Below are 72089 nucleotides of genomic sequence, written 5' to 3'. Positions count from 1 at the left end.
ACAATTTTCACGAACCCCATCCTGCAGAACAGAGACCCTCAACCAAGGCTCCACGCAGACCTCTATTTTATTGATTAACCTATCTGTTTCTATATCAATACCATGCAGTTATTATTACTATTGCTTTGTAGTACAGTTTGAAGTCATGGAAAGTGATACTTCTAAAACTTCTTTTTTTTTTCTTCTATCTAACCTGGGTGTTTTTTTTTTTTTTCTATATGGAGTTGAAATTTTTTCTTTCAAGGACTGTTAAAAATTGTGTTAGAATTTTGATGGGAATTGCATTGAATCTGTAGATTGCTTTTGGTAAGATCTCTTAGGTGCATTTAACCATCTCTTCAGACTTAAGTATTCCTTCCAGTATCCTGTAGGGCTGGCTTTATGTTAGTAAACTAATTGAATCTGTGTTTATTATGGAAAACTTTCCCTTGTCCTTCAAATATGATTGACAGTTTTGTTGGCTGTAGTTGTCTGGCTTTATATCTGGTTTTGTTCAAAACTCCTATAACATTGGTCTAAATCCTTCTGAAAATTCTGTTGCTAAATTGATGGGTCTGCATTTATAAGTGCCTTCATCTTTCTGTCTTGCAGCATTCTGTATTTTTCTACATCCTATACATTTGGTGTTTTGGCCATTATATGACTTTTGGCATTTTCTTCTTGTGCTGTTCTGTAATTTTCCCAGATTACTCCGGTGTGAGTCAATCTGACAGGAAACTAAACAGCACATTGGCATTCCCTGCTCAATTTGGAGACAGAGTTTAATGAAAGACGAAGCATCTCTTCTAGCCTAAGCAAGTGTTTACTGCTTATATCTCCCTGGGAACAAAGTCTTATGAGTGTTCTAAGTTTGGTGAGCTACCATAGCCTTGTGAGTTTCCTTGGTCCATCTAGGAAGGAATGGTTCAACCTGAAGGAAAGAGCTATGCAGTAATGCCCCGTGATTCCATGTGTTTAATCTGGAGTATTAAACTAACAGTGCTCTCTTTGAAGAGGAATTCAGATCTTTGTACTTTCTGTGTATTTTTGACTATTATTCATGATCTTTTAAGCCCTTGAATTGTATTATTAATAGATTTATCCTTACAAGTTTCATTAGCATTTTGGAAAAAAAATCACCATGTAATGACCAGAGGAGACTGTTCTGTAGCTGGGAATAAGTATAGTCACTGGTCAACTCTGCTCTGCCTTGAAAGCTGAACCCAGATGAACCAGGTCTCCTGACACTCTCTTTCCTCATTTTTCCTCTATATACATTATTTCTGGGGAACCCTCAGCACATACTATATAGATTTCTTTAAAGATTCAATGAGCTGAGGAATACATTCTTTATATAAACCAGCATCGTGTTGTAAGAACCGTTCTTTAAAAGTAAAGAGCATTATTACTCTGTGTCTTTGTATCTATTTTTCACTAAATTCTCTGTTTAATGTACTTTGTCATATTTTGGATATTCAATGCTTTATTAGTATGAATCTAATCCCTTCCATCTGCTGAGAGCCAAGCTTTAGAATGACAAATGTGTTTAGAACTCATGGAATGAAGTCTACTAAGTCCAAATTAAGAACTGGTTCTTAGACAAAATAAACCCAATAATTAAACCCATAGCCAAACTTATTAAAGGGCAAAGGTATAGTATTCAAATTAACAAAATCAGAAAAGGAAAAAGAGCCATAACAACAGAAACAGAGGAAATTCAAAAAATCATCACATTCTACTACAAAAGCATATACTCAACAAAACTGGAAAATGTAGATGAAATGGATGATTTTCTAGATAGGAAACAGGTACCACAGTTAGATAAGGACCAGATAAAATTTCTAAACAGTCCCGTAAACCCTAAGGAAATAGAAAAATCTCCTAACTAAAAATGGAGTCTATGGCCAGATGATTTTAGTGAAGAATTCTAGCAGATCTTCAAAGAATGTCTAATATCAAAACTTCCCAAAATATCCCACAAAATAGAAACAAAAGGAATACTACTTAATTCCTTCCATGAAGCCATAGTTATGCTGACTCCTAAGCCACACAAAAAAGCCACACAAAGACCCAACAATGAAAAAGAACTTCAGACCAAACTCCCTTAATGAATACCGAAGCAAAAACTACTCAATAAGATTCCCACAAACCGATTCCAAGAACACATAAAAACTATCATTCACCATGATCCAGGAGGGCTCATCCTAGGGAAGCAAGGATGGTTCGTTCAATATACAGAAATCCATCAATGTAATCCACTACATAAACAAACTCAAAATAAAATTACATCTTCATCTTAATAGATGTTGAAAAAGCCTTTGATGAAACCCAACACCCCTTCATTTTTAAAGCTTTGGAAAGATCAGGAATTCAAGGCACATACCTAAACCTAATAAAAGCAGTATGTGACAAACTAACAGCCAACATGAAATTGAATGGAGAGAAAACTGAAGCAATCCCATTAACACCAGGGACAAGACAAGGCTGCCCATTCTCTCCTTATTTATTCAATACAGGACTCCAATTTCTAGCTAGAGCAATAGACAAAGTAAGAGGTCAAAGGGATGCAAATTGGAAAGGAAGAAGGCAAGGTATGATTGTTTGCAGGTGATATGATAGTATACAAAAGTGACTTTCAAAAATTCTACCTGAGAATTCATACACCTAACCAAAATACAAAAAATGAAACAAAAAACAAAACAACAACAACAAAAAACTTTAGCAAAGTGGTTGGATATAAAATTAACTCAAGCAACTCAGAAGACTTCCTCAACCCAAAGAATAAACAGTCTGAGAAAGAAATTAGGGAAACAATGCACTTAACAATAGTCACAAATAGGACAGAAAGCAAAGTAGAAATATGTATATGGTAAATTGTCTTGTTGTGATTCTAACCAAGCAAGTGAAAGATCTGTAGAACAAGAACTTCAAGTCTCTGAAGAAAAAAAAATGAAGAAGAGCACAGAAGATGGAAAGATCTCCCATGTTCATGGATCAGTAGGAATAACATAATAAAAATGGCCATCTTACCAAAAGCAATCTACAGATTCAATGAAATCCCTATCAAAATTCCAACTCAATTCTTCACAGGAATAGAAAGAGCATTTCTCAACTTCATCTGCAATAACAGAAATCCCAGCATAGCAAAAGTCAATTCTCAGCAATAAATGAACTTCTGGGGAAACATCATCCTGACCTCAAATTGTACTAGAGAGTAATAGTGATAAAACCCACATGGTATTGATACAGAGACAGAAAGGAAGATCAGTGGAATAGAACTGAAGACTCACATGCCTATGGTCAGTTTACCTTTGACAAAGAAGAGAAAAACAACACAGTGGGGAAAAAAAAAACTCAGCATTTTCAAAAATGGTGCTGTGGAAGTCTGCATGTAGAAGAATGCAAACTGATACTTTTTTATCTCTTTCTTCAGAGCTCAATCCAAGTGGATCAAGGACCATCACATAAAACCACAAGTGGAATCTAATTGAAGAAAAGGTGGGAAAGAGCCTTGAACACTTTGGCACATGTAAAATTTCTTTAACATGACACCAATAGCTCCAGGCTATAAGATTAACAATTAAAAACTTGGGCATGAACTTGGCAGACAGTCCCATGGTCTCCAGAGGACTCTCCACCCACCAGGCACCCTAGCATGCCCAGGATTTTAGGATCAACTGTTCCAACAGCACAAGGAGTTCCTGAGGCCAGCAGGAGCAGGGACACAGGAACCCCACCTGACCAGTGGCTTGGGGTCCTTCCAGTCAGTGTTGGTCTACCTTGGTTTCAAACTCAGCAGACAGCCCCCAGAGGAGGTACCACTCCTAGGTGCTCTAACACACCCAGGATCTTAGGATTCCAGGAGCTTTGACGCACCAGGATCTCTTGGTCTCAGAGGAAGCTTGACTGCCAAGAACTCTGACACACCCAGAATCTCAGGATCATAGGATCCGGGAATCACAGGATCACAGAGAAAGCAGGACTCTGAGGAGTTCTGACTCAACCTGGATTTCAGGAAGGATAGTCTCCAATCAGATATATTGAGAACAGGGAGCACTTCAGATAATCAGATGGCAGGAGGCAAGCCTAAGAACAGAAGCAACAGAAACCAAGTCCCAAAGCCCCTAAAGAAATAGAAACTGTTATTAACAGTTTCCCAAACAAACAAACAAAAAAAGCCTAGAACCTGATGGGTTTAGTGCAGAGTTTTGTATGGTGCCTAAACCACACAAAGACTGAACAAAGAAAGAGAACTTCAGACCAATTTCCCTTTTGAATATCAATGCAAAAATATTCAATAAAATTCTCAGAAACTGAATCCAAGAATATATTAAAAGGATCATCCATGACAATCAAGTAGGTTTCATCCCAGGGATGTAGGGATGGTTCAATATATAGAAATCTATCAACGTAATCCACTATATAAACAAACTCAAAGAAAAAAAAAACTATATGATCATCCCATTAGATACTGAGAAAGCATTTGACAAAATCCAACACCCGTTCATGATAAAAGTCTTGGAAAGATAAGGAATTCAAGGCTCATACCTAAACATAGTAAAAGCAATATACAGCTACTGATTTGATTTAATTTTATATAATGTACCTTTTCCTCATTACGCTTATATAATATTTTCCAAAATTGACCACATACTGAGACACAAAGCAAGTCTCAACAGATATGAGAAAATTGAAATGACCCCCTGCATCGTGTCAGACCAACACAGATTAAAACTTTATATCAAAATCAACAGTAACAACAAAAAGCTTACAAACTCATGGATGTTAATCACCTCTCTACAAAATGAAAAAAATGGGTCAAGACAGAAATAAGAAAAATTAAAGACTTGCCAAAAATATAATGAGAATATATACACAACATATTCAAACTTATGGAATAATTACTAGGAAAATTCAAGGCATCAAGTACACAGATATTTAAAAAATAGAGAGATTTTCTACTAGCAACTTAACAGCATACCTGAAATCTTAAAAAAAGGAAAAAAAGGGGGGGGGGGAAGAAAGTATGGAAGGAAAAGAAAAGCTCAGTGATCATCCCAGATCTGGGCTGCCATCTTGGGCCATATTAATGTCTGAGAGCTGAAGACAGCTGGCCCTGCTTCAACTGCATCACTTGCAAGACTGTGCCTATTTCTCACCTGCCTTACCTACTCACCTGGACAACACAGTAGAGCTGGACCTTGTGTCCTGTGTAAAGTTGAGCCAGTTCCCAGTGAGTGACTGGGGCATGACAAAAGGTGAAATGGCCCCATCCCTCACCTTGGCAAAGGAGGAGAGCTCTTCATGGTAGAAGAGGCATGGGAAATCTGGCAGGCTGAACAACCCCACCACAGATCTAGGGCTTTGAGTCAACATACACCGATATCTATATGATCTAGGAACTACAAGAGGGCATTAATGTGTTGGACATGCAGATCCAAAGCTACAGGATGTTAGGCATTGGGCTATACACAGACAGTCTGGTCTCAAGTCGGGGTGAGATGTTGAACCCCAAGACCCGGTGGTGATAATTCACCTACATGGGATGGAAGGAGTTCTCTCATGTCTCCTGGAACCCTGACTCCTGTCGAAGTTACCACCCCCCCTACCCCCACAGGAGAAGTGACCCGTCCAACAGATCCAGTTATTTGAGGGTCTCGAGGGGACCTTCTCCTAAGAACCAAATGGGGGGAGAGAAAAGACGGACACCAAGTGCGAGGAACAACACGGAACCATTCTGAATAGCATCAAGGTGTCACTGTATTAGCAAGGCTCAAGGCTTAATTGCACAAGCAAAAGGGGAAGTACTTCTCAGCAGGAGGAATGGGGCATCGGAAAAAGAGGAAGTACTTCTCAGTAGGAGGGATGGGGCAGCAGAAAGTTTTCTTTTGGCAACTACACGAGGAAGCAGGGACTTGGTGGTATCAGGGTACATCTTGTGGTCAGGATATCCGGCGCTGACTTAGGGCTGGAACTGTGGTTCCATCTGTGGTTGTTCTTGGAGTGGTGTGTTGGTGGCCCGCTTTTGACCCCCTTTTCTTCTCGGGGGGGAGAGGCCCAATTCAGAGATCAGGACAATAGTGTTGTCTTAATAGCTCCCAACAACTCCCCGTTTTAATATTTTTATAAAGGCATATTGTATAATAAATTTGTGGCCATGTTTTTAACGACTGCCTAAACGTCTGTTTGCTCACTGGGTGATTCTCTAAAACCATGCAGGACACAAGGACAAGTCATCTATGAGGCTTGAATTAACAGTTCCAGTCTGTTGGGTATAACTTGGGCTAGCCAAGGGATTTAGGAACAAAGCAAGCTCCGTGGGTAGAGGTAGAGGTCTGATCCCCAGTATGCAATGTTAGGGGCCATGTGCAGAATTGACTCTCAGGCCCACAGATTTTTACCCAGAGTAACCCTGACCTGCTCTCGTGCCGTTTTTCCTGGGGGAAGGACCCTAGGGCACTCAACCTTCATGCAGTCAGACATGCCTCTCAGAGACTGTCTAACAGCTTCCAGACTAATCTCTGCGCAGCACTTAGTCTTACAACTCTCACGGGCGATGGCTTCAAGTTCCAATTTTTTGATGTGTCTAGCCTGGGATGACTGTTTAGTTTCCAATGTGGTGAGAATGTATATTACCATGTCGGAAGCACAGACTATGGCAATCTATAAATGATTCGTGGCATGAGAGTGATGGCAGAATTTAGGGGGAGGGGAATGATCTTACTTATACATTTTATGGAAATTGAGTCTCTCTCCCCAAGACGAGGGTGATGAAGCGGTATCCACCTCTGACTCTTCTCCAGTAACCTGCTTGTTATCGCCAACGTCCAGCTGATGGTAATGAACTGAAACAGATGCGCTTGAAAGAGATGAATCAATTTGAGATTTAACAAATTGGGTCAATTTCTGAAATGCCCAAGGACAACAAGGTTGAAAGCCAGGGGGAGGTTGAAAACCAATTTTGCTACCATGACTCTTGTTGTTCTCTCTCTCTTTTACTTTTTTCTAAACTTGCAGTAACCTTGGCAATGCTATCTTTAACTAATCCAGTTTTATCAACATATACACAGCCTTCTTCCTTAAGTGCAGCGCATTAGCCTCCTTGTTGTAGAAAGAGCAAATCTAATCCCCTTCTATTTTAAAGGGCAACTTCAGAAAGGGAAACTAAGGAATCAGTAAGATCATCTAGGCCCCTTTTTATATTTCTATATCTTGGCTAATAGCCTCATTGAGCAGATGGTAATTGTGCACATTATGTTGAGACGACACAAGGGCTGTGATTCTGGTCCCCGTCCCAGCAGCACCCAGGCCAAGAAGGACCACAAGGGTCACTGCAGAGATAGGCTCTCTTTTGTGGCGGGATGGCAAGGAGGCACCTCGATCCCAAAACTTCAGTAAGTCATCTGACTCATGAATACTAAATTTGGAAAAAGCTGAACCAAGACACAATAATCTCTATTATTTATAAAATCTTGTATAATAATGTACTGTGTAAGGCCCGTGGAACATGCCAAAAAGGTATCATTTGTGGCAAGAAGATAAGAATACCTATTTTTATTTACTCTAAATGTGTTATTGCAAATCTCTAGCAAGGGCCGCGGCGAAAGCATACTTGGGCCCAAAACACAACTTCCTACCCCAGAGAGTTCTGTCAAGGTAAGCTGAACTGACTCGAAGGGAAGCTGCCTAGCATCTGAAAGCAGGGTAAAATTTCCAAATAAGGCTATGCCCTCATAAAAGGGGAGGGAAGCAGAAAAGCACATCCAACAATCTTCAAATTCTGACGCATTATCTCTTTGTGTCTTATCCAGTAAGGCTAAAGCAGAAGCATTCAATATAGACCACAGTAAATCAGTGGAAGAGGGGGGCCCCCGCGGGGAGAGTGGGCTGAAATAGGGTCGTAGCATGCCCTGGGGCAGGAACAGGGGGGCGGGTACCTGTTTGGGGAATTAGGGTGATGTAATTGGGGGTTAGGTCCTATAGATGCTTTATATTTGTTGGGGATTTCCTTTTGTAGTTTAATCTTGAATGTCAATCCCCAATCTGTGCCCTCTTTATATATGCACAACCCCCAAGAGAATCCTCTCTTGGTCCAGTCAGCCGTCCTTGTGGCTGTTGTAAACCCAATTTGTAATGGGTTGTACCACCCTTGTCTAGAAGAATTGGGGGAACAATAGCTATTAAGGGGTTGTTTTCCAGGGGAGGTGACTTTGGAATTGGGGTAAAGTCGTTTAACTGTGACATAATCCCAAGAGGAGGATGGGGTCCAATAGGAATCCCCAGTGGTTTCACAGCCCCAAGAGGCCCAATAAAAATCATTTTCATAGCCACATTTATAATTTAAAGATCTATCTCGATGAGTTCCTGGACAGACATATATACCTCCAGTGTGTAAGGCCAGGGCAGCATGACGTATATCACTGCTGCAACCTGGATCAATCTTTTTATCATCTGTATTAACTCCTGTTAATTGAGGCATATAATAAGCAGGGGTGCCCCAGGTGGCATCTGCACCCAATGCGAGGACACAGATGTCTACTTCTAACTGGGGCCATTGGGGCTTGGCACCAATCTTGGACCTGGAGTTAGAGCAGCCCCAATGGCCAGGTTAATAGACTTAGAAACTTGTTGAGAAAACACATCTACCTCATTACAAAGCTTGATCATACCATTTATATCTAAACTCTTGGTTTTACCTCTCAGGGCAGCCCTCCATGCCGAATTGGCGTTTTCAAGAGCAAGTTGTCAGACTAACAGACCCTCACTTTCCTCAGGTCCCAAAATTCTCTCAGCTGCTTCCTGTAATCTGGCAATGAACTGCACATAGGACTCTTGGGGCCCTTGTATAATCTTGGTTAGGGGCATAGTCAGTGTCCCTGCAGCAGGGACAACGTGCTAAGTTCCCAGGGCCGCCTGTGCCGTCTGGGCGAGGACACCAGGGGAGAGCCCTAATTATTTTATGTCTGCAGTGAAATTGCCTTTACTGCAGATTTTATCAGCAGTCCAGGAGGCTGTCTTACTAGTAGGATTCTTTCTATTATTCGCAGCCAAATTTTCTCCTCTGTCCACAAACTCTGACTTCCAAGTTAAATATTGGCCTCTAGTGAGGACAGATTGAACAACTTTATTCCATTCATTGGGTATCAAGTAGCCTTCTCCTGCTAAACCTTCTAATATAGATACTGTGAACGGGGCATCGATAATCGATGATGGCCAGACTGATGATTCACCCGCGGCTTAGTTTCACTTTTGTGAGACTGCGCTTGGGAGTTTTCTAAAAAATCTTCAGTAAGGGCTAAGAGGCAGGCGCCTTCTCCGCCCTCTTCTGCCTGTTTAAGGAGATCTCTGACGATTCCCCAATAGCTAAAAAAGGACTCAGGAACACTTTCTCCTTGTTTTATCAAAGCATTGATATCTTTGCCTACTTTATTCCAAGTTAAAGGGTGTATTTCAGGACCATTCAATACCAGCCATGGACATCTCTCGTCCACAAAACAAAAAAAAAATTATTAAATCCTTTTTCTTAACTCTTATCCCTCTCTTCTAAAGAGACCCCTTCATCTCTTGACTAAAAACTGTCTCTTTGGACAGAAAATTCCCCATGGTGAATGGGACAACAATTTTATGCCCAGGCTTACCTCTCAACACTCGAGCAAAGTGGAGGGGAACCGTCTCACTGTCTATGCGGTACCTCTTGAGTCTGTTGTCCGGAGGGTGGTCGTACCTCGTGCCCCACATCTGGCACCACTTGACCTGTCCAGCAGGTTCAGTTATTTGAGGGTCTTGAGGGGACCTTCTCCTAAGAACCAAATGGGGGGAGAGAAAAGACGGACACCAAGTGGGAGGAATGACACGGAACCATTCTGAATAGCATCAAGGTGTCACTGTATTAGCAAGGCTCAAGGCTTAAATGCACAAGCAAAGGAGGAAGCACTTCTCAGCAGGAGGGATGGGGCAGTGGGAAAAGAGGAAGTACTTCTCAGTAGGAGGGATGGGGCAGCAGAAAGTTTTCTTTTGGCGACTACACGGGGAAGCAGGAACTTGGTGGTAACAGGGTACATCTTGTAGTCAGGACATCTGGCGCTGACTTAGGGCTGGAACAATCTGTGGTTGTTCTTGGAGTGGTGTGTTGGTGGCCCGCTTTTGACCCCCTTTTCTTCTCGGGGGGGAGAGGCCCAATTCAGAGATCAGGACAATAGTGTTGTCTTAATAGCTCCCAACAGAGAAGCATGGTTAGTAGTCATGTAGGCAATGTCCCAAGCTTCTGACCTTCAGGCTAGACTCCTCCCCAGTTACCTAGCAACAGTAAGATAAGATCATACTTTAAGAGGGGCTGTTTGGCCCCTCCTTGCTCTCTTACTCCTCACTCTCTTGCTCTTAACCCCCTTACTCTCCTCTCACTCTCGTCCTCTCTCTCCGTCTTACTCTCTAGCCTTTCTTCTTTCTCTCTCTTCTCCCTTCTCTCGTCTTGGCCATGGCTGGCCTCTCTCTCTCTCGCTCTCTTTCCACCTTTTCTCTTTCTCTCTGCCTTTCTATAATAAAGCTCTAAAACCATAGACAGTCTCTGTCCATCAAGGGCCGCTGAGCAGACTCTCACCTCTGTGGGAACTTCTCTCCCTAAACCCTTTCTCCCATAACCCTGGAACTACAGGGTGTTGTTCCAGGGCCCCCAGTCAGGGGCTACCCCTTGTCCAACCCCTGTTGAGTGGGGTCAGTGGCTTACATGCCCATCAGGGGCAGAGTGGAAAGCATTTGTCAGCCCTCCCATGTCTGCCTTCCCAGAACATAGGAAGAACTCCGGCTGAATGTGGGCTATCCTCCCTTCCCTCTCCTTCCTGTGCCCCCTTTTAGTTCCCACAGCAGGATATCTATGACACAGGGTTAAAAATGAGATTCCTGAGAGGAGTTCCCATGAAGAGCTAGTGTTGATAGTGTAGCCAAAGCCAGAGACCTGGAACCAGACCAATGACTCATTGCTATGAGTTTTTGTAAGTAAAACTGTTCAGTTAACAAAGACCCAGAAAAATAAATATTGTTTCCTTATAAGTAAAACAAATTAGCTACATCCTGTAAGCTTAGTAAGGTGAGGAAAGGAGACAGGTCTAGGAAACACACATGGATCTGTGTTGGGTAAATTCAATAGATTTTAGGGGAGGGGGGATTAGAGAGATGGCTCAGAGTTTAAGAGCACAAGCTGCTCTCCCAGAGGTCCTGAGTTTAATTCTCAGAAACCTAGTGGTGGCTCACAATTATCTATAAGGATATGTAGTGCCCTCTTCTGGTATTCAGGCATGCATGCAGGCAGAAGACTCTACAGAATAGATTAAAAAAAAAAAAGAACAGATTTATAAATGAACTGGGGATGACATGACATGACATGACAGAAACAAGGGGATGATGTTGATGTTGAAGGGGATGTGAGGGGTCAGAAGAGAGTGTGGGGAGAGATAGCTGGAATTGGAGAGTATTTTGAAGGTACAAATCCAGAGCAATGATAACTTCCTGGGATCTATGAAGGTGATCCTAATGAGGACTTCTAGTAATGGGGAAACTAAGTGTGAACTGGCCATCTCTTATATACAGGTGAGATTTTCAGGAGTCATGGTTGGATGCATTCAGTTGAGTTGTTTGCCAAAGGTGTTCCACAAAAATTTCCAAACAACCATGCATTTGCTGAGAAAAAAGGTAGCCCTCTGAAAACTGATATAAGAGGCCTAAGATCCACACAACTCATTGAATATGGAGACACTGAGCTGGTGCCTACATGTTGCCTTCATCCCTGCTTCAAAACTGATTGATATGTAGAGATATTCTTTCAGACTTCACAAAGAGAAACATGAATGCCAAATTAACCATAAAACCTTTGACCTACAATTTGCCAGGAAATACCCCAGGACACTGGTGGCAAAGAACTAATGGGACTAGGCAACCAACCAGATGTTACTTAAGGCCCCCTCCAACAGAAGGAACCCATACCCAACAATTCTTGTGTGACTAAGAACTAGAGACTAAAGAGGCCACAGAACTAGGGTAAAACCAAACACTAGTCTTTAAAATATATAGTTCAATAAAATGACACCTAATAATATTCTTCTGTAGTCATAGAGCACTGTGTTATCTAGTCATCATCAGAGAGAAAAGTGGAGGACCCAAGACTTTCAAAGCCTTGCAACTATGCCCTGGCCTAGTTAGAGACTTCAGCATCTCTCCATAGCAAAGCTGAGGAGATCTAAGATCTTACCTCCATGTTCTCACTTGGACCTCTGTGGCACAAACAGACTCTGGGGCAGCTCTGGGAAGGTGATACTTGCCAGGTCATATTTGTACTGTCTGGATCTGTGAGGCTCTTGGCAGCCATCAGGTACTGCAGACTTCAGGTTTCATGTTGTCACAGTATCAGGAGGGAAGGAAGGCCACTACATGGTCTCAGTCCTTGAAGTACAGCTGCCCTCTCTCCCAAAGGTAGAGCATCTGTTTTGCTTAGAAGTTATTTTCAGATTAATTAGGGTTTAATTATTTTGAGAGGAATGATGAGAGGTGAGAAAATGAACAACTACTATGTTTCTGAATAGTGAGCTTCCCAAGTCTCCAGAGGACCTCCTGTATATTCTGGCCCTGTGCTTGCTGCTTTAGCCTCTTTGGCTCATATGTACCTTGCTGAGTTGATTCAGAAGCCCTTTTTCTTCGGATAACTTCCATTCTCTCTGGCTCTTACAGTCTTTCTGCCTCCTCTTCCAAAAGATCCCCTGTACTCCGAGGGGAAGGATTTGATGTAGACCTCCCAGATAGATTTCCTTTCTGCCAAATATCTTCCTGTGGGTCTCTGCATATGTTCTGCTTCTAGAGAAAACCTCTCTGATGATGACTAGATAACACAGTGCTCTATGACTATAGAAGAATAATATTGGGAGTCATTTTATTGAACTATATATTTTGAAGAGTAGTGTTTGGTTTTACCCTAATTCTGTGGCCTCTCTAGTCTCTAGTTCTTAGTCACACAAGCATTGTTGGGTATGGGTTCCTTCTGTTGGAGTGGGGCCACTACTAATCATCAAAGAGTAATAAACTATTTATGCTTTTGTTTTTTCATTATAGAAAACCAGGCTCAAGTCCCTTTCAGCTGGCCCACTGCAGCACCATGGTCCCTGGCCCGAGGGAGTCTGTGGACACCCGCAAGGACCCACACAGGATCCGCTACGGGATCCTAAGACCTCTGGTGAGTGGAACACAGTGCCTGCTCCAATCCAATCACGCAGGACCCGAGAATGCATTGATTAAGGAAGCAGGTAACCCGGCCAGATACGGGGCTCAAGTCTTTTCTGGCTGGCCCACTGCAGCAATGTGGTCCCTGGCCTGGGGGAGTCTGCAGACACCCACAAGGACCCACACAGGATCTGCCACAGGATCCTAAGACCTCTGGTGAGTGGAACACAACTTCTGCCAGGAGGCAGGTTCAAACACCAGATATCTGGGCACCATCCCTGCAAGACGGGAGCTTGCATGCAGAGAGTACTCTGACCACTGAAACTAAGGATAGAGCTAGTCTCCCAGGTCTGCTGATAGAAGCTAACATAATCACCTGAGGAACAAGCTCTAACCAGAGACAACTATAACAACTAGCTCCAGAGAATACAAGATGGCAAAAGGCAAACATAAGAATCCTACTAACAGAAATCAAGACCGCTCACTATCATCAGAATGCAGCACTCCCACTCCACCTAGTCCTGGGCACCCCAAAACAACTGAAAAGCTAGACCCAGATTTAAAAGCATATCTCATGATGATGGTAGAGGACATCAAGAAGGACTTTAATAAATCACTTAAAGAAATACAAAAGAACACTGCTAAAGAGTTACAAGTCCTTAAAGAAAAACAGGAAAACACAACCAAACAGGTAGAAGTCCTTATAGAAAAACAGGAAAACATATCCAAACAGGTGATGGAAATAAACAAAACCATACTAGACCTAAAAAGGGAAGTAGACACAATAAAGAAAACCCAAAGTAAGGCAACACTGGAGATAGAAACCCTAAGAAAGAACTCTGGAACCATTGACGCGAGCATCAGCAACAGAATACAAGAGACGGAAGAGAGAATCTCAGGTGCAGAAGATTCCATAGAGAACATCTTCAGAACAATCAAAGAAAATGGAAAATGCAAAAAGATCCTAACTCAAAACATCCAGGAAATCCAGGACACAATGAGAAGAAGAAACCTATGGATAATAGGAGTTGATGAGAATGAAGATTTTCAACTTAAAGGGCCGGCAAATGTCTTCAAAACTTATAGAAGAAAACTTCCAAAACCTAAAGAATGACATGCCCATGAACATAGAAGAAGCCTACAGAACTCCAAATAGACTGGACCAGAAAAGAAATTCCTCCCGACACATAATAATCAGAACAACAAATGCACTAAATAAAGATAGAATATTAAAAGCAGTAAGGGAGAAAGGTCAAGTAACATATAAAGGCAGACCAATCAGAATTACACCAGACTTTTCACCAGAGACTATGAAAGCCAGAAGAGCCTGGACAGATGTTATACAGACACTAAGAGAACACAAATGCCAGCCCAGGCTACTATACCCGGCCAAACTCTCAATTACCATAGATGGAGAAACCAAAGTATTCCATGACAAAACCAAATTCACACATTATCTTTCCACGAATCCAGCCAATCAAAGGATAATAACAGAAAAGAAGCAATACAAGGACGGAAATCACGCCCTAGAACAAGCAAAAAAGTAATCCCTCAACAAACCAAAAAGAAGACAGCCACAAGAACAGAATGCCAAAAGCAACAACAAAAATAAAAGGAAGCAACAATTACTTTTCCTTAATACCTCTTAATATCAATGGACTCAATTCCCCAATAAAAAGACATAGAATAACAGACTGGCTAAACAAACAGGACCCAACATTCTGCTGCTTACAGGAAACCCATCTCAGGGAAAAAGATAGACACTACCTCAGAGTGAAAGGCTGGAAAACAATTTTCCAAGCAAATGGTCTGAAGAAACAAGCTGGAGTAGCCATTCTAATATCAGATAAAATCGACTTCCAACCCAAAGTTATCAAAAAAGACAAGGAGGGACACTTCATACTCATCAAAGGTAAAATCCTCCAAGAGGAACTCTCAATTCTGAATATCTATGCTCCAAATGCAAGGGCAGCCACATTCATTAAAGACACTTTAGTAAAGCTCAAAGCACACATGGCATCTCACACAATAATAGTGGGAGACTTCAACACACCACTTTCATCAATGGACAGATCGTGGAAACAGAAACTAAACAGGGACACAGTGAAACTAACAGAAGTTATGAAACAAATGGATCTGATAGATATCTACAGAACATTTTATTCTAAAACAAAAGGATATACCTTCTTCTCATCACCTCACCGGACCTTTTCCAAAATTGATCATATAATTAATCACAAAACAGGGCTCAACAGATACAAAAATATTGAAATTGTCCCATGCATCCTATCAAACCACCATGGCCTAAGGCTGATCTTCAATAACAACATAAATAATGGAAAGCCAACATTCACGTGGAAACTGTACAACACTCTTCTCAATGATACCTTGGTCAAGGACGGAATAAAGAAAGAAATTAAAGACTTTTTAGAGTTTAATGAAAATGAAGCCACAACACACCCAAACCTATGGGACACAATGAAAGCATTTCTAAGAGGGAAACTTATAGCTCTGAGTGCCTCCAAGAAGAAACGGGAGAGAGCACATACTAGCAGCTTGACAACACATCTAAAAGCTCTAGAAAAAAAGGAAGCAAATTCACACAAGAGGAGTAGACAGCAGGAAATAATCAAACTCAGGGGTGAAACCAACCAAGTGGAAACAAGAAGAACTATTCAAAGAATTAACCAAACGAGGAGTTGGTTCTTTGAGAAAATCAACAAGATAGATAAACCCTTAGCTAGACTCACTAGAGGGCACAGGGACAACATCCTATTTAACAAAATCAGAAATGAAAAGGGAGACATAACAACAGATCCTGAAGAAATCCAAAACACCATCAGATCCTTCTACAAAAGGCTATACTCAACAAAACTGGAAAACCTGGATGAAATGGACAAATTTCTAGACAGATACCAGGTACCAAAGTTAAATCAGGATCAACTCATTCTATGAAGCCACAATTACTCTGATACCTAAACCACAGGAAGATCCAACAAAGATAGAGAACTTGAGACCAATTTCCCTTATGAATATCGATGCAAAAATCCTCAATAAAATTCTCGCCAACCAAATCCAAGAACACATTAAAACAATCATCCATCCTGACCAAGTAGGTTTTATTCCAGGGATGCAGGGATGGTTTAATATACGAAAATCCATCAATGTAATCCATTATATAAACAAACTCAAAGACAAAAACCACATGATCATCTCGTTAGATGCAGAAGAAGCATTTGACAAGATCCAACACCCATTCATGATAAAAGTCTTGGAAAGATCAGGAATTCAAGGCCCATACCTAAACATGATAAAAGCAATCTACAGCAAACCAGTAGCCAACATCAAAGTAAATGGTGAGAAGCTTGAAACAATCCCACTAAAATCAGGGACTAGACAAGGCTACCCACTTTCTCCCTACCTGTCAACATAGTACTTGAAGTCCTAGCCAGAGCAATTCGACAACAAAAGGAGATCAAGGGGACACAAATTGGAAAAAAAGAAGTCAAAATATCACTTTTTGCAGATGATATGGTAGTATATATAAGTGACCCTAAAAATTCCACCAGAGAACTCCTAAACCTGAAAAAACAGCTTTGGTGAAGTAGCTGGATATAAAATTAACTCAAACAAGTCAATGGCCTTTCTCTACACAAAGAATAAACAGGCTGAGAAAGAAATTACGGAAACAACACCCTTCTCAATAGTCACAAATAATATAAAATATCTTGGCGTAACTCTAACTAAGGAAGTGAAAGATCTGTATGATAAAAACTTCAAGTCCCTGAAGAAAGAAATTAAAGAAGATCTCAGAAGATGGAAAGATCTCCCATGCTCATGAATTGGCAGGATCAACATTGTAAAAATGGCTATCTTGCCAAAAGCAATCTACAGATTCAATGCAATGCCCATCAAAATTCCAACTCAATTCTTCAATGAATTAGAAAGAGCAACCTGCAAATTCATCTGGAATAACAAAAAAACCTAGGATAGCAAAAGCTCTTCTCAAGGATAAAATTACCTCTGGTGGAATCACCATGCCTGACCTAAAGCTTTACTACAGAGCAATTGTGATAAAACCTGCATGGTACTGGTATAGAGACAGACAAGTAGACCAATGGAATAGAATTGAAGACCCAGAAATGAACCCACACACTATGATCACTTGATCTTCGACAAGGGAGCTAAAACCATCCAGTGGAAGAAAGACAGCATTTTCAACAATTGGTGCTGGCACAACTGGTTGTTATCATGTAGAAGAATGCGAATCGATCCATACTTATGTCCTTGTACTAAGGTCAAATCTAAGTGTATCAAGGAACTTCACATAAAACCAGAGACACTGAAACTTATAGAGGAGAAAGGGGGGAAAAGCCTCCAAGATATTGGCACAGGGGAAAAATTCCTGAACAGAACATCAATGGCTTGTGCTGTAAGATCGAGGATTGACACATGGGACCTCATGAAACTGCAAAGCTTCTGCAAGGCAAAAGACACGGTCAATAAGACAAAAAGACCACCAACAGATTGGAAAAGGATCTTTACCTATCTTAAATCAGATAGGGGACTAGTATCCAATATATATAAAGAACTCAAGAAGGTGGACTCCAGAAAATCAAATAACCCCCTTAAAAGATGGGGCTCAGAGCTGAACAAAGAATTCTCACCTGAGGAATACCTAATGGCTGAGAAACACCTGAAAAAATGTTCAACATCCTTAATCATCAGAGAAATGCAAATCAAAACAACCCTGAGATTCCATCTCACACCAGTCAGAATGGCTAAGATCAAAAACTCAGGTGACAGCAGATGTTGTTGAGGATGTGGAGAAAGGGGAACACTCCTCCATTGTTGGTGGGATTGCCATCTTGTACAACCACTCTGGAAATCAGTCTGGCGGTTCCTCAGAAAATTGGACATAGTACTACTGGAGGATCCCGCAATACCTCTCCTGGGCATATATCCAGAAGATGTCCCAACCGGTAAGAAGGACACATGCTCCACTATGTTCATAGCAGCCTTATTTATAATAGCCAGAAGCTGGAAAGAACCCAGATGCCCCTCAACAGAGGAATGGATACAAAAATATGGTACATTTACACAATGGAGTACTACTCAGCTATTAAAAAGAATGAATTTACGAAATTCCTAGGCAAATGGATGGACCTGGAGGGCATCATCCTGAGTGAGGTAACCCAATCACAAAGAACTCAAATGAAATGTACTCACTGATAAGTGGATATTAACCCAGAAACTTAGTATAGCGAGATATAAGGTACAAGATGCAAAACACATGAAACTGAAGAAGAAGAAAACCAAAGTGTGGACACTTTGCTCCTTCTTAGAATTGGAAACAATCACACATGGAAGGAGGTACAGAGACAAAGTTTGGAGCTGAGACAAAAGGATGGACCCTCCAGAGACTGCCATATCCAGGGATCCATCCCATAATTAGCCTCCAAACGATGACACCATGTCATACACTAGCAAGCCTTTGTTGCAAGGACTGTGATATAGCTGTCCCTTGTGAGACTAGGCCGGAGCCTAGCAAACACAGAAGTGGATGCTCACAGTCAACTATTGGATGGATCACAGGGCCCCCAATGGAGGAGCTAGAGAAAGTATCCAAGGAGCTAAAGAGATCTGCAACCCTATCGGTGGAACAACATTATGAACTAACCAGTACCCCAGAGCTCTTGTCTCTAGCTGCATATGTATCAAAAGATGGCCTAGTCAGCCATCAATGGAAAGAGAGGCCCATTGGTCAGGCAAACTTTATATGCCCCAGTACAGGGGAACGCCAGGGCCAAAAAATGGGAATGGGTGGGTAGGGGAGTGGGGTGGGGAGGGTGTGGGAAACTTTTGGGATAGCATTGGAAATGTAATTGAGGAAAATACGTAATAAAAAAGAAAAAAAAAAAAAGAAAAAACCAGAGTGGGTGGTTGAAACTTTCACAAGGCTTGGCGATTAGATGCAGACAGCATATTACCCATCTATCTAAATACAAGGCCAACCCATCTTTTAGTATTTTCCATTTTATGCTGAGGTAAGTTGATAGCAGGGTTTTGTAGAGGTTCTAATCACTAATGTTAAATCTGTTAATGCTGCATATGTCCTTGGTATTATTGTCCAGAGCATTATTCACTGTGTCCAGATATTTAGGATGATGTTGTGATTTCCAAGATGCTGTAGGGGAGCAGACGAAAGATATTAATTGACACTTAAAGTCATGAAGTCACCTAGATACAAACCTAAGGAAAAAAACAGGATTCAAACATACCAAGAGTTAGATCACCAGGGTATAGACATTTAAATAATCTTGTGAGTTTGACAGGAAGGGGAGCAGGGAACAGAGGCATTCCAAGTACTCAGAACATACAAACCCATGGAGACACTGAAGCAATTCAAATTGATCCTATTCTAGTAAAGGTGCACAAAGCTTACTAAAACTATTCAATATATGAAAATGGAACTCTACATCCTAAACAATAACATCATGAAGAAGTCTTAAGTTCAAGAATCAGCTTGGACTGATGTAGAACAAAGCATTCTGCTTGACAAACATGTTGGAAAAGAAACAGGAAGAGTAGCAGGCTGTAAAGCAAGCTGAGATAAGGCCCCACAGAAGCAGATGCCACCATGAACTCTTAGATGAGAGAGTCCCTGCTCACAACTGTATACCTCAACCTACTGTGCTGCATGCAGCCATATTGAGAATCCTTAACTCGTAAACTACACTCATCAAATGGCAGCAGCTAACACCTAGTGAATCCGCTTCTCCCATTCCCCCTTATCAGCAACAGTTGGTCCATGGCTGCCTCAAGCTTCCTTAGGTGCCCTGACGTCATTCCTTGGGGTCACAGATACCCTGAATTTTCTACTGGTATCACAGCTCTCTACTACCCACTATCCCAGCACTCCAGGAGCTCAGCTAGACATCCTCCATGGCTGCAACCTGGTGGTTAAATGAATTTTTTCCGGATATCTTATGATTATTCAGGTTTAACTGCTGGTCTCTACCAGGAAGGATTATTCAACTTACTTGACATAGAGAACTGCCTTTAAAAAAGTACCCAGTAATCATTTTTATGGAGTGAAATCACAAAATGACCAATATAAAATATTAAAATATAGAAATAGGATATAAATTTAGTAACCAAACATAAATCTAGACATTGTTGTGCTAATCAAAATGCAGATCAGAAAGGAATATAGAACAAAGGAGAGATGTGACAGGTGAAGAAACTAAATGTGAGAGGCACTACAGGTGTTGAGCAGCAGGGTTTCCCAGCATCTGTGTGTGATGTGGGGAAGGCAGACAGGTTCAGCATGAGTCTCAGGCTTTGGGAATTGGGTAGGGAAATACGAAGAAATACAAGGAGAAACAAGAAGAAATTTTGTTGGGGAAGCTTGAAGTACAATTCATCTACGGTGAGAGGTAATGAGGGTAATGAATAAATGCAGACAGACAGGCAGACAGACAGACAGACAGACAGATAGACAGAGACACACACACAAACTTGAACATGTCAGTTTTACTAGTGTAGAGCTATTAAATTAAAATCTCTTTTAGAATTTCCGTATCAACCAGTTACCAAACACCTGTCAGGGCACATTAACCCAGAATCCACAGGAAGAGAGACTGGAATTTCTAAGACTTCATCTGCAACATGCATCTATCACTAGGGATTGAACACAAGAAAAATCTATTATATAAAATGTGCTGTTCAGATCCATGTCCAGCATTACTGATGCTTTCTTTAAAATGTATTAGCATCCTGCATACAAGAAAAGAAGAAATGATTTATTAAGAAAATAGTTTTTCTGTTCCTGACTGTGCTTGGCCTTCTGGGAAACATGTCTGTTTCTGTGAATTATATGTTCAGTTGGTGGGGAAGCCCTGAGAAGAAACCCATACACCTTATTCTCATCCACCTGGTTTTTTACAAACATTCTATTACTTCTTCTGAAAGGATTACCTAAGACAATAGCCACCTTTGGTTTGAGAAACTTCCTCGATGACATAGGCTGTAAGATCATTGTATACCTGGAAAGGGTGACCTGAGGCCTCTCCCTCTGCACCAGCAGTCTCCTCACTGTGGTCCAGGCCATCATCATCAGTCCCAGAGCATCTGGGTGGAGGAGGCTCAGGCTAAAGTCTGCATGGCACATCCTTCCATTCTTCCTATTCTTTTGGATAATCAATGCTTTGATAAGTGAAATAAATCATTTCATCATCAATTCCATCACAAATACAAGCCTGAATGTATCACAGGATAAGAATGACAACAATAATTGTTATTTTATGTTACCTAGTCAGAAAATAAAATGGATTTTTCTCATCCACGTGGTCCTGAGAGATGCAGTGTTTCAGGGTGCCATGGGAGGTGCCAGTGGCTACATGGTATTTCTTCTTCACAAGCACCACCAGCATGTCCTCTACCTTCAGAACTCCAAGCTTCTCTACAGAACTCCCCCTGAGCTGAGAGCTGCTCAAAGTGTCCTCCTTCTGATGCTCTGTTTTGTTTTCTTCTACTGGACAGACTGTGCCTTTTCCCTAATTTTAAGTCTCTCTTCCACGAACAAAATCTTGATGGTAAATCCTTGAGAATTTGTGGCCCTTGGTTATGCAACTTTTAGCCCCCTGGTGCTGATTCACAGGGATGGGCTTCTGGTTAAATGTTGTCATGGTCAGTTGAAGAAACTGAGAAAATATCTCTCATTTATGTGCTCAACAAGGAAGAAAAAATTCTCAGTTCTGCAATATTGTAGGTAAGATAAAATCCGACACTGCAGTTTAGGCATGTGTGGGTTACTGAAGTCTTGCACTGAAGTTAATCTTAGCAGATTGCAGTAATATAGAAATCTCACTCTCCATTGACTACTTTTTAAAGGGACTTTATTTTTAACTTTTTTGTATTAATTGCTGTATTCATTTGCCTGCATTTATAACTTTATAGCATGTGAATGCCTGAAGCCTTTAGTGACTAGAAGAGATTCCCAAATGTCCTGTGACAGACTGGATTTGACAGATAGTTCTGAAGAAATGTGTATTTGCTGTGAATTGAACTTGGACTCCCTGAAGTCCAACCAGTGCTCTTAGCAGCTGAGCCATCTTCCCAGCATGAAAAAAGTCATTTAATTAGGATTTGTACAACTGGCAGTGCTACTACCATGGCTTAAAACATGCAGATAAAATTCATAAACTTTATCAAAATTCATTGTAAGGTAATCAATCATGTTAGTTCAAAATTTTATGATCTTTTTACCCTACTTTGTTCTTGCTAAATATCAGTACTGTGGGGCTCTTTAGGTCTACTTCAAAGTATCTGTAATTATCTAATCATAGAATAAATTTCATGAGACTGTAAAAGAATGACATGTACTGTACATTCAAGCAAGAGGAACAAATAAACTGTAAACTTTCATTTAATATTTGTCTATAGTTCCTATGTTGATTTTAAAATGGAGAATTGCCCTTTCCAAGATAAATTAATGAATGACTGAAGTAAATGGACACTTGCTAGCCACTGTCTTTTGTTGATGCCCCGGTGCTCTTTAGGGCATTATCCAGCTCCTTATCATCAAAGAGTTTAATCTGACTCTACATTCATTTCAATGAAAGATTCTTTGCTTAATTTCTTAAATAGGATCAATGCAATGCTATTGAAATGGTTCTAATAATATGATGGATAAATTATCCAAAACATATTGACATAATCATTGAACATGATATTATATTGTGGTTAGTGGTAGGGATATGCCTTATTTTGAAAAATTATCTGCCAAATCATATAATTTCTTATAATCATTGTGGGTTAATCATGGATGTGCTTTACAATAGTAATAGACATGTCCTTTTTTCATTTGTCAAGTATTATAGTTCTTTGAGGAGCTACAATTTTTTGCCAAGTTAAAAGTTACCTGCAAGATGAGTATGTATAGGATGGAAAACAGATCTGAGTAGGGAGGCATCTAAGTTGATATTCAATGTCATGGCATAGAAATTGACAGATGCTGCCTTTGGAATGTTCTCATAAAAAGAAATTGAGAGATGGAGAACTATCTTCTGTGAAGGCACCAGCATGGTGTTCATGTCTAAATGTCAATATCGTCTCCATGTCACAGAAAGCAACAGGGGAGTAGGGTCACAAGAACAAAACAAAGGTATTTACAAGCAAATAATTCTGTGCATTTTCTTTTTTCCCATATTTTTTAATTAGATATTTTCTTCATTTACATTTCAAATGCTATACCAAAAGTCCCCTATACCCTCCCCCCGCCCTGCTCCCCTACCAACCCACTCCCATTTCTTGGCCCTGGTGTTCCACTGTACTGGGGCATATAAAGTTTGCTAGACTAAGGGGCCTTTCTTCCCAATGATGTCCGACTAGGCCATCTTCTGCTATATATACAGTTAGAGACACGAGCTCTGGGGGGTACTGATTGGTTCATATTGTTGTTACACCTATAGGGTTGCAGACCCCTTCAGCTCTTGGGCACTTTCTCTAGCTCCTATATTGGGGGCCGAGTGTTCCATCCTATAGATGACTGTGAGCATCCACTACTGTATTTGCCAGGCACTGGCAAAGCCTCACAGGAGACAGCTATATCAGGGTTCCTTCAGCAAAATCTTGCTGGCATATGCAATAGTGTCTGTGTTTGGTGGCTGATTATGGGATAGACCCCCCTGGTGGGGCAGTCTCTGGATGGTCCATTCTTTCATCTTAGCTACAAACTGTGTCTCTGCAACTCCTTTCATGGATATTTTATTCCGTATTCTAGGGAGGAATGAAGTATCCACATGTTGGTCTTACTTCTTGATTTTTTGTGTTTTGGAAGTTGTATCTTGGGTATTCTAGGTTTCTGGGCTAATATCCATTTATCAGTGAGTGCATATCAAGTGACTTCTTTTGTGATTGGGTTACCTCACTCAGGATGATATCCTTTAGATACATCCATGTGCCCAAGAATTTCATAAATTCATTGTTTTTAATAGCTGAGTAGTACTCCATTGTGTAAATGTCCATATTTTCTGTATCCATTCCTCTGTTGAGGGACATCTGGGTTCTTTCCAGCTTCTGGCTATTATAAATAAAGTTGCTATGAACATAGTAGAGCATGTGTCCTTATTATCAGTTGGAACATCTTCTGGGTATATAACCAGGAGAGGTATTGCTGGATCTAGCAGTAGTACTATGTCCAGTTTTCTGAGGAACCGCCAGACTGATTTCCAGAGTGGTTGTACAAGCTTGCAATCCTTTCAGCAATGGAGGAGTGTTCCTCTTTCTCTACATCCTTGCCAGCATCTGCTGTCACCTGAATTTTTGATCCTAGCCATTCTGATTGGTGTGAGGTGGAATCTCAGGGTTGTTTTAATTTGCATTTCCCTGATGATTAAGGATTTTGAACATTTTTTCAAGTGCTTCTCAGCTCTTTGGTATTCCTCAGTTGCGAATTCTTTGTTTAGGTCTGTACCCCATTTTTAATGGGGTTATTTGAATTTCTGGAGTTCAGCTTCTTGAGCTCTTTGTATGTATTGGATATTAGTCCCCTATCAGATTTAGGATTGGAAAAAATTCTTTCCCAATCTGTTGGTGGCCTTTTTGTCTTATTGACAGTATCTTTTGCCCTACAGAAGCTTTGCAATTTTATGAGGTCCCATTTGTTGATTTTTGATCTTACAGCACAGGCAATTGCTGTTCTGTTTAGTAATTTCCCCCCTGTGCCCATGTCTTTGAGGCTTTTCCCCACTTTCTCCTCTGTAAATTTCAGTGTCTCTGGTTTTATGTAGAGTTCTTTGATCCACTTAGACTTGAGCTTTGCACAAGGAGATAAGAATGAATCAATTCTCATGCTTCTACATGATAACCACCAGTTGTGCCAGCACCATTTGTTGAATTCTGTGCATTTTCATAATATGCTGGGCATTTCCCTCCTAAAAACAGAAACTCCACAGGCCTGAACCATATCATGTTTACTTGCTTGCATTTCTCAAAAGAATTGTCCTATTTCTGGGCATGAAGATGACTTAATGTGACCTGAACCAGAGATTACATTATTATGATTATGATTATTAATCTTTATTTACTGCAAAGGGGTCATAAATATGGCCACAATTTCTTATTTCAGAAATTACCTAGGTGATGTTGGTTGTAAAAGTATAATTTATCTAGATAGGGTTGCCAGTGGCCTCTCCATCTGTACCACCTGTCCTCCTCAGTGTGGTCCAGGCTGTCTCCATCAGTCCCAGGACCAACCTTTCAAGAAAGCTCTAACCACACACTCCATGTCATTTTTTTTGTTTTTCTCCTCCTTTGCATAATTAATTGCCTGATAAGCTCCACGTTGCTGAACTATATCACAGCAGGCAGTAAAGCACACTGGTCAGTAGTTGGGATGTTTACTGTGTATTGCTATATGCTGCCATCCAGGCACAGAGCTAAATGACTGATGCTCTCTCTCATGGCTCTTTGTGATGTCATTTTCCAGGGTCTGATGGGCTGGAGCAGTAGGCTTATGGATCTCCACCTGTACAAACATCATGTCCGTGTCTATACCTTCATAGCTCCAGGTCTGCAAACAATTCCAGGCCAGATATCAGAGTGGCCCAGAGGTTTCTCACTCTCATGATCTGTTTCCATTTCTTTTATTGGGCAGATTTTATTTTCTCCTTCTACACAGGTTCTACAGTGACACATAATTCCACAAAACTAAATATAAAAGCATTTTTAGTACTTAGTTGTGCTTGTCCTTTGCCCTGATCATCAGAGATTTCTGTTCTGCTAGAGCACCACTGTGTCCCCTGAGAAATAAGAACTTCTTTTTCATACGATGTTATTTATGATGTAATGCTATATATATATATACAGGAATGGCTATGCTTTAGCAATCTAATGTATGGCAGCAACAAATTAAAATAATACATTTAGTATTTTGCAGACAGATAATTGAAGTCAGGCTCTAGGAAGTGGGCAGGAAAGCTCACTATCCCACCATGCTACAATTCCTATCATGTAATTTAGCTTGTTGCATCCTTCATAGCAAAATGCAGGAGGGCATGAACACACCTGAAATTAGAATTTTTCCACATGCTAGAGTATTACCCTTGTAAGAACCTCCAAACTTGCTGGGCTGTGGTGGCACACACCTTTAATCCCAGCACTTAGGAGGCAGAGGCAGGCAGATTTCTGAGTTTGAGGCCAGCCTAGTCTACAAAGTGAGTTCCAGGATAACCAGGGCTACACAGAAACAACCCTGTCCAAAAAAAAAAAAAAAAAAGAAAGAAAAAAAACCCTGCAAACTTTTCTTGCATTCTTGTTCCTTCCTGCTCTTCCATCATCACTGACTCCTCTACTTATTTCAAAGCACTTACTATGTGCATGAGGCTATTCTAAACCAATGAGCAAGTGAAGTAGAAGGATTCCAGGAAGCATACTTTATCTGAAGGTCACTTACAAAGTGGAGATGAGCAGGGAGCGAAGCCAATTCACTCCAGCTAGTAAGTGCTTGGCACTGCTGGGTACAAATCACTAAGGAACAGCTGAGAGTAAACCCTGTAAGACAATTCCAAACACATTCAAGATATTGATGTGTGATCACAAAATGTGTAAGAAAACACAGGGGAAGGGTTATCTTTCAGAGATTTCCATTGTGGTTTGGAAAAAGAGCTTCTATTGAGAGCAGCAGTCCTAAGTCCAGGGTTGTATAAATAGCTCAAGAACAGTGTACCACAGCATCTGTTTCCCACTTCTGTTCACTACTTAGTGCCTACACAGAAAATGGGCATTTGCTAGGACACCTTGTCCTTGCCTTCTAGCCTTGCTTCTAGAGTTTTGAGCTCCACTCTCAATACTGCTGTTCAGGCACATGGTATTTACAAGCAGATATTGAGACAAGGAGCTATAAGCATGGAAGGAAGCTCTTTGCTGAAGCCCATGTAGTGCACTCTTATCAGTCAAGAGGGTATTGAGGGCAGGGTAGTGGTGGCGCACGCCTTTATTCCCAGCACTTGGGAGGCAGAGGCAGGTGGACCTCTGAGTTTGAAGCCAGCCTGGTCTACAGAATGAGTTGCAGAACAACCAGAGCTACACAGAGAAACCCTGTCTTGACAAAACCATTAATTAATTAATTAATTAATTAATTAATTAAAGGGTATTAAGTTCTGAGGATACTATTATGCCTGGACCAGGAGGACACAGAGGATCCAAATGTACACCAAACATGAGTCTTCTAGTCTTCTTTTGCTGTAAAATTCCCATAGAGGCACCTATCCTTGCTGTGTGTACTTCTTGAGGGCCAAAAGGTTGAAAAGTTCTGTTCACTAAAGCTATCCAACAGCACACTGCCCTTCCTACCTGAGGAGAAATGGAAATATCTCAACAGTCACTGAAAGAGTCCCAGTATCTGACAGAGGAGCCAAATACACAGTTCTCTAGTAAAATAAGTTAAAACTCTCAAAAGATGAAGGGGGAGGTATGCAATATCCCTTCTTGTGGGGTTGGGAGATACACATGGGTTTTTGAAACATCTAAATACTGTCCAGCTTATGGCATCCTTTTACAGAGTGCTGTTTCTCCAGAGACCTCAAGAGTGTGCACAGAGTTTGTAATCTTTGTCACTGGTGGGTAATATACAAGAATGAGGGGTCAGTGTGTCACTTGACACATTTCTATTCAGAATGTTTATTTTCTATATTTTCCTCTTGCATTTCAAAAATAAAAGATATGTGCCACAAACTTTTTGTGTACATAGTTTTGATATACTCTGACATCACACAGACAAGTTGTGTCTGAGAAGAATTAAAGAGAATAACACAACAAAATGATACTCACATCTCTAGACATAGGTGTGGAGAACATGGACAGGTTAAATATGAGCACCAGATGAAGGAAATGTTGTGAAACAAATAAATTCACAGAAATAATTCTTGTGAGAATTTAGGGTTCTATTCAGCCATGCTGGTTATCAATATGGATGGGAAGGATAATGATCATTGCTAGTGGGGCTGGAGATACGGTTTAGCAATTAAGAGCACTTGATAGTCAGGCAGAAGAGTCATGTTGGGTGCCTATCACCTACATGTTGGTTCACAACCTCTCATAACTCTACTTTCAGAGGATCCCAGGCTTTCTTACAACCTCTGTGTACAAAGATGCCCTTCCAGGCTTCAGATAGAGTAAATTGGGTCGCAACCCTGGCATAAAATCTTGACCTACAATCTGTCCGGCCTGAAAAATATGCCAAAGCAATGGTGAAATAAACTTATTAGGATAATTGAAATGTGCCGGGTTTACTTTAAGGGCAGATTTTTTTCCTACTAGACTTATTAGAGAATCCACATACCTATGCAAACCCCAAATATGACTGGTATTTTTTTTAAAGTACCAATTAAATGACTCCTAATGATATTCTTCTATACTCATATAAGTGTTTTATCCAGGAAGCCTCATCATCATAGAGGCTTCCTCCAGCAGCAGATAAAAACACAAAGCAGAATCTCAGAAAGTAAGTCTGTATGGGAGGTCTCCGTTAACTTTCTCATATTAGAACAAGGGAATTTATTGAAAGAGGAGGCAGAAACATCTTAAGAGCCAGAGAGGATGAAGGTCACCAGGAAAACAAGGGCCTCTGAATCACCTAAGCAAAGTACATTGGAGCTCACAGAGACTGAAGGACCAAGCACACCCAAATGAGCATACACAGTTCTCTGGAAATGCGGGAAGCTCAGTACACAGAAACATGGTTAGTTGTTACTTTTCTCCCTTCACATCATTCCTCTCAAAATAATTAAACCCTAATGAAGCTGCAAATAACTTCTGAGCAAAACAGATGATGTAACTGTGGGAGAGAGGGCAGCTGTACTTCAGGGACTGAGACTCTGCAGTGGCTCTGAGGCTCTTCCCACTGACATTGTGACAATAAGAAACTTGAAGTCTTCAGTACCTGATGGCAGCCAAGACCTCCACAGATCCAGGCAGTACAAATATGACCTGGCAAGTGTCACCTTCCCAGAGCTGCTCCAGAGCCTGTCTGCACCACAGAGGTCCAGGTGAGTACATGGAGGTAAGATCTTAGATGTCCTCAGCTGTGCCATGGAGAGATGCATTAAAGCTGAAGTCTCTCTCTGATTAAACAGGGAATAGTTGAGAGGCTCTGTGAGACTTGGGTCCTCCACTTTTCTTCTGACCATATCAAGCCTGATCCCTGGATCCAGAAAAATCAATGAAGACAAGTTCTTGGAGATACACAAATGGGACAGACATGCTGAGGCAACTGTTGTCCATCTTTGGGCTGGAATCAGAACAGAGCTCTGGGTAGGTCTTTACCTCATTACCTTTATTAGAGGAACGAATATGATATACAAAATTTTCAGATATCTATTATCAATGTGAGACAGTAATGAAATATCCCAGGAATGTCAACACTAAAGAGACTAAGGGAAAAAATAATTGTTTTTCAATGATTTACAGAGGTAGGCTTTGTCTCAAAAAAAAAAATAAATAAAAAAAATTTAAATTACAAAAGAAAATTTTACGTTCATGTTTTTGACTCCATTTACCTTTACTGTGACTCCAACAGACTCACTGGTATTTGTAAAGTTTGTACTTTTCACTTCTGATACATTTCTAGTTTTCAAGTGTTGGCACATGTTTTCTTTCACAATAGTTTTATAATTTCTCATTTGAAGGATTTCCTTCTGGATTCATCCTATAGTCTCTTGCTTCTATAATCTAATATTATAAATACTTATTTCAACTTCAGTCATTTTATGTCAGGTACATGTGTAGAATTATAAATAACAAAGTATAGCAATTATCAAGACCATCTTGAGAATTCCTGCAGTAAGGATCCAGGCTGTGAACTAGTACATCTGGAAACAGCTCATCTTAACTTTGCCCCAGAACTAAACAGCAAAGAGCAACAATCTTTTTCTTTTGTTTGGTATGATTATTTTTTGGCTTGCTCTTAGAAAATCAGGATAGATGAATACAGCCTACCTCATATTTAGGAGGTGGAGTTAAACCCACCATGGGACCATCCATCTATCTTAACACAAGTCCATCCTGTCTTTGAACTTAATTTCCTTTACCATTTCTGACAGACTACTTTAGTAGAAAGGAATCATTTATCAAGAGCTCCAGAGGCTGGACTCAAATATGATTTAATTTTTGGAAATAGACAACTTGAAATAGAGGATGCCCCCAGGAAAGCTAGTATTAAACAAAGAGTAAAATGGTTAGTGTTTTCCATCAGTTATTGATCGCAGCAATTTTTTTCAGATTCCAATCTTTAAATGTTCATTCTAAAAATCAATAATGAATACTTGTTAGTTATTTATTAATGTCTAGAGCTTACTTTATTATATGCAGATATTCAGAACTGTATTGTGATTTCTAAAATTCACTGCTGTAGGTATCATTTACCCATTTGTGCAGGGGCAGTTGAAAAGGAATAACTGAAATTTCTGGAGTCATGAAGCCACCTAAAAGAAATCCAGCAACAAGGCTAGTTTCCTAAAGATCAGGTATGAGATCAGAAGGACAAAGACATTTAAGGCAATCCTGTGAGGTTAGCAGGAAGGAGCCACTGAAGCATCCAGATTCCTCAGATTCTAGAAAAAGTGCCCAAAGCTTACCTTACCATAAATACTTGAGAAATAAAAAAGGAGCTTTTAAACATAAATAGCAACATCCAGAAGAGGTCTGAGTCCTGGAATCAGCTTGGACTGATGTAGAACAAATTATTCTGCCTGACAAACAGGTTGGAAAAGAAAATCAAAAAGGAGGTTGTAAAGCAAACTGACAACTGCTGCTCACAAGGCCTCACAGAGGCAAATGACACCATGACCTCTTAGATCAGAGAGTCCCTCCTCACAACTGTGTGTGCCAACCTATTGTATGCTACTGCATACAGACAGATTAAGAACCAATAACTCAAAAACTTCATTCATTTCAGGGCAGCACTTAACAACTCATTAATCACCTTCTCCCATCTCTCTCTGAAGCAACAGCTAGTACAAGTTTGCTGCATGCTCTATTAGATGTGCTGAGGTCCCATGTTGTGGTCACAGAGGCTCTAAGTCATCCAATGGGATCACAGTCCCCTGCTACTCACTCTCCTAGGAAACATCCCAGAGTTCTACAGGGCATTGACCCTGGCTGCAACCTGGTAGTTACATAAATTTTTCACACAGGACTATTTTTTCAGGACATCTTTTGGTTATTCACCTTTAACTGCAGGCTTTATTGGGAAAGGTTACACAATTTGACTCAACACTGAGGAATATCTTTAAATATACCAAGTAAACATTCATTTAGATGGAAATCACATAATGGTTACTACAAAAACTTAACATATCAAGATGTAGAAATTGGAGTTATAAAGCTTTGCTGTCAAATGAAATTCTAGAAATTGTACTACTCAAGTTGCTAATAAGAAAGGAATACCAAACAAAGGAGGAGAGATATGAAAGTTAAAGTAAATATGTGTGAAAAATGCTGCAGGTGTTGACCTGCAGGGTTTCCCAGCTTCTACATATGATGTGGGGAAGGTAGACGGGGTCAGTGCAAACCTTGGGCTTTGTGAATTGGCTGGGCATATATAAATGAATGGAACGAGAATCAGAGGAAGATTTTATTTTGGCTAGGAGAATTTGGAATTCAATTACTCAATGCTAAGTGATAGCAAGGGTAACGCAAGCATTCAGACAGACAGACACACAAACACCTACACACACACACACACACACACACACACACACACAGACACACACACACACATGCAGAGGGAGAGGGAGTGGGAGAGAGAGAGAGAGAGAGAGAGAGAGAGAGAGAGAGAGAAGCAATGTTGAAGTTGTCAATTAAGGTGCAAAGCTCAAAATCATTCTTCTTTAAATTTTGCTTTGAATACCAGATACCTATATCACCTGTCAAAGCACACAAATACACCAGAGGCCACAGGAAACAGGAGAAATTTCAAGGACCTAATCTGCAACATTAACTGTGTCTATGGCTACTTTGTGAACTTCAGAAAATGGTATGGCAAAATGTGCTGATTGGATCCATGTCTAGAATTACTGAGGTTTTCTTCAAAAGTCTATGCATCGTGGATACAAGTTATTCTAACTAGGAAGGAAGAAATGGATTTAAAATATATTAAAGAAATTATTTTCATCTTTATAACTGTGGTTGGCACTCTGGGGAACATGTCTGTTTCTGTAAATTATATGTTCAGTTGGTGGGGAAACCCTGAAAAGAAATCTGTACACCTTATTCTCATCCACTTGGCTTTTACAAACATCATAATCCTTCTTACAAAAGGACTGCCAAAGACAGTAGCAGTTTTTGGTTTGAGAAACTTCCCAGATGCCATAGGTTGTAAGATCATTGTTTACCTGGGGAGGGTGGCCCGTGGCCTCTCCATCTGCACCAGCAGTCTCCTCACTGTGGTCCAGGCCATCATCATCAGTCCCAGAGCATCTAGGTGGAGCAGACTAAGGCCAAGGTCTGCATGGCACATCCTTTTATTCTTCCTATACTTTTGGATACTCAATGCTTTAATAAGTATGAACTTAATCCATGCCATCACAAGTACAGATCTGAATATATCACAGCTTAAGAATAGTAACAACTACTGCTATTTTATGCTAGAAAATCAAGAAGTAAAATGGATATTTCTCACTCTCATGGTTCTCAGAGATGCAGTGTTTCAGGGTGCCATGGGAGGCGCCAGTGGCTACATGGTATTTTTTCTCCACAAGCACCACCAGCATGTCTTCTACCTTCAGAGCTCCAAGCTTCTCTACAGAACTCCCCCTGAGCTGAGAGCTGCTCAAAGTGTCTTCCTTCTGATGCTCTGTTTTGTTTTCTTCTACTGGACAGATTGTGCCTTTTCCCTAATTTTAAGTCTCTTTTCAAGGGACAATAGATTGATGGCAAATACTCAAGAATTTCTGACCCTTGGTTATGCAACTTTTAGCCCCTTGGTGCTGATTCACAAGGACGGGCTTCTGGTTGAATGTTGGCATGCTCAGTGGGAGAAATTGAGAAAATGTCACTCTCATTTAAATGTCCAATAGGTGTCAAAGATATCTTAATTCTCTGATATTGTGGATAAGACAAAATTCCACAAAACAGTTTAAGCATGTTATTGTTGTCAGACAGTCTTCCAGGTGATTTACAGCATTGAACTGAGAGAGAGAGAGAGAGAGAGAGAGAGAGAGAGAGAGAGAGAGAGAGAGAGAGAGAGAGAAAGAGAGAGAGGGAGAGAGAGAGAGAGAGAGAGAGAGAGAGAGAGAGAGAGAGAAAGACTTTAGCCAATTACATTGGTATAGACATCTCCTCCACTTGCCACTCTTGAAGGGATTTTTATAAACTTTTCTGTTTGTATTAATTGACTGTGAAAGAATATTTTGTCTGCATTGATTGTTGTGCAACATGTGCATGTCCTGTGCCTTAGAGACTAGAGAGATTACCAAACATCTACATGCTGACTGGAGCTAGAAGGGTTGTCCTGATCCATTGTAGGGTTTCTAGAAGAATACCAGACAATGTTCTTTTTTTTTTTTAAATTGGGTATTTATTTCATTTAAATTTCCAATGCTTTCCCAAAAGTCCCCCACATGTTCCTGCACCCACTCCCCCAACCACCCAACCACATCCACTTCTTGGCCCTAGTGTTCCCCTGTATTGAGACATATAAAGTTTGCAAGACCAAAGGGCCTCTCTTTCCAATGATGGCCGACTAGGACATTTTCTGATTTATATGCAGCTAGAGACACGAGCTCGGGGGGGGGGGGGATTACTTGTTAGTTCATATTGTTCCACCTATAGGATTGTAGATTCCTTTAGCTCCTTGGTTACTTTCTCTAGCTCCTCCATTGGGTTCCCTGTGATCCATCCAATAGCTGACTGTGAGCATCCACTTCTGTGTTTGCTAGGCCCCGGCATAGTCTCACAAGAGACAGCTATATCTGGGTCCTTTCAGCAAAATCTTGCTAGTGTATACAATGATGTCAGCCTTTGGAAGCTGATTATGGGATGGATCCCCGGATACGGCAGTCTCTAGATGGTCCATCCTTTCGTCTCAGCTCCAAACTTTGTCTCTGTAACCTGTTCCATGGGTGTTTTGTTCCCAATTCTAAGAAGGGGCAAAGTGTCCACACTTTGGTCTTCATTCTTCTTGAGTTTCATGCATTTATCAAATTGTATCTTATATCTTGGGTATTCTAAGTTTCTGGGCTAATATTCACTTATCAGTGAGTACATATCATGTGAGTTCTTTTGTGATTGGGTTACCTCACTCAGGATGATGCCCTCCAGGCCCATCCATTTGCCTAGGAATTTCATAAATTCATTCTTTCTAATAGCTGAGTAGTACTCCATTGTGTAAATGTACCACATTTTCTGTATCCATTCCTCTGTTGAGGGGCATCTGGGTTCTTTCCAGCTTCTGGCTATTATAAATAAGGCTGCTATGAACATAGTAGAGCATGTGTCCTTCCTACAGGTTGGAACATCTTCTGATGCTCAGGCCCAGACAATGTTCTTAAATCCTGATCCATCTCTCAAGCACTGAGAAAATAGGTCTAACAGAGAATTGTGGAACTGGTTTTATGGCTACCATGATTGGAAGCATGGAAATGAATTTTGTAAATTTTATCAAAATTCATATTATTGTAATTATTTTTGTTAATTTAAGAAATGTCATACCTTGTACTTGACGATGTGTTTTCATAATCTTAATGCCCAAGGGCATTTTGGACTACTTTAAAATATCTAAGTATCTATTCATGGAAAATATTTTACGGAATTATGAAAGAATGACATTTACTGTGTATTTAGTCAATGGGGGACCATTGTACCAGTCACAGAACTTAAATGCCCTGAATCATTTCATTGGTTTTATATTCATAAAAGTTCTCAGCAGGAATAAACACTGGAGAAAGGAGATAAAATAGATAATGAGTTTTTTTTTTAATTTTATGTTTGTCAACATTTTCTGTGCTGTTTTAAAATGTATTCTCTTTTTTCAAAGTGAAACAACACGTGCATAGATATAAAAAATTTTACATTTAATTTGAAAATTAATAAAGGGTAGACAGGAGATGTATAATTGTATATACAGCATGAACAAGGATGGCCTGGATTCCGAGTGGCACATATGGCTGATATTTTTAATTTCTCTGTAAAAGTCAGTGCAAATTGGAAAACAATAAAATAAAATCTTGATCAGAACATAAATTTTAAATTTGAATACATAATAAAAATAGTAACAAATCTAAGTATATGGGGGATAGTGATGACAACCTGTAAATGGAATTAAAACTATGACATTCACATACCTCACCAGAGATTTGACAATTGGATTAGTGTAAACATTACCTCAGATCTCATCATTATTTTTAATAATGGATGCTTGGAGCTATGAGACATTATGCTAAATGTAACAAGTCAGCTGAATGTAGAAAAATACCATGTGGTTTTTACTAATTAGTGGAATCTAAATATAGAAGAGAAGAGACCCTTCAGTGTGTGGAATGCAGCATACACCCTTAAGAAACTAGGTCCATTTGTGAACCCTACTTGTGGCTGGTTCCTCATATAATCAGAAATATGAAGCTGTGGCTACTTAGAGCTTGATATCTTTCACCTTCAAATTGTTCCTGTTATCGTCTTATCCTAAGACATTTCCTACGATATTAAATACATTTGTTCAGCCCAGTTATGGTGAAAACTGTGCAAAGAAATGAATCTGCCTAAATTGAGTTGAGTGAATCTGTGTACATGAATCACCTGGGCACATCATCATTATAGGAGCATAGCAGACACAAATGCAACTGCATCACCAGCACATCTGGATCTAATGTGGTGACAACTCCAAGAATTCTGTACAAGAAAATATCCCAACCCTGTATAAAGCTATTACATCCTTGTGTCTCCCCAAGATAATATGCAGCTGTGGCAGCAAGAAGTGAGACTGGAATCTCAGGTGCATATGTGAAAATAGGCTCCAGTCCCTGTCCATAACACAGACACACCTAAACAAACACAGACACATGCACACACACACACACACACACACACACACACTAGGCTTTAACTATTTTCATTTCTAGTCTCATAGGACAAACTGCTTCTCTATCATTCTATTTCATTGTTGTGACTGTAAGCAAATGTACTATAAGAACTGCTATAAGAACTCAACCCTGGGTCAGTGGTACTTACTTCGAGATGTTCCCAAGTAAGACACCCAACAGGCAGATCTCAGAAAGAAGGTTTATTTTATTTCATTTGCAAAAGAAAGGTTTATTTTCTGGGGAATTGGGGCCAACCTTCAATTAGTCCCTAATGTGAGTGACTAGAAGGCGACCTTGAATGGCTATTACAAGCAGCTTTTATACTTTTTGGGAGGACAGGTTACATCAGCAAGGTTAGAGTTCAAACTTATTGGGTAAGCATATTGACCTTTAAATCTATTGGTGAGCAAGCATGATGCACTTTTGAACTCTACCTGGGACTTTCCAGAGGGTCATGTGTCTATCAGTACATTCTGAGAATTTTTTACTCAAGAATGTTCTTGTGGGTGGAGAATGGAACTCAGCTTAGCCTTGACCCCAGGTGGGAGGTGGAAGCCTGGGGGAAGCTTCAAGGAGGGTGTGGGAATGGAAAAGGCCTTAGTGTCCCTCACTACAAACATAACAAAATATCATTAATAGTGTCAGGAAATGGTGCTCTATCCAAAAATCATACCTCATTACCCAGGATAGATGTTACTTCAGAGTAAAAGGTGGGGGAAAGATATTGCTAAGAAATCACAAGGGAGTAAATCCATTTTAATATCTAACAAAATAGACTTCAAGGCAAGATTAATCAAAATAGATGGGGAAAGATACTCTAAAATCATCAAAGAAAAAAATCCACCAAGATGATATCTCATTTCCTAACATCTATGCCCAAAACTTACATTAGCACAGCTACTTTTGTAAAAATTAGCACTACTACATCTTAAATCATATATTAATCATGCATACTTATATTGGTAGATTTCATTATCCCACTCTCACCGATGAAAAGTCATCCAAGCCAAAAACTACACAGAGAAATACTGGAGCTAACAGATAGTGTAAACCAATTGGATATAACAGATATTTATAAAATATATTATCCAAACACAAAAGAATAGCCTACTTTTCAGCACCTCATGAAATTGATCACATTCTCAAACAGAAAGCAATTCTCAACAGATACAAAAAAAAAAAAAGTCAAAAATTGAAATAAGCCCCTGCATCCTCCTCTGACCACTGCAGTCCACCACAGATTAAAGCTTGATGTCAAAAACAACATAATGCTTCTGAAGTCATTGAAACTAAAAAACTCTACTGAATGAAAAATTGGATCAAAACAGAAATGAAAAATTAAAGATTTTCTAGAATTTGATGAAAAAGCACATTCAGCATATACAAGCTTATAGGACACAATGAAAGTGGTGCTAATAGGAAAATTTATAGCATTAAGTGCCTACATAATAAAAATTGAGAGCGTTCATCCTTGCAACTTAACTGCATACCTGAATTCTTTATTAAAAAAAAAAAGAAAGAAAAAAGGAAGAAAGAAATCACACTGAAGAAGAGTAAATGGTAAGAAATGATCAAACTAAGAGCTGAAATCAACAAAGTAGAAACAAATATAACAATACAAAAAATAACAATAAAAACAATAAAATGAGTAGAGTTTTGAGAAATCTGACAACATAAACAAACCTTTATCTAAACTAAGTGAAATGTGAAGAAACACTAGTCAAATTAACAAAATGAATGGGGAGTTTGGCATAAGAGACAACAAGGAAATCAAGAGAATCATAGGCTGCGGGGAATTGCAGGCTGGTCTCCAGTTGAGCTGAGGTCTGAACCTCGATGGTCATAATTCACCCACATGACACTGTAGGTGTTCTCTCATGCTCCTGGAACTACGGCCCCTGCCTAAGGTACCACCTCCCACAGCCCCCACAAGAGAAGCATGGTCAGTAGTTATGTAAGCATTGGCCCAAGCTTCTGACCTTCAGGCTAAACTCCTTCCCAGATACCTAGCAACAGTGAAGATCATAAAAAGGGGTGCTCAGCCCCCACCATGCTCTCTTACTCTTATGCTCTCTTATGCTCTCACTCCTTTGTCCTCTCACTTCTATCTCCTCTTCCCTTTCTCTTTGTCTTCTCTCGTCTCTCCTCTCCTTCTCTCTCTCTCTCTCTCTCTCTCTCTCTCTCTCTCTCTCTCCTCCTCTCTCTCTTCTCTTCTCTCTTTTCCCTGCATTTCTATAATAAAGCTCTTAAACCATAGATGGTCTCTGCTCCTTCAAGTTCCTCTGCATACTCTGGTCGGTGTTGGGAACTTCTTCTCCCATTCCCTCTCTCCCACAACACTTGTGGGTTTAGCAAAGTAGCTCCAGGGGGGTCCCCAGGCAGGACTGCCCATTGGTCAACCCCTGAAGAGAGGGATAGAGGAATGCCCACCCAGGGATGAGTGGATAGGGTAGGGAGCAGCCCTCCCATGCCTGACTGACCAGAGAATAGGGAAACTGGCAGGGCTTGGTCATGTTTTTCCTACCCCACTTCCCCCTCATCCCCGGGCCTTCCCCTTTATTTTGTTCCCAACAACAGGCCATACATTTAAAACCTGTACTCTACCAAACTAATAAATCTAAAAGAAATGGATAATCTTCTTGATAGGTAGTACTACTACTACTTACCAAAGTTACACTAAGATTGGTAAACAATTTAAATGGAACTATAATGCTTAGTAGAGTAGAAGCCATCTTCAAAAGTCTCCCTTAACCCCCCCCCCCCACACACACACACAAAAAGCCTAGGGGTAGAGTGTTTAAACAATTCTAGCAGACTTTCAAACAAGAGTTAATGTTAACACTCCTCAAATTGTTCTTCAAATGTAGATAGAGAAGGAACATTGCCCAAGTCATTTTATGAAGCCATAGTTACCCTGACACCTATACCACATAAAGTCTCAACAAAGAAAGAGAAGTACAGATCATTACAATGAACATAGTTGTTAAGTATACTCAACACATTCAGAGGAATGCCTACTGCCTCATGGCAGAGGACAGGTAGACAACACAATGCACAAGTATGTGGTGAAGAGGTAGGAGAGAAAGAGATGGGTAACAGTTTGTGCACTATGTAGAGAGGAAGAATTGGAAATACAAGGTTGGTGAAGAACAACCTTATGTGAGTAGCATGTGCTGCCTGGTGATGTTCCTACCCATGATGTTGCCAAGGGACATGTCTGGATCTGTGGCTCTATAGTAGTGGGGTTCTATGATGATGTCCATAGTCTATATTATCATCAAAGTCCATGCAGATGTACTTTGTCTGGGTTGTCATCTGGGGTCATGTTGATACCAAAAGGCTGAGCAGAGTTGGCCCTGCCCTTAACCAGCTACAGCCCTTGGAAACGTGTCCCTTCACCTCAACTGGGCAACATGGTAGAGCTGGCCCTGGTAGCATAGGTGCAGGTGAGCCAGCCTTCAGGGTGTGATCAAGGGAGAGCTGGCCTTGCCCCTTGTCTGAGTGTCTTGCCAGAGCCAAGAGCATGAGAGCAGGTGAGCTGTCTCTGACTCCCTTACCAGCTGCACCACTAAGGACAATGGTCCCTGGTCCCTGTCTGTACAGTGACTGAGAGCTTTCTTTGGTGGTTTGGTGTGAGAGACATGGCCCCCACCCCTCCCAAGGGCAAGTAGGGGAGCTGGCCATGATTGCACAGCAGGAGAGCTAGTTGGTTGAAATACTCAGCTACAACTCAGGCCCAGATTGAGGTTTTTGAGTTGGCTCACACCAATATGTACCTTATCTATAAACTACTTGACCACTTGGAGGTGTGAGTACTGCAAAAACACAGCTGCATGGTCTCCATGACATAGGAAAAAAATAGAATTACTAAGAGTGGGCCCCAATCTTGGTAGTTAGCAAAATCAAGAGGATTTAATCTAATTTATTCCATTGAAAACCAAATCTAAATACATGTCAATAAGATAATCTACCATGATCAAGTAGGCTTCATCCCACAGATGCAGAGATGGTTCAACATAGGAACCATTTGCAAGTAAAACTGTTTGGGTGAAAGGGTATATTACGTAATAAACTGTGACACACTGAAGCTTCTATAGCAAGATGTTTTTATTTATTTACTAATTTTTATATTTTGCTTCTTTCGTTGGGTGGAGGGCATTGTAAGGATTAAAGGATGATATGGAGAGGTGACAAAGTGAGTGGGATTAGGGTATATGACATAAAATTCACTAATAATCAATAAAAAGTTGAAAAAATTAAATAAAATACTTAAAAACCAATCTACAAACACATCAAAATATAATCTGCCATGAATACGTTGACTTCATCCAAGATTTGCAAAGATGGTTTAACCTAGGAAATATGGTCATCATTATCCATCGTAAATCAAACTGAAAAAATTACATTAGATGCTTAAATCTCATTAGATGCTTAAAAGGCCTTTGAAAAAAATCCAACATTCCTTCATGTTAAAAGTCATAGATATATCAGGGATACAAGGTACATACCTAAACATATTAAAAGCAATATACAGAAAGCCAATAGCCATCATCAAATTAAATGAAGAGATTCTTGAAACAATTCCACAAAAGAAGGGACAAGAATACCTATTCTCTCCACATCTTTTCAGTAAACCACTTGAACTTCTAGCTACAGCAATAAGATCAAGGACATACAAAATGTAAAGGAAGAAGGCAAAGTGTGACTATTACTGAATGATATGATCATACACATAAGCATATCTGCACTCAATCAAGAAACAGAAGCTGCTGACCCCTGTAGTTGAATTAGGGAAAAGATGGAAGAAACTGCAGAGGATGGTGACACTATAGGAGGACTAGCAGTCTCAATTAACCTGGACCCCTGAGATCTCTCAGACACTGGATTACCAACCAGGAAGGATACACTAGCTGATATGAGGCACCCAAAACATATACAGCAGAAGATGACTGGATCTAGGTACAGACAGAGAAGATGCACATAACCCTCAAGAGACTGGAGGCCCCAGGGAGTTTAGAGGTGTGTTGGGGTGGGTGTGGGGTGGGGACATACTTGTGGAGACAGGGGGTTAGGGAGGAGGTATGGAATGTGACACAGTTAGAGGATGTTCCAGGAGAAGAATAAAATATGGAGTGTAAAAAAAAAGGGAATAACAATAATAATAACAATGAATATGGAAGCTAAAAAAATCTCTTCAGATTTGAAAAAAAATCTTCAGATTCCCATCGAAATTCCAATATAATTTTTTTACTGACCTTGAAAGAACAATTTTCAACTTCATATATAAAAAAAAAAAAAGAACAAACACAAAACCCTCAGGATAGCTAAAACAATTCTAAACAATAAAAAAACTTCTTGAGGGATCACCATCCCTGATCTGAAGCTATACTACAGAGCAATAGTACTAACAACTGCATGGTATTGGTATAAGAACAGACAGGTTCTTCAATGGAATCAAATTGTAGACACTAAAATAAACCCATACACCTATAGACACTTAATTTTTGGCAAGAAGGCAAACCTATACAATAGAAAAAAGAAAGCATCTTCAACAAATGGTTCTGGTATAACTGGATGTCTGCACATAGTAGAATGCAAATAGATCCATATTTATCACACTGCACAAAACTCAAATTCAAGGGGCTAAAAGGCCTCAACATAAAACCTGGTACACTGAACATAATAGAAGAAAAGTTGGGAAATACCCTTGAATTTACTGACACAGGAGGCAACATCCTGAACAAAGCACCACTAGCATAGGCACTAATATCAATAATTAATAAATGAGGTCTCATGAAACTGAAAAGCTACTGTAATGCAAAGAAAACAGTCAGTGGAACAAAGAAGAAGCTTACCGATTGGGAAAAGAGTTCGACCAGCTCCACATCCAATAGAAAACTAATACTCAAAATATATAAAGAGCTCAAAACTTTAGATATCATAAAACCAAATAATCTAATTTTAAGTGAGGTATAGGGGGTATAGATTTAAACATAAAAGTCTCAATAGGGGAAAGTCAAAAGGTGGAGGAACATTAAGGAAAGGCTAGACATCCTTATTCATGAGGTAAAGGCAAATCAAAACTCCTAGTAAGATATTCCATCTTACTCCTGTCAGAATAGACCATTGACACAGTGACAGCTCATGCTGGAAAATATCTGGAGCAAGGGGAACTGTCCTTCATTGCTGGTGAAAGTGCAAGCTTGCACATTCACTAAGAAAATCAATATGTCAGGTCCTCAGAAATTGTTCCTCAGAATCCATCTACCTCAAGACCTAGTTATAACCACTCGAGCGTATACTCAAAGGTGGCATTGTTGATCAAATGCCACCTTTTGATCAACAATGTTCATTATGGCTTTATTCATAATAGCCAGAAGCTGGAAACAATACCAATGTCCCTCAACAGAAAAATGGGTAAAAATTCTGTTGTACAATTAAATAATTGAGTATTACTCAGCTATTAATAAAAATGACATCATGAAATTTGCAGGCAATTGGGTGTAACTTTAAAAATTTTTTCCTGAGTGAGATAACTCAGACCCAGAAAGATAAATCTGGTATACATGCACTTATAAGTGAATATTAGCCTTCAAATAAATAACAACCAAGCTACAAACTGTAGCTCCAGAGAGGACAGGAAAAGAGGAAGTGCCTGAGAAGGACATGGGATCAACTGAGTGGATCAAATAGACTAATTCTGGGAATGGGTGTTAAAGAAATTAGTCAGAGGTTAAGAGTACTGGCTGCTCTTCCAGAGGTTCCAAGTTCAATTCTCAGCAAACACATGATTGCCGATAGTTCTGGGGGTCCTCTTCTGGCATGCAGGCATACATGTGTGCAGAACACAGTATACAAAATAAATAAATAAATCTTTTTAAAAATTAGATTTTATGTATGTACAGGCAGCATGAAGAATAGATATGGATGAGCAGGCACAGGAACAGGAGAATCAGATTGAAGAGGAAATGAGGTAGATGGAGAAAGTGTAGAAAGAGATGTAAGGAATTGGGGAGTACTTGGATTGTGCAGTGCTAACTTCCTGGCATCTATGAAGGTGAGCCTACTGAGGACCCCTAGTAATGGAGAATATAGAGTGTAAATTGCCCATCTTTTGTAGTCATCTGAGTTTTAAGTGGTCAGATTAGGCTGCTTTCAATTGATTTGTTTGCCAAGGGTGTCCCATAAAATTCCCCAAAGTATACAGGCTGTTGCTAAGACAAAGAGTTGTTCTCTGAAAAGTGACATGAGGACCCTGTTGCCAAGGACAACATGTGCATAACTTATTTAAGATGGAGACATTGAGGTGGTCCTACATTGGGACCTTAACTCCACACTCTAAACTCTCTTCCAGGGTTCACAAAAAAAAAAAAGTGGACACTGTTCCAGGCACACATTTTTGACCTACAATCTTTCCTGCCTAAATAATATGCAAGGGTAATGGCAACACAGAACTTAAGGAAATAGTCAATGTGATGTATATTTTTACTTACCATCCCAAACCACAAGAAGGAACACAACACTGTTTGGGTGACAAAGAACCAGAGACTAGATAGCTCACAGACCTAGGATAAAAGCAAATACTTCTTCTTCTTCTTCTTCTTCTTTTTCTTCTTCTTCTTCTTCTTCTTCTTCTTCTTCTTCTTCTTCTTCTTCTTCTTCTTCTTCTTCTTCTTCTTCTTCTTCTTCTTCTTGTATCAGTAAAATGATTCCTAATAATATTCTTCTATGGTCCTACATCCGTGTGTTATTTAGACATCATCAGAGAGGTTTCCTAAAGCAGCAGATAGAAACAGATACAGAGACACACAGCATTATATTAGGCAGAGAGGGAGTCTATCTGGAAAGTCTACATCAAACCCCTACCCACAGAAAAGAGGGGATCTTTTGAAAGAGGAAACAGAAAGATTGTAAGACCCAGACGGGATGGAGGACACCAGTAGAACAAGACCATCTGAATCAATTAATCAAAGTACATACGAGCTCACAGAGCCTGAAGCAGCAAGCACAGGGACTAAATGAGTATACAGAAGGCCCTCCAGGGATGTGGGAAGCTCAGTGCACAGAAATGTGGTTAGGTGTTCATTTTCTCACCACACATCCTTCCTCTAAAAATAATTAAACCCTAAATAAGCTGGAAATAACTTCTGAGAAAAGCAGATGCTGTAACAGTAGGAGAGAGGGAACCTGTATTTCAGGGATTGAGGCCCTGAAGTGGCCTTCCTTTACCCTGACACTGCGACAACACGAAAACTGAAGTCTGCAGTACTGAGGGCAGCCTTTTTCTAAGTGTCTGACATAACAAACCAGACAAACAAAGCGCATTCTAAGTCAGTTTGTGTAATTTGACTCAACAGGAAGTGATGTCAGAGCATGGAGAAGGTGTGAAGAAAGATGTGTTTAATCTGAGTGATGGAGAGGTTGTTCAACATTTAGAATAGACAGAGGACATAGGAGATGACTCAGAGAGTAAAATCACCTTCTGACACCTAGACAGCCTGATCTATCTTTGAAGAAGAAAACTGACTCCCACATGCTGTCCTCTGACCTCCACATGCATGCTGAGATGCACACATGAACACACAGGAACATACAAATAAACTTTAAATTTAATTTTAAAAATTAAAAAAAAATTGTAGACAGGAGATGTAAAATTTTTGATACAAAGTCGGGCGGTGGTGGCACACACTTTTAATCTCAGCACTTGGGAGGCAGAGGCAGGCGGATTTCTGAATTCAAGGCCAGCCTGGTCTACAAAGTGAGTTCCAGGACAGCCAGGGCTACAAAGAGAAACCCTGTCTCGAAAAAAACAAATAATTAATAATAATAATAATTGTTGATACAGTATGAACAAAGATAATATGGACTCCGAGTAGCACACAGAGTTGATATTTTTAATTTCTCTGTAAATTCAGAGTAGATTGGAAAACAATAAAATAAAATCTTGATCAGAATATAAATTTAAAATTTTAACACATGATAAAATATTAAGAAATCTAAATATGCAGCAGATAGTGAAGGCTACTTGGAAATGGAATTAAACTATACCTTTCACATACCTCCCCAAAGATTTAGCAAATGTATTAATGTAAACATCACCTCAAATTTCATCATTTTTTTTATGCTGGATGCATTGCGTGCCACTAGCATTGAGCTTTGGGGCAGTACACTAAATATAATAACTCACCTTCATGTAGAAAAATACCATGAGTCTTCTTCCCAATGTGTTTTCCTTTCTTTTACTGAATAGAATGTGGATTTTAACTACTGCTAAGTTTCTATTTAGAGAGAAATTCCTTGATAATATATATTTTATATGTGTTTGAGATGTGTTTGAGCCCACAGGATAAGCAGCTCTCAGCATTCTTGTCCGGACATGGATATTAGGTAGAATTTTGCCATGAACACTGGGAGACACAGATATTGAGAAATGTCCCCTTCATTTACTTTGTTAACAAATACATTTGAAGGGACTCTGACTTCTGTGTGAAACAAAATCTCATTCCATTACTATGGCAGATGATTTTCAGTAAAGCCATAGTAAACTAAAGCTCTGAGCATACCTAACATTCACAGTCACCTAGAGTGAAGAACAGGGACTGGAAGAAAGACACCTAAGTGCCAGTCCCATGTAAGAGCAGATATCAATATGATGAGATGAATGAATATGTTGTAGAGAGAAGGAAAACATGGAGTATGTGGTGCAGAGATGGGAAATAAAGCAAAGCTGAGTGTTTCCGACACTGTAGAGGGAGGTGGATCTGGAGACTCAGCAGTGCTGAGGAACAGGCACAGCAACAGGAATCTGTGCAACCACCTGGGTCTAAGGCGATATCTAAGTCTGGGCTGCTGTCTGGGTCTGTGACCCTTCTGCAGCTGGGTTTTTGTATTGGTGTCTATGGCCCATTCTGCTATTGAAAGCCACCAGGGTGTCATTGGGTCTGGGCTGCTGCATGAGACCATGTTGATGACTGAAGCCTGTACTGACACTGGGGACTAAATTGATCTGGGTGGCCTAAGCTGCTACCCAAGGCTTTGATGAATTCCTGTCAGGGATGCTGGTGAGGGCTATGCCTGGGTCTGTGGTTCTGCTGCAGCTAAGGGTTGTGACAATATCCATGTCCTATGATACCGACAAGAGCCAGGCAGATGGATTAGAAGACAAAACAGATCCAACAACAAAACATACAGAGTTGACTTTTCAAAACATCAAGACTAGCAAATTCTTAGCTAGATTAACCAAAAGAAGAAAAATATCCAACTTCAAAAATTATAAGTGAAAACAGACATTGGAATAGACCAACAAAATCCACAGAATTATAAGGACACACTATAAACATTTGAATTCCAACAAACATTACAACGTTTAAGAAGTCGTTGAATTTCTTGATAATTATAACTTTCCAAAATCAAATTAACATCAAGTAAACAATTTAAACATACCTAAAAGTCCTACTCAAATAGAAGTAGTCATTAAAATAGTGCTAACAATAAAAAAAAGAGTCCAGAAACACATGAATTCAGAGCAGAATTATTCCGTATTATTAAAGGACTGAAGCCCAAACACCTCAAAGTATTCTACAAAATAGAAACTAAAAAAACAATTCCTAATTCTTTTGATGAAGCCTGTATGATCCTGATGTAAAGTTTTCACCAAGACATGTGGGGTAGTTACTAGAGAATACTGCTCAGACATGGATTTAAGCCAATAGAATGTGCTGGACAGTGGCTGGACAGTGACTACACTAGGAAGTTGGGATCCCAGTGTAGCACTGAGCCTCTCATTTTAAGTATTGAAGCAGAAAAAACATATCTTGGGTTGACATGCGTCAGTTAAAAAGAACAGTTAGCCAGAAGTGGAACTATAGAAGCCAAAAGGCCTGGGTAGTACATTTTGAAACCTTCTCAGAACCATATGGACTTTGGTGAAGTAGGCCTTTCTTTTAGTTTTGGGAAGTTGTGCTCTCTACATGGTGAGTTTTACAACCTGAATCATATCTCTATCACTAACTCAGTTGTACTAAGGTCTGGGGGCCTGTTGTAGACCCAATCAAAAAAAAAAAAAAAAAAAAAAGGAAATTATAGATCAATATCTTTTATGAACATGGAGACAAACATTCTTAATAATTTTTGCAAATTAAATTCAAGAACACTCCAAAAACAGTATCCACCATGATCATATTGGCTTCATTCAAGGGATACACAAATGGTTTTTGCTTATATAACACTTTATTGCTTTAAATCATTAAATGCAACCTACTACATAACCAAACTAAAAGGCAAAAACCATGTGATATCTAATTAGCCTTTGACAAAATCCTCCATTCCATTCTTAATTAAAGTCTTGGAGAGACTAGAATGACAAGGGACATATGTTAATATATTAAAAGTGATTTACATAAAACACACAGCCAACATCATTCTAAATGGAAACTCAAACCAACCTCACTAAAATCAGTAACAAGACCATTTACTCTCTCCATGATGATTAAATAAATTACTTGATATCCTATCTAGAATAATATGAGAACTGAGAAATATCAAGGGATTACAAAAATTAAAGTAAGAATTCAAAGTATATTTATCTTGAGGTGATATATTTTTATGCATAAAACACCTTAAAACTCTACCAGGAAACATCTACAACATATAAACACATTTAGTAAAGTAGTGGGATTAAGAAAACACACAAAATATTAGTATCCTTCCTATATATAAAAAAAGTCTAACAAACAGGGATTCAGTATCTTTTACAGTAGACTAAAAAATATCTTTGGATAACTGTAAGTAAGGGAAAGATTTGGTTCTTTCTCTTCTTAAAATCTTTAAGACTCTGAAGAAAAACTTGAATAAGATTGAAAGACTCTCATACTCATGAATGTACAGGATTAATATTGAGAAAAGTGGGCATCCTGCAAAAAGCAAGCTACAGATTCACTGCAATCTTCTCTTTCTGTCTCTTCTCTCTTTCTGGCCTGTTCTGTCTTTACCTGTGTTTAGCCCGTTCTCTCTGCCACCTGTCTCTGTAAAACTCTCCCATGAAAACTACAATACACACACAATACACAACCACAACTCACCTTTTTCTCCCCAGGCGACTCTAAAGTACCCTCTTGTGTTGTTTTTGTGAGAGTTGGGCATAGTCTCTCACTCACTCTGTCAAATCTTTCTCTGATTTATCATTTTGTCCTTTGATTGGACATCACTTTCTTTTTAAAAAGATCTTTTTTTTTTTTAAAGGTTTATTTATTTTTTGTATGTGAGTACACTGTTGCTGTCTTCAGACACACCAGAAGAGGGCATTGGATTCCATTACAGATGGTTGTGAGCCACCCTGTGGTTGCTGGGATTTGAACTCAGGAACTTCAGAAGAGCAGTCAGTGCACTTAACCGCTGAGCCATCTCTCCAGCCCAGAGTTGTGATTCTTTGAATGCAATTTTTTGTGTATCTGGCAAAAAATGCCCTTCAGCAAATTTGCATAATTAAAAAAATCTTTACATGCCTTATTACCTTGCTTTATCTTGACATCAGTGTACATTACACTGTCCTTTAGAAAAACAAACAAGCATAATGAACTTTGCCTCAGAAATGGGGATGGGGGGTGGGATAACTCCTGGTGGCAAAGATAGGCTTTTTTCCCCATTTGTTCCATTATTTCCATACTAACATGTTTCACAGATGGGAAAATAGTCACTTCCTTCCCTATCAAAGAAAAAGTTCCAAATACAAAATAACGCGCCCAAATTTTAGAACTTCAAACCACATTAGATGCACCAGTCTCTGCTTTCTGAGTTTGCATACAACTTGAGCAGCTGCCTCAAGCTCCTGACACCAGGACCTCCCTGCCAGGAAGAGCTGTATTATTTACTGAACTGTGGGCTGACATAACCTGGCTCCTCAATAACCTCTCCAAAACCCTTAAGAGCAAACAAACACATGAACCCCTACTTTAATATGTTGAGTATTTCCTGTGTCCTGTATAATGAGCATCAACTAACTTGACCAAAACTACTCTTATTAAGGTCAACATTTAATTGGGGCTGGCTTACAGGTTCAGAGGTTCAGTCCATTATCATCAAGATGGGAGCATGGCAGTATCCAGGCAGGCATGGTGCAGGAAGAGCTGAGAGCTCTACATCTTCATCCAAAGGCTGCTAGTGGAAGACTGACTTCCAAGCAACTAGCATGAGGATCTTAAGCCCACACCCACAGTGACACACCTATTCCAACCAGGTCACACCTCGAAATGGTGCCACTCCCTGGTCCAAGAACATACAAACCATCACATTCCACTCCCTAGCCCCCATAGGCTAGTTCAAACACATGAATGTATGGGGGGGCCGTATTTAAACACAGAATAATGCAACATGCATTTAGTCCAACTTTCAAAGTCCTCATAGTCTACAGCAGTCTCAACAATGTTAAAAGTCCAAAGTTCAAGGTCTCTTCTGAGATTTATCCAATCACTTAACTGTAATCCCCAAAGAAAGACAGGAAACCAGCTGGACAAATTCTAAACTCTGCATCTCCATAGCTGATATCGAAGCGGTCTTCAGATCTCCACTCCTTTTTCATCTTTGTTGACTGCAACAAACTGCTTTTTCCTAGACTGGTTCTACTCCCTGTTAGCAGCTTTCCTCAGCATGTATCCTATGGCTCTGGCATCTTTAACATCTTGAGTCTACAGGGCAACTTCAGTGTTACAGCTTCTTGTTTCAGAGTCTGGGATTCCACTTGATCTTTTGGGCTCCTCCTAAGGGCTAGCATCACTTCTCCACTCTGCCCTCTGTAGCACTCTAAGCTCAGGTTGATCCACTCCACTAAGGTTCTTGGTGATCATCCCATGTTACTGACATCTCCAATACACTGGGGTGTTCCACTCCAACTAGGCTTCACCAATAGCCTTTCATAGGCTCTCTTCATGGTGCCAAGCCTAAACTCTTTTGCATGACCCCTTCAGTCCTGGGCCATCAACTACAGCTGAGGCTACACTTTCTCCAATGGCCTTCCATGACCTCTCACAGTGCCAAGCCTCAGCTGTTCTTCATTACACCTTCATGCCTTCAAAACCAGTACCACCTGGGTAACTCTTACATATTACCAAGTCTAGCCACAGCACAAGGAACAACCTTGGCTATCTCTGGAACAGTTTCTTTGTGCTCCCAGAAAACAATTTTCAGAAGATTTCACCTCAGTGATACTGGTCTCTTCTTAATCATTGCTAATTTCTTAGCTCCAGCTAACCAGCATCAATTGTCCCAGTAGTTCCTTCAGTTCTTAACTCTAGAGCCAGAGCCACATGGCTGAAGCTGCGGAGTTCTTCTGCTTGCAGGAACTAGAACATGACCCCTTGTACATTATCACTGGCTTTCTGTTTTCCAAATCCTTCACTGCCTAAACTTGGCTGTCCGGGACCTTGCTCTATAGATTGACCTTGAATACAGAGATCAGCATGCCTGTCTCCTGGGATTAAAGGTGTGTACCACCAAGCCTGGATCTAAATTTAGCTGGGTAGGATCTTGCCTCAAGGTCCCACTCCCTTAATCTGCTATCTCCTAGAACACAGGATTTTGCTCCATTTCACTTCCTGGTACCCCTTTAATACTTGAACCATATCTTTTATATTTTTCCTTTCTAAGCTGGCTATGCTTGTTCAAACTTCTCTTCATAAGACTTAACCAGAGAACAAAATCACTGCTAGGCTTTTTTGAAACTTCCTTTGTCAGTGCAATTAATCTGAGTCTCTTCACCTTAGCCTCAGGCAGACTTTTCAGACAAGGGCAAAAAGTAGCCACATTCTTCACCAAAATACTACAAAAACAGTCTTTAGGCCACATTCTGAAATTCTCCTTTGAAACCTCTTGGTCCAAGTCAACACAGTTCAAATTACTCCCAGCAACAAAATCTTCCATATTCCTATTAGGATGACCCATTAAGCTCCATTTAAAGCATTCCACTGCTTTCCAAATCCAAATTCCCTAAATCCACATTCTTTCAAATAAAAGCATGGTCAGGCCTATCACAGCAATACCCCAGTCTCTGGTACCAATTTCTGTTTTAGTTAGGATTTCATTGCTGTTAAGAGATACCATGGCCAAAACTATTCTTACTAAGGTCAACATTTAATTGGGGCTGGCTTACAGGTTCAGAGGTTATGTCCATCATCAAGATGGGAGCATGGCAGTATCCAGGCAGGCATGGTGCAGGAAGAGCTGAGAGTTCTACATCTTCATCCAAAGGCTGCTAGTGGAAGACTCTTAAAAAGATCTTAATTTTTAAAAAGTAATTTATTTTTTACACTCCATATTCCATTCCCTGCCCCCCTCTTTTCCACCCTTTGACTGCTCCACATCTCACACATCCTCCCCACCCTAACCCTTCTCCATGTGGATGCTCCCCACCCCCACCCCTCCTAACCTCTAAACTATCTGGGACCTCCAGTTTCTTGAAGGTTATGCTCATCATCTCTTGTAGCCTCCCTTAGCCTTGAAGCAGGCTGATTCAGACTTTGCTGCCACTGAATATGAGATCACCTGGGGTGTAGCCTTCTGAATTTGATGGCTATATTGTTATGTCAACTACCACTGCTCTTCTCTGAGACTCTGCTACCTGCTGAGAGACCCTTGAGACATTCCAGAGACACATCCTATCCTGCACATCCACCTACAGGCTGGCTCCAGGCACCAAGAATGGATTGGTGGGGGATGGGCCTCCCCCCCTTATAAGCACATTCTCTTAGTAAACTGGCAGGCAGAGAAAAATTTGTCTTGGCTTCATTCTTTTCTCGCCATCTAGTCTCTCTTTCAGCCCCAGCCTGCCTTCCAGAAATACCTGGTTCATGTAGGCCATGAGCCTGCTTACTACTTTAACAGATTGGCACCTGAATTGGGGGCCTGGAAACAGTGGGAAAACACTGAGGGACCGCTGTCTTGTGTGGAGCGCCACGAGAAGAGAATAATCAGAAGATTGTATTGGGCACAGTTTGCAACAGGTATTTATGCCAGCACTGTTTGTTTTTGTTTTTGTTTTGTTTTTGTTTTTTTTTATTAGGTATTTACTTCATTTACATTACCAATGCTATCCCAAAAGTCCCCCACACGCTCCCCACCCACTCTCCCACCCACCCACTCCCACTTCTTGGCCCTGGCGTTACCCTGTACTGAGGCATATGAAGTTTGCACGAACAAGGGGCCTCTCTTTCCACTGATGGCCGACTAGGCCATCTTCTGATACATATGCAGCTAGAGACACAAGTTCCAGGGGGTACTGGTTAGTTCATATTGTTGTTCCACCTATAGGATTGCAGATCCCTTTAGCTCCTTGGGTACTTTCTCTAGCTCCTCCATTGGGGGCCCTGTGATCCATCCAATAGCTGACTGTGAACATCCACTTCTGTGTTTGCTAGGCCCCAGCATAGTCTCACAAGAGACAGCACTATCTGGGTCCTTTCAGCAAAATATTGCTAGTGTATGCAATGGTGTCAGCCTTTGGAAGCTGATTATGGGATGGATCCCCGGATATGGCAGTTTCTGCCATATCCATCCTTTCATCTCAGCTCCAAACTTTGTCTCTGTAACTCCTTCCATGGGTGTTTTGTTCCCAATTCTAAGAAGGGGCAAAGTGTCCACACTTTGGTCTTCATTCTTCTTGAGTTTCATGTGTTTTGCAAATTGTATCTTATATCTTAGCCGGCCTTGGTAGCACACACTTTTAATCCCAGCACTTGGGAGGCAGAGACAGGTGGATCTCTGAGTTCGAGGCCAGCCTGGTCTACAAAGTGAGTTCCAGGATAGCCAGGGCTATACAAAGAAACCCTGTCTTGAAAAAAACCAAAAACCAAAAAAAAAACCCCAAAAAATCCCAAAACACCCCTCCCCCCCAAAAGAAATGCCAGCTCTGGTTTTAAACTTCATTTTTTTTAAGTGTTGCTGGAGGTGCAATAGGATATGAGCTAAGTTGGAACAGTGCTGACCCAACAATAGTTCCACTTAGGGTTTGACAGCGAAATACAGGACTAGAAACTCCCAAACAGGCTGTTGTCTGCAGCTTTCAAGAGCTGCTTCAGGCGAGAGGAGTAGGGTTTGAAGAACAATTGTTAGAAATTTTTTTAGATAAGATAGATTCTTGTTGTCTATGGTTCAGGAAAGAAAAAAACTTTAGATAACAGAACCTGGGAGAGAGTTGGAGAAGCTTTGAAAAACACCCAGGCAGATCATTTCACCTTTTGCCTCTGGGCACTCATAAAAGATGTTATTGAAAAGGAGATCTCGCAGGGGTCAGATAGTATACCCAGGCAGAGATTGAAGAATCTCAGGAAGAGCGACTGTCAGAGAGGGCTTTCTCAGAAAGGGGCCCTCTCAACCCTAAATTAGAAAGATATAGAGACTCTGATAATGAGCTAACTTTAGACAAGGAAGATCATTCAGAAAGAGGAGCCACCAAATATTTTGATGAGGATTGGCCTCCTTACAAGTCTCCCGCTCGTCCTATGGCCTCCACTATAGGAGATGCTACTCAAATGGACATGCAACTAAGTAAATTAGAGTTTGAAATTAAATTGCAGTAACTGACTAATGAACTTTGGGAGCTAAAAAGGGTGTCAGATACAGGGAAGAGCAGCTCTTCTGAAATGTACCAATTGCTGCTAGAAAGAGCTGTGATTCAGGCTCGTGGGAGGGGGCAGGATATGTCTGATGTGCTAGCCTTTCCTGTAGTTGAGATAATGGACCAGCAAAATAATAGAATCAGACAATACCAGACTTTGGATTTCAAGGTGATAAAGGAGTTAAAAACAGCTGTTGCACAATATGGCCCTACAGTTCCCTTTACAGAAACATTATTGGATACTGTCATGGAGACACACTTAACCCCCCAAGATTGGAAGACTCTATGTAAGGCTGCTCTGTCAGGAGGAGATTTCATACTTTGGGATTCCGAATGGCAAGAAACCAGTAAGAAAACTGCCACTTTAAATGCTCAGACAGATAATCCAGACTGGGATGATAACATGCTTTTGGGAGAAGGTCAATATGAAGGCAATGCTAATCAGATTGGTTTTCCTGTTGGAGTGTATGAGCAGGTTGCCATGGCTGCCCACCATGCTTGGAAACATTTGCCAGCTAAAGGGGATCTTGATGGAAGTTTAGCCAGCATTCGGCAGGGTCCTGATGAGCTTTACGAGAACTTTGTGGATAAGTTATTAATAGCGGCTCATAGGATTCTTGGAGATTCTTTCATTATGCAATTGGGTTATGAGAATGCTAACGCAATGTGTCGCACCATTAACCTACCACACAAAGGACAGATGGATCTAGCGGGATATATCCATCTATGTGCAGAGATTGGGCTATCATCTCATCAGGGTTTGGCTTTAGCTGCCGCTTTGCAAGGAACCACTGTACAAGCAATGCTTTCACAGAAGTGAGGGAATAATGCATGTTTTAAGTGTGGAAGTTTGGGTCATTTTAAAAGTGATTGTCCTAAGAATAAAGGTGCCAAGAGTGGGCAAGCCAGCTGTGTTCCAGGAGTTTGTCCTTGGTGAAGGAAGGGCAACCATTGGACTAGGGAGTGTAAATCCAAGTCAGACATTCTGGGCTGTCCGTTGCCGGGAAACGAGAGGAGGGTCCAGTCCTAGGCCCCGAAATACCCATGGCAAGCAGCTTATAGGGCTATGAAGCTGTTGCCCAGCCAAAGAAATCCATTTTTGAACTTGTCAGAGCAACCCCAGGAAGTGCAGGATTGGACCTCTGTTCCACCACCCACACAGTATTGATTCCAGAAATGGGAGTTCAAACTCTGTCTACAGAAGTTTTTGGACCTCTGCCTGCAGAAACTTGTGGATTTTTTTTAGGACAAAGTGGTTCTATTGTAAAAGGTCTGCAGATTTATCCAGGTGCTATAGATAATGACTATGAGGGAGAAATTAAAATCACGGCTGCTTCCCCTCATGGTGTTATAACTGTACCCACCTACCAGAGAATTGCTCAACTTGTCTTAGCTCCTTTACATCTGGTACCATCCAGATTTGTTAAGAATGAGAGAGGACAAGGTGTCTTTGACTCCTCTGGTGTGCATTGGGTTCAATCTATTACTAATTGCTATGCACACTCCAGTGTAGTTTGCTTGGCAGGACAAGAGGCCTGGGAACACTCACGAGGCAAAGAGTTTCACGAAAACTCACCTCCTGGAACTTTGGCATTCTCATAACCCGTATACTCATACCCTATCCCCACGTTAGTCTGGTGTATGGATCCACGTGCTCTCTTTTAGTATTATCTTATTATAAGTGCCTTTTAAGATTGTATTCTGACATAGCTAAGCCTTTGCCAGTGTTCCAATGTCCCAGAAAATCCTTGAAGCTAACAAACTTGGAATTCAGTAGGAATTCAGTAAGAAGGTTATCTATTCAGTAACATTCAAATTTACTTCTAGTAGAGACAGTGAAACTAATTAGGCATTACAAAGAACAGACCCGGAATAGCTCAGGGCTAGTCTGCAGAGTGATTACTTAGGACAGTAGCCATTCTCACCCAAACTAGGTAATTCACATGGCCTAACTAATAGGTGGGTTTACCACTTAAAAGTTAGGGAATCCCACTGAGACAGAAATCTTCACTACAGCCACGTATAGCAGGCTACATTGCATATTAGAAGAGAGTTGGTGAATTCTTCTGACAAATGGAGATTCTCCACAGATACTTAAAAGGACAGCCAAGTTACACTTATACAAGAATTTATCAGGGCCCAGGAAATAGGGGAGGTTGTGGTATTGCATTATTCATGAGGTCTGCTAGAGCAGAACCCCCTGGTGCTAGCTTTCACAAGGCTCAAAGGAGTAGCACAAATTGTGACTAGGGTGTGAAATCCTTACCTGTCATTAAGCTAACCCTAGGCAGGACTGCTTTATCTTTACTGTAAACATTTACCTGGTTCCTGTAAGTCCCTTTGAAGTCATTCCTTTGTTTTGTGTCAGGTAACTTCAATGTACTTTGCCTGCTGTGACACCCTATCCCCTTTTATTTTCTGTATTATATAAGACAGGTGTTCACTTTGTGACCATACATTCAGATTCTACACAATCTCAAGTGTTGATCTGTCTATTATTTGTCAACTCCTTGCCCATCTGCAACCAGAGACCCCGTTCTACGCATACAAGGGACCTAGAGGGTGTGTGGCAACTAATCAGAGTCCTAACCTTAAATTGACATTTGAAGGAAAAAGCTTTGAAGGATTAATAGATACTGGAGCTGATGTAACAATTATTAGAGGACAAGATTGGCCTTCAGCTTGGCCTTTGTCTGATACGCTTACTCACCTTCAAGGAATTGGTTATGCCAATAACCCAAAACGAAGTTCCAAATTGCTAACCTGGAGAGATGAGGAAGGCAAATCAGGACAAATTCAGCCCGTTATTCTATGGAGAAGAGATCTCTTGTCTCAGATGGGCGTTATAATATGCAGTCCTGATGAGGCAGTGACCAAGCAGATGCTCAGACAAGAATTTTTGCCTGGACATGGGCTAGGAAAGAAAGGATGATGTATTAAGACTTTTGAAAGTCCTAAACCTCACTCTAACACAAGAGGTTTGGGGTATTTTCAGTAATGGCCACTATCTTGCCTGCATCCCATGCTGATAAAATTCAATGGCTTAATGATATTCTGGTGTGGGTTGTTCAGTTGTCTTTACCTAAAGAGAAAATAGAAGCTGCCTCTTCGCTAGTGCAGGAGCAATTAGAGGCAGGACATTTAGTAGAATCTCAGTCTCATTGGAATACTCCAGTTTTTGTTATCAAGAAAAAATCTGGTAAATGGAGATTGCTGCAAGATCTAAGAAATGTTAATGAGACCATGAAATCTATGGGAACTTTACAACCTGGGCTTCTGTCTCTGGTGGCCTTCCCTAAAGGATATTATAAAATTGTGGTAGATCTGAAGGATTGTTTCTTTACTATTCCTTTATATCCGGAGGATTGTGAAAGATTTGCTTTTAGTAGTCCTTCTATAAATTTTAAAGAACCTATGAAGAGATATCATGGACAGTTCTCCCACAGGGCATGGCTAATAGTCCTACCTTATGTCAAAAGTTTGTGGCACAAGCCATTCAGCCTGTGAGACAACAATGGCCTATGATTTACATCATTCATTACACAGATGATGTCTTGATGGTGGGAAAAGACCCCCAGAATTTGCTTTTGTTTCATAGAGATTTACAAAAGGCCTTAGCTGATAAAGGACTACAAATAGTTCCTGAGAAGATACAAACTCAGGATCCTTATAATTATTTTGGTTTTAGACTTACAAATCAAGCTGTTTTCCCCCAGAAGATAGTTATCCACAGGGACAACTTAAAAAGATTAAATGATTTTCAAAAATTGTTAGGTGATATTAATTGGCTTCACCCTATTTAAAGCTTACTATAGGGGAATTGAAACCTTTATTTGGTATTCTTAACGGGAGTTCTGATCCCCCAGAAGATAGTTATCCACAGGGACAACTTAAAAAGATTAAATGATTTTCAAAAATTGTTAGGTGATATTAATTGGCTTCACCCTATTTAAAGCTTACTATAGGGGAATTGAAACCTTTATTTGGTATTCTTAACGGGAGTTCTGATCCTACCTCCCCTAGATCTTTAACCTCAGAAGGATTGCTGGCCTTACAACTAGTGGAAAGAGCCATTGAAGAACAATTTGTCACTTATATAGATTACTCTTTGCCTTTACATCTGTTAATTTTTAATACAATTCATATGCCTACAGGATTGTTGTGGCAAAAGGCTCCTCTAATGTGGATACATTTGAGGATTTCTCCTAAACGTAGGATCCTGCCATATTATGAAGCAGTAGCTCAGATGATCATACTTGGAAGGAAGTAGGCACTAACTTATTTTGGCAAAGAGCCAGATATCGTTGTTCAGTCTTATAGCATAGACCAAAATACTTGGCTGAAGCAGCACAGTATGGATTGGTTGCTTGCTCAAATAGGATTTATAGGAACTATAGATAATCATTATCTTTAAGATAGGCTGATAAAATTTTTAAATGTACATGAGGTGATATTTCTTAAAATGACTTCCTTACAGCCTTTATATAATGCTCTATTGATTTTTACTGACAGCTCCTCTAAAGGGCGAGCTGGATATCTTATAAATAATCAACAAGTAGTCATAGAGACTCCTGGCCTCTCAGCTCATTTAGCAGAACTAACAGCAGTACTGAATATCTTTCACTCTGTAAATGATGCTTTTAATATTTTTACTGAAAGTTTATATGTTGCACAATCAATTCCCTTATTGGAGACTTGTGGTACATTTAACTTTAATATGCCAGCAGGATCTCTGTTTTCACAATTGCAAAACATCATTCTTTCCTGAAATCATCCATTTTATATTGGCCATATACGAGCTCATTCTCGTCTTCCTGAACCTTTAGCTGCAGGCAATGATTACATTGACAGGGCTCTGATAGGAGAGGTCTTAATTTCAGATCCTGTTGCTTTGGCTAGATGCAAACATGATAAATTTCATCTCACTAGCCATACCTTAAAGATCTGACACAAGATCACTAAAGAACAAGCAAGAATGATTGTAAATCAATGTTCTAAATGTGTTACATTATCTCCAGTGCTGCATTTAGGAGTTAATCCATGAGGTCTTATGCCTAATCATATTTGGCAAATAGATGTAACTCATTATGCGGAATTTGGAAAATTAAAATATATACATGTTTTTATTGACACTTGTTCAGGATTTCTTTTTGCTTCTCCACATACTAGAGAGTCCTCTAGAAATGTAATTGATCATTGTTTACAAGCCTTTAATGCTATGCGATTGCCTAAACTCATTAAGAGAGATAATGGGCTATCCTATACTGGCAACAATTTTACTTCATTTTGTAAGGAATTTGGTATCAAACATAAAACTGGAATTCCTTATAACACCATGGGACAAGGAATTGTTGAACATGCTCATCACACTCTGAAAAATTGGCTTTTAAAAACAAAACAGGGGCAGTTCTAACCCCCAAAGTCACCAAAAGCCCATCTTGTTTTTGTCTTGTTCAGTTTAATTTTTTTTGAAAACTGATGTTAAAGGTCAGTGTGTAGCAGATTGACACTGGCATCCAGTTACTTCCAGTTCTTATGCCATGGTTAAATGGCAGGACCCATTAACTAATATGTGGAATGGTCCAGACCCTGTTTTAATCTGGGGAAGATGTTCTGTCTGTGTTTTTTCACAAAAAGAAGATGGAGCGCGATGGCTGCTTGAAAGATTGGTTCGTCAAGTAGACACAGATCCTGAATCTTCTAGTAAGTATGATTCTAACCTCCTTGATGGCAAAAAACCTTTTTAGCCAGAAAAAGTTATTTTGGAGCACAGCCTCCATTATCAGAGAATTTTTGGCTTTTCTGCTAATTCTCAAAGTCACCTCCCCAACACACAGTAGAAGGTCAGAGTCTGAGCTTGACAGTTGCTAATTTGCAACTGAATAAAGTACCTGGATTTCCCCAAAGAAGTTTTTATCCTGTTGTTTTTCAACTATCTTGACTTTGTTTTTCAAGCAGGTCAGTCTCTCCTTACAGCCTGATTTCAGCAAGCGTTCAGCCTCTCCTCTAGCAAGTGCAGGTGGCAGAAATTCATCAATACGAAGAAGCATATTAAGTATTTATTGTGGCTTTGGTCTGATTTGGGAATAAGGTGTGCTATGAGGGCTGGTCAGCCAATGATGGGCAACCAGATTTCAGAGCTATATCATTCTAAGACAGAGGTACATGCCAAGAGGCTGTGGTTTGTTAATAATACACCACAGAGCCATGTTTGTGTAAAATAAACACAAACAAGCTGCATGTATGCTCCTTGACAGATAAGAATGGCTTGGAAAAATCTGAGTCCCCAATTCAGGCATGTCTGCCAGCCACCATAACTCCCAGGCAGGACTCAGGAGCATAAATAAATTTTATGTCTCGGTCCAGTTATTTTTATTATATAATCAGGGGGAAATTGTAGCCTCTCTCAGCCTTGAAGCAGGCTGATTCAGACTTTGCTGCCACTGAATATGAGATCATCTGGGATGTAGCCTTCCAAATTTGATGGCTATATTGTTATGTCAACTACCGCTGCTCTTCTCTGCTACCTGCTGAGAGACCCTTGAGACATTCTGGAGACACATCCTATCTTGCATGTCGCCTACAAGCTGGCTCCAGGCACCAAGAATGGATTGGCGGGGCATGCCCCCCTCCCAACTTTATAAGCACATTCTCTTTTTACAAAGAGAGCTTTACTTGCGGGCTTTGATCAGAGAAAAATTTGTCTTGGCTTCATTCTTTTCTCACTGTCTAGTCTTTCTCTCTTTCAGCCCCAGCCTGCCTTCCAGAAATACCTGGTTCATGTAGGCCGTGGGCTGGCTTACTACTTCAACAATCTCTGAATGAAGAAGTCTTCTACTGTATGGGTATTGGTGGCTTTGTATCAGCTGTTGTATGCTGTCCGTTTGGTGGTCCAGTGTTTGAGAGATCTTGGGGGTCCAGATTAATTGAGACTGCTGGTCCTCCTACAAGACCATCTTTCTCCTCAGCTTCTTTCAGCCTTCCTTATTTCAACAACAGGGGTCATCTGATTCTGTCCATTGGTTGAGTACAAATATTTGCATCTGACTCTTTCAGCTGCTTGTTGAGTCTTTCAGAGTCCAATCATGATAGGTACCTTTTTGTGAGTGTTCTGTAGCCTCAGTAATAGTGTGAGGCCTTGGGCCCTCCCCTTGAGCTAGATCCCACTTTGGGCCTGTCACTGGACCTTCTTTTCCTCAGGCTCCTCTCCATTTCCATCCTTATAATTCTTTCAGACAGGAAAAATTTTGGGTCAGAGGTGTGACTATGGGATGGCAACTCCACCCCTCACTTGATGCCCTGTCTTCCTGCTGGAGGTAGGCTCTATAGATATTACTTTCTTCTTTTTTTGTTTTTTGTTTTTTTTTTTTTTTTGTTTGTTTTTGTTTTTGTTTTTTTTTTTTTTGTTTGTTTGTTTTGTTTTCAAGACAGGGTTTCTCTGTATAGCCCTAGCTGTGCTGGAACTCACTTTGTAGACCAGGATAGCCTTGAACTTAGAAATCTGCCTGCCTCCACTTCCCAAGTGCTGGGATTAAAGGCGCGTGCTACCAATGCCCATATAGATATCACTTTCAAACCTGGGTGCTTCCTTCTACAAATTAACCTAATCTTCATGGTTAGGGATTAAAAGTGTGTACTAAGAGCAGGTCTGTATTTCAGTTTGTGCATACTGTAATCCAAAACATACCTACGTTAGAGCTGGATTGTATATATCCAGAAGATTTTTGGGTGTCTTCCCTTGCCAGAGAAGTCAACTTGCTGCATTAAAACTCCTCTACAACCAGGGAAGATTTCCAATGGAGGGACTGGGACACCAACCCAGCTGCAAAACCCTAGACTCACAACCCTAGACTCTACAATATATTCAAGGGTTAAAAAGATGGAGCACAATTTGAGGGACAGGACAACCAATGACTGGCCTAGCTTCAGACTCATGACATGAGAGATAGCCCACCCTCATGCTGTTAATGATATTCTCCTATACTTGCCTATAGGAGCCTGACATAACTGTCATCAGAGAGGCTTTACCCAGGAACTGATGGAAACCAATGCAGAGATCCACAACCAAACATTAAGAGGCGCTTGGGGAATCTTGTAAGAGGGGGAGGGCATAGAGTAGGATTTAGCAGGGAAAGCCTGGAGAGATGACTCAGAGGTTAAGAACATTTCTTCCATAGGATCTGAGTTTAATTCCCAGCAATCACATGGTGGCTCATAACTATCAATAATGGGATCTGGTGCCCTCTTATGGCATGCAGGCATACATGCAAGCATAACACTGTATATATAATAAATTAATGAATCTTTAAAAATATATTTTATGGATGAACTGAAGGCATGAGGGGACAGGAATAAGAGGATTAAGTTGAAAGGGAAATGGGGTGGAAAGAGAGAGTGTGGAGAGAGATAATTGGAGTTGGGGGATTTTGGGGGGAGATGTGGAAATCAAGAGCAGTGGTAACTTCCTGGGATCTATGAAGGTGATCCTAATGAAGACTCCAAGTAATGGGGAATGATAACTATGAAATAGTCATCTCTTGTAGACAGGTAAGGTGTCCAGAGGTCAAACTTGGCTGTATTCAGTTGAGTTATTTGCTAAGCATATCCTATAAAAATACTCCAAAGCTCACATAGTTGTTAAGACAAAGGGGTATGTCGTGTCTGCTCTCGACCAGCAAGAACGACATGACCACCAGTCTTTCTAACAGCAGTTTATTCAGCAAACTTCAGTCTTCATCTCTCTCTCTTCATCTTTTTCCTCATCTACCTCCCACGAACCCTGGGCCTCTCGCTCTTATATACTCTCAGTCCCCATCCACTCACAGCAGGCCATGTCACCTCACCAGGCACGCAGCTTCAGCCAATCAGGGCGGCAGGGGCATGTCTCTACCAAAATGGATTCGCCAGTATCCTGGTGCACCTGTGCAGCTCTCACGATGGTTGTGGCTTATTTTCAGGTGTATGAGGAAGTCAGGTGCAAGTCATAAGACTTAGCTGCAGTCCCTGGTGCCTTCTTGGGACTGCTGCCAAACCCGCTCCTCACAGGGGTACTCCCAGAAAACTGATATCAGGGCCCCAGTTGCCAAGAACAACACCCCCAGAACTCACTGAACATGGAGACATTGAGCTGGTATGTGCATGGAGCCTTCAACCCCATATTCTAAAGTCTTTGGTGTGGGAAGGTTCTTTTATAGGTTTCAGAGAGAGAAATGTGGCCATCAACTCAACCACAAAAACTTTGACCTACAATGTGTCCTGCCTGAAAAATGTTCGAGGGCACTGATGGCACAAAACTTATGGGAGAGCCAATCAATGTCCTATGTTACTTAAGGCCCCACTCCAGTAGGAAGGAACCCATACCAAAAACTGCTCATGTAACAAAGAATCAGAGAATAAATTGTCCATAAACATAGAGCAAAACTAAGAACTACTGGTCTTAAACAAAGAATCAATAAAATGACTCCTAATAATATTCTCTATAGTCATAGATCACTGTGTTATCTAGTCATCACCAGAGAGGTTTCTTCCAGAAGCAGATAGAACAGATGCAGAGACCCACAGGCAGATTTTAGGCAGAAGGAGAATCTATCTGGGAGGTCTCCACCAAATCTCTCCCCTCAGAGCAGAGGGAATCTTTTGGAAGAGGAGGTAGAAAGATTGTAACAGCCAGAGAGGATGGAAGGCATCTGAAAAACAATGCCCTCTGAATCAACTAAACAAGGAGTATATGAGTTCACAAAGACTGAAGCAGCAAGCCCAGAATGAAAATGAGTATCTACAGGTCCTCTGGAGATGCATTAAGCTCAGTACACAGAATTTGGTTAGTTGTTCATTTTCTCACCCCACATCCTTACTCTCAAAGTAATTAAACCCTAATGAAGCTTCAAATAACTTCTGAGCAAAACATATGTTGTAATTGTGGGAGAGAGGGAAGCTGTACTTCAGGGAGTGAGACCCTGCAGTGACTGTCCTTTCCCCTGATCCTGTGACATGAGACCTGAAGTCTGCAGTACCTGATAGCAGCCAAAAGCCCAAAAGACCCAGGCAGTACAAATATGACCTGGCAAGTGTCACCTTCCCAGAGCTGCTCCAGAGCCTGTCTGCACCACAGAAGTCCAGGTGAGTACATGGAGGTAAGATCTTAGATGCTCTCAGCTGTGCCATAGAGGGTTTCATTAAAGCTGAAGTCTCACTCTAAGACAGGAAGTAGTTGAATGACTCTGTGAGCCTTGGGTCTTTATTTTCCTTCTGACCCCAGCAAGGCTGATTCCTGGGTCCAGAGAGATCAAAGGAAACAAGTTTTAGGAGATATAGACGTGCTAAGGCATTGCTGTCCATCCTCAGGCTGGAGTCAGAACAGAGCTCTGGGTGTGCTAAGCTGTGCCTAAGGTTACCTCCTTATAGTTTTTAAAGCAATCAGAAAGATCAAGACGATTTTTTGATATCTATAAAAATTGGAGACAATAATGAATCACATAGGTATTATCAGTACTAGAGAGACTATGTCATTATAAATGTTTTTCAATAGTTGGCATAGGGATGCTCTGTCTCAAAAGTAACTAAACAAAAGAAAATACACAAAAATAAATGTTTGCCAGAATTGTGACTCCAACAGACTCATTGGTATTGTAAAGTTTATATGTTTCACTTCTGATGCTTTTCCATGTTTTATGTACTGGCACATGTTTTCTTTTACAATACCTTTATTACTCCTAAATGGAAAGTTTCCCTTCTGGATTCATCCTTACAGTTTTTTGATTATGTCACCTAATTGTATACAAACTTATCTCATCTTCAGTCATTGTATGTCTGCAGCATGTGGAGAACTATAAACCACACAGTATAACACTTATTGTTATTATCTTGAGAATCCCTGTTATAAAGTACCAAACTATGAATGAGCACATCCTGAAAAAGCTCATCTTAATTTTATCCCACAACTAAACAGCAAAGAGCAGCAATCTTTTTTGTGTTGTCTGATTGTTTGCTTGCATGCTTTTAGAAGATCAGAATGAATAAATATAATCCACCTCAGGCTCTTGAACGTTAAACTAACCATGGTAACATCCTTCTATCTAAACACTAATCAATCCTGTCTTTTAAATTAATTTCCTTTAACATTTCCCAAATAATGTGGGTGATGAGTCACCTCTCTCTACTGGCAGTTCACTTCAGTAGAAATGGACTTTACTAGAAGTGCCAGAGGCTTGTCTTATGTGTGATTTAAAGTTTGGAAACAGGAATAGAGGACTTGAAATGAAGATTCCCCAGGAAAACTAGCATTAAACAAACAGAAAATGTTAATATTTTCCACCAAGACTTGAAATTATTGATTGCAGCAACTTTTACAGACTCTGGTCAAAGAGGGTGTTAGATTCTGTAACAAATGCTGATAAGCTTCCTAATAACACCCTGAGCATCCTTCACTATTTGCAGATATTCAGGATGGTATTATGATCCCTACGATTTCCTGCTGCAAGCAACAATTAGCTATTATTCAGAAAGGCAGTTGAAAGGCAATAACTGACACTGATAGACTCTTGAAACCACCTGGGACAAAATCGGGAAACAAGGCTAGGTTCCTAGGGGGCCCACATGAGATCGTGAGGATAAAGACATTTAAGGCAATCCTGTGAGTTGGGAGACCCTGTCCAAAGCTAATCATAAATCCCTGGGAAATGCAACTGGAGCTCCAAAACATGAATAATAACATCCTACTTAGGTCTAAGTCCTAAAATCAGTATGGACTGGTGTAGAACAAAGCAGCCTGCCTGACAAACAGGTTGGAAAAGAAACAGGAGAAGAAGCAGATTGTAAAGCAAGATGACATAACTGCTGCTTGCACCTACCCCCATGACCTCTTAGATGGGAGGGTCCCTGCTCACAATGTCCCAAATCACTGTGCTACATGCAGCTATACTGCGAATTCATAACTCAAAAACTTCACAGATCTTAGGACAGCACCTAACAACTCATCAATCCCCTCTGCTATCTCTCTCATCAACAACAGCTCATCCATGGGTGCTCTATATTACCTTAGAAGCCCTCAGGTCCCTCAGTGGTGTTAGAAATGCCCTGGTTCATCCAATGGGATAACAGCACCCTTGTACCCACTTTTCTAGGAAGCAACCCAGGGTTCTACTGGGCACAGTCCCTGGCTGCAACCTGGTGGTTACATAAATTTTTCACATAGAGTCTTTTCCAGGATATCTTCTGGTGACTAAGCTTTAACTGTGGGGCTTTATCTGGAAAGGTTACACACCTTGACCTGACACTGAGGAATGTATTAAAAAATATCTAGTAAACATTCACACAGAGGGAAATCACATAATGGTTACTATAACAACTTAACATATTAAGATGTAGAAATTGAAGTTATAAAGCTTTGAAGTCAAATGCTATTCTAGAAATTGTACTACTCAAGATGCAGATAAGAAAGGGATACCAAAGGAAGAAAGCTGTGGAAGGTAAAGTTACTAAATGTGAGAGATGATACAGGTATTGAGGAGCAGAATTCCTCAGTGTGATGTGGGGAAGGATTTGGGAATTGAGTGGCTAAATAGGAAGAAATAGACTGAGAAACAGATAAAGAATTTTGGGTAATGGAAACTTGGAATTCAGTTCAACTATAGTGACTGATAGCAAAGAAAATGTGTACATGCAGGTAGACAGAGAGATGGACAGACTCACTCTCTTTCTCTCTCTCTCTCTCTCTCTCTCTCTCTCTCTCTCTCTCTCACACACACACACACATACACACACATACACACACACACACACACACACACACAGAGAGAGAGAGAGAGAGAGAGAATTGAACAAGACAATTTTGCTAGTGTAAAGCTCAAAGGTATTTCTTTTAAATTTTAGATTAAACACCAGCTCCCAAACTCTCCTCTCTGCACACTCAAAATATCCTAGAGACCACAGGAAGAAGGGCAAGTTTCAGAGACCTAAACTGCAACATTACCTGTCTCTGTCCCTGCTTTGTTGACTCCAGAATATGCTATTGTGCAAAATGTGCTGTCCAGACCCAAGTCTACAATTGCAGCAACTTCCTCCAAAAAGTGTTTGCATCCTGGACACATGTTTTTCTACCTAGAAAGAAAGAAATGGTTTTGAAGTATATTAATAAGGTAAATAAAATCTCTCTCTTTATGACTGTGGTCGGTACTCTGGGGAACATGTTTGTTTCTGTGAATTATACTTTCAGTTATTGGGGAAGTTCTGAGAAGAAACCCATATACCTTATTCTGATCCATCTGGCTTTTACAAACATCCTAATACTTCTTACCAAAGGATTGCCAAAGACTATTTTAGCTTTTGGATTGAGAAATTTCTTAGATGATATAGGCTGTAAGATCATTGTTTACCTGGAGAGGGTGGCCCGGGGCCTCTCCATCTGCACCAGCAGTTTCCTCACTGTTGTCCAGGCTGTCATCATCAGTCCCAGAGCATCTGGGTGGAACAGACTCAGGCCAGAGTCTGCATGGCACATCCTTCCATTCTTCTCATCCTTTTGGATACTCAATGCTTTAATCAGTATAAACCTAATTCATTCCATTAGAAGTACAAGTCTGAATATATCACAACAAATAAATTATGAGAATTCTTGCTATTTTACAGTAGAAAATCAGGAAATAAAATGGATTTTTCTCATCCTCATGGTCCTGAGAGATGCAGTTTCAGGTTGCCATGGGAGGGGCCAGTGGCTACATGGTATTTCTACTCCATAAGCACCACCATCATGTCCTCTACCTTCAGAACTCTAAGTTTCTCTACAGAACTCCCCCTGAGCTGAGAGCTGCTCAAAGTGTCCTCCTTTTGATGCTCTGTTTTGTTTTCTTCTACTGGACAGATTGTGCCTTTTCTTTAATTATAAACATCTCTTCAAAAGACAACACCCTGATGATAAATACTCGAGAATTTCTGACCCTTTGTTATCCAACTTTAAGCCCCTTTGTGCTGATTCACAGGGACGGGCTTCTGAGTAAATTTTGGCATGCTCATTGGGAGAAATTGAGTAAATGTCTCTGATTTATATGTCCAAAAGTGTCAAAGAAATCTCTGTTCTACAATATTGTGGATAAGACAAACCCCACAAAGTAGTTTAAGCATGTGTTTATTTTCAGACAGTCTTCCTATTGTTTCACAGACTTGAGAAAAAGACCATAGCAAATTACAGTGATATAGACATCTCATTCTCTGTTTGCCACCCTTTTTAACAGATTTTTCTAACCTTTCTATATTTGTATTAATTTATTGTCTGAATAGTTTGTGTTCATTTATAACTGTGTATCACATGTATGTCCTATGCCTGTAGAAGCTTGAAGAGATCATCAAACACGCAGTGACTGACAGAAGTTACAGGGATTTTTTTTTTTTTTTTTTTTTTGTACTAATGTTTGGTTGCTAGAAATGAACCTGGTTTCTCTGGAAGACCAGACAATGGTCCAGTGCCATGGATGGGCCCCAGTCGGCCTCTCTCAATCTGTGGGAAAATAGGGTTCCAGACTGTAACCTCCCCCCACAAGCCTGAAGCCAGCTGAGCCAGACCTTGACTTTGCTTACCACTAAGGAGATCACCTAGGATGTAGCCTGCCTCCCTGGATCACTCTATTGTTCTGCCACTGCCACTGCTGCTACCTGCTGGGAGTCAGCCTAGCTATTCAGGAGCCTACAAGTGGTCACCTGCAGCTGGGCTCCAAGGATGATTTGGTGGGAATGGGCTTTCCCCTCTCCTTTATAAAGCGTGTCCACCATTAAAAATTTGAGTCTTGATCAGAATACTGTCTTGGCTCCATTTCTCTCTCTACCCACCTAGATTCTCTCTTTTTGTTCAGTTCCAAGATGCCTCCCAGGCTTGAACCCAGACATGAGAGCCACAGGTCGGCCCCAACACCAGACAAGTGGGCAAAGAGTTGGCAAGAATGACAAACAAGCCTTCTAACAGGGACTTTGGGCAGGTAAGACTTTATCTCTTTTTCTATTTCTTCTTTATATCTCAAGCAAGGATAGGATCTCGTCAGGGTGCTGCAGGCCCACTGATAAAGGCTCATCAGTTTGAGGAGGATGAATAAGCTTTACCATTGGGCAATTGGAATCGAAAAGGAAACGGCTGTTTCAAATGTCAGTCTTTAAGCACATGCTGTCTGGCCGAGGCCTAAAGGTCTTGGATAAATCCTTACAAGAATTTTATGATTTCGTGCAAAAAAACCAGTCCCTTGTTTCCAGAGGAGGGAAGCTTGACATTGGCGGATTGGAAGTGAGTAGGTAAAGATATGAGGAAGCTCCATGAAGAAAATTCATCTAGGGAAATCCCCAATAATCCCCTTATTATGTGGCAACGAATGAGGGATTTATTGACTGAGAAAATGGACTTAGAATTTCTTGTAGAGGAAGCTCCTTCAGAGCCCTCTGATGATTATAAAGTGAGACCATCTGCTTATAAAAAGAAATCGTTCTATACAGGCAAAAAAGAGAAAAGGCTAGAAAAATGTGAATCAGAGACAACTGATGATGAAGTTGATGATGAATGGGATTTTACTGAGGAAATGGCAAAGTGTGAACTAAAAGGAGGAAGAGATCATTTTCATAGCCATTGGGGCAGCAGTGGGGAGGAGTCTTTAATTGTTGCACCAGCCCTGCTTAAACCTATACCAAAACTGGGTCGACTTTTGCCACAGGTTGATTTTGACGCTGCTGTGGCAGAGGCAATAAGACAATAAGATTTTACTCTCATTTGTCTTAAACGCGTTCTCACGACCGGCCAGGAAGAACACAACAAACCAGAATCTTCTGCGGCAAAACTTTATTGCTTACATCTTCAGGAGCCAGGAGCGCAAGCCCCAAGCCCCAAAAACGAAAGCCCCCCAAAACGAAAGCGAAACCCCGTCCCTTTAAGGAGAATTATCCTTCGCCTAGGACGCATCACTCCCTGATTGGCTGCAGCCCATGGCCGAGTAAAGGCAGAGTACATGTAGTGGTAAAATACCCTTGGCACATGCGCAGATTATTTGTTTACCACTTAGAACACAGGATGTCAGCGCCATCTTGTGACGGCGAATGTGGGGGCGGCTCCCAACACATTTGCCCAGTAATTTGTGTAGAATGTAGTGAGCCACAATGGGAACCTTTGCGGTTAAAGACTCTTAAGGAATTACAGTCAGTAGTAAAGACACTGGGCCCCACTGCACCTTACACCTTACAGGTTTTGGATGTAGTAGCAAACCAGTGGCTTACTCCTTATGATTGGCATCAAACAGCAAAGGCTACTCTCGCTCCCGGAGATTATGTTCTCTGGGGAACAGAGTATGAAGAGAAGGACAGGAATCTAGTACAGGAAAGATCTTCATCGAAATGTGGAAGCCCATCATGTCCATGCTTCTTGGGCAAAAGGACTGTGCTAAACCAGCAGCACGACTAAAAATTCCAAAGGCAGTGTTGGAGAAAATTGGAGCTGGCAGAGTTTACCCTGTCCTTTCAGGAATTAGGCAAAAGCACTATGAGTCTTATGAGAGTTTTGTGGCTAGATTGGAAGAGGCAGTTTCTAGAATGCTTCTTCCCTCAGAAGGAACTGATATATTAATAAAACAATTGGCTTGGGAAAACGCGAACACCTTGTGCCAAGACCTGATCAGACCAATCCATAAGATAGGTTCCCTACAAGATTACATTAAGGCATGTGTTGATGCCTCACCAGCCATAATTCAAGGGATAACTTACGCTGCAGCAATGAAATGAGAGAAATTCAGTGCCTATGTCAAAAATACTTACGGGAATGAAAAGTGTTCCCAAGGGAATGAAGTTGTGTAAATATACCACATGTTCTGTATCCATTCCTCTATTGAGGGACATCTAGTCTCTTTCCAGCTTCTGGCTATTATAAATAGGGCTGCTATGAACAGGGGAGCATGTGTCCTTATTACCAGTTGGAACATCCTCTGGGTATATGCCCATGAAAGGTATTGCGGGATCTACCAGTATTACTATGTCCAGTTTTCTGTGGAACCTCCAGACTGATTTCCAGAGTGGTTGTACAGCTTGCAATCCCACCAGCAATGGAGGAGTGTTCCTCTTTCTCCACATCCTCGCCAGCATCTGCTGTCACCTGAATTTTTGATCCTAGCCATTCTGATTGGTGTGAGGTGGAATCTCAGGGTTGTTTTGATTTGCATTTCCCTGATGATTAAGGATGTTGAACGTTTTTTTCAAGTGCTTCTCAGCTCTTTGGTATTCCTCAATTGGGAATTCTTTGTTTAGCTCTGTGCCCCATTTTACTTCTTGAGCTCTTTGTATATGTTGGATATTAGTCCCCTATCAGATTTAGGATTGGTAAAAACTCTTTCCCAATCTGTTGGTGGTCTTTTTGTCCTATTGACAATATCTTTTGCCCTACAGAAGCTTTGCAATTTTATGAGGTCCCATTTGTTGATTCTTGATCTTACAGTACAGGCCATTGCTGGTCTATTTAGGAATTTTTCCCCTGTGCCCATATCTTTGAAGTTTTCCCCCACTTTCTCCTCTATAAATTTCAATGTCTCTGGTTTTATGTGGAGTTCTTTGATCCACTTGGACTTGAGCTTTGTACTCGCATGTTTCAGGTGTGGAAAACTGGGACACCTGAGAAAGGATTGTAAAAATCCCTCAGGAAACAAGAAGGGCCTTCCTCCTGGTCCCTGCCTACACTGTGGCAAAGGAAAGCACTGGAAAAATGAATGTAAATCAAAGTTCCATAAGGTTGGGACTCTGCTCACTAAAGAAGCAGGAAAGAATAGTGAGACAAAAAATTAGATAGGGGGCAGTCTCTTAGCCTCAGGAAAAGAGAGGCACAGAGTCAAGAGGGTGGTAAAGAATCCATTCCTCTTAATCCAGAGGCTCTGGAATTTACTATCCACCATTTACCTAGAGCTACCCTGGGGAATGTGGGGTTAGACCTGGCAGCCTTAACAGATGTTATAAATTCTAGTTGGGATGGTGTGCATCTCATCTCTACTTCAGTATCGGGGACCTTGCCTCCAGGGACTGTAGGTCTTATCATAGGACATAGTTCAAATTATAAGAAAAACTTTGAGGTGGTCCCTGGAGTTGTGGATTCTGATACTTTAGGTGAAATTAAAGTTATGGTTAAAGAGTTAAAAGAGACACAATTGGGGTTCGTTGCAGCACTCCAGCACTAAAAATATAAAATAAAATAAAATAAAATAAAATTTAAAAAATGG

General features: G+C 40.6%; 1 protein-coding gene and 3 pseudogenes across 1 annotated transcript; all 4 read left to right on the top strand.

Moving 5' to 3' along the window:
• On the top strand, window positions 20854–21959 carry Vmn1r-ps113 (vomeronasal 1 receptor, pseudogene 113; annotated as a pseudogene).
• Vmn1r-ps112 (vomeronasal 1 receptor, pseudogene 112) lies at window positions 25024–25947 on the top strand (annotated as a pseudogene).
• Vmn1r207 (vomeronasal 1 receptor 207) lies at window positions 32325–33263 on the top strand. Its single transcript, NM_001166709.1, has one exon. It carries the CDS (start codon window positions 32325–32327, stop codon window positions 33261–33263), a length of 939 nt encoding a protein of 312 aa, NP_001160181.1.
• On the top strand, window positions 66981–67905 carry Vmn1r-ps111 (vomeronasal 1 receptor, pseudogene 111; annotated as a pseudogene).

Source organism: Mus musculus, chromosome 13, assembly GCF_000001635.26.
Source record: "Mus musculus strain C57BL/6J chromosome 13, GRCm38.p6 C57BL/6J".
Lineage (NCBI taxonomy): Eukaryota > Metazoa > Chordata > Mammalia > Rodentia > Muridae > Mus > Mus musculus.
This window is presented reverse-complemented; position numbering and strand designations above follow the sequence as displayed.

What these genes read in the sequence shown, in the direction of transcription:
- Vmn1r207 (NM_001166709.1), top strand. Translation starts at nt 32,325, where the DNA reads ATGGATTTAAAATATATTAAAGAAATTATTTTCATCTTTATAACTGTG.